Source organism: Jatropha curcas, chromosome 1 (assembly GCF_041381405.1).
Source record: "Jatropha curcas cultivar XTBG-Jc1 chromosome 1, XTBG_Jcur_1.0, whole genome shotgun sequence".
Classification (NCBI taxonomy): Eukaryota; Viridiplantae; Streptophyta; class Magnoliopsida; order Malpighiales; family Euphorbiaceae; genus Jatropha; species Jatropha curcas.
The window spans coordinates 26,456,763-26,528,851 of NC_143151.1; the positions used below are offsets into that span (position 1 = coordinate 26,456,763).

The 72,089-nt window shown below is 30.8% G+C and overlaps 5 protein-coding genes and 1 non-coding gene across 7 annotated transcripts; 4 read left to right on the forward strand and 2 right to left on the reverse strand.

Annotated features, from left to right (window-relative positions):
- The first annotated feature begins 481 nt into the window (after nt 1-481).
- Nucleotides 482-3,450, forward strand: MYB4 (myb domain protein 4). Its single transcript, XM_012226369.4, has 2 exons — nt 482-2,593; nt 2,693-3,450. The coding sequence occupies exons 1-2, from the start codon at nt 2,331-2,333 to the stop codon at nt 3,234-3,236; spliced, it is 807 nt and encodes a 268-aa protein (XP_012081759.1). The 5' UTR covers nt 482-2,330; the 3' UTR covers nt 3,237-3,450.
- A 13,685-nt stretch (nt 3,451-17,135) lies between these two features.
- LOC105641771 (proteasome subunit alpha type-7) lies at nt 17,136-22,968 on the reverse strand. The gene is made up of 3 exons (XM_012226368.4): nt 22,674-22,968; nt 21,348-21,762; nt 17,136-17,416 (listed from the first exon to the last, which is right to left on the reverse strand). The coding sequence occupies exons 1-3, from the start codon at nt 22,844-22,846 to the stop codon at nt 17,255-17,257; spliced, it is 750 nt and encodes a 249-aa protein (XP_012081758.1). The 5' UTR covers nt 22,847-22,968; the 3' UTR covers nt 17,136-17,254.
- A 15,961-nt stretch (nt 22,969-38,929) lies between these two features.
- On the forward strand, nt 38,930-42,801 carry LOC105641770 (amino acid permease 4). Of its 2 annotated transcripts, XM_020682351.3 has the most exons (9): nt 38,930-39,242; nt 39,343-39,508; nt 39,748-39,981; nt 40,656-40,749; nt 41,347-41,432; nt 41,529-41,561; nt 41,665-41,822; nt 41,927-42,154; nt 42,241-42,801. In XM_020682351.3, exons 1-9 carry the CDS (start codon nt 39,195-39,197, stop codon nt 42,664-42,666), a joined length of 1,473 nt encoding a protein of 490 aa, XP_020538010.1. In that variant the 5' UTR covers nt 38,930-39,194; the 3' UTR covers nt 42,667-42,801. The 2 variants fall into 2 exon arrangements, with proteins under 2 accessions (XP_020538010.1, XP_012081757.1); XM_012226367.4 differs by having other exon boundaries at nt 38,932-39,242; nt 41,347-41,561.
- Nucleotides 42,802-42,872: 71 nt separating this feature from the next.
- Nucleotides 42,873-46,331, reverse strand: LOC105641769 (protein EARLY-RESPONSIVE TO DEHYDRATION 7, chloroplastic). The gene is made up of 4 exons (XM_012226366.2): nt 45,297-46,331; nt 44,993-45,159; nt 43,681-43,765; nt 42,873-43,254 (listed from the first exon to the last, which is right to left on the reverse strand). The coding sequence occupies exons 1-4, from the start codon at nt 46,187-46,189 to the stop codon at nt 43,065-43,067; spliced, it is 1,335 nt and encodes a 444-aa protein (XP_012081756.1). The 5' UTR covers nt 46,190-46,331; the 3' UTR covers nt 42,873-43,064.
- Nucleotides 46,332-47,871: 1,540 nt separating this feature from the next.
- LOC105641768 (pentatricopeptide repeat-containing protein At4g13650) lies at nt 47,872-50,238 on the forward strand. Its single transcript, XM_012226365.4, has one exon. The coding sequence runs from the start codon at nt 48,096-48,098 to the stop codon at nt 50,037-50,039; it is 1,944 nt and encodes a 647-aa protein (XP_012081755.1). The 5' UTR covers nt 47,872-48,095; the 3' UTR covers nt 50,040-50,238.
- A 161-nt stretch (nt 50,239-50,399) lies between these two features.
- TRNAC-GCA (transfer RNA cysteine (anticodon GCA)) lies at nt 50,400-50,471 on the forward strand. The gene has a single exon. It is a non-coding gene; the product is annotated as a tRNA-Cys (tRNA).
- Nucleotides 50,472-72,089: the final 21,618 nt, after the last annotated feature.

Sequence of the window (72,089 nt, forward strand, 5' to 3'; positions counted from 1 at the left end):
ATAGCTATGTGCTTGTGTGTACGTATTTGTAGAAGAAACTGGTTGGGATGGTGACCTTTGAAACCAATCAATGTGTTAAAACAACCTAACTGACAGTGATGATGAGTTCCATCTAACTGAAGCAACAAGCATTAATAATTAATGTATCTATCGCTAGTTATCTTTTTTCTTATATGATCTAATTGTTTTGGGGGGCAAATTTTTATCTTGAACATGCTTTTTACATTTCCTGTTCTAGGTTAATTGTAATCATAGTAATTGAATTTACCCCTAAATTTTAATTTCTGCTTATTTTGGTTTTGATTTTATTTTTAACTTATTAAAGTTTTATAAAGATTTAGCCAAATTTTGCGTGTAAAGGCTAGATATGGCAATTTAATTACTTATACTATTATTATTAGCTAAATCTTACTTGGTTAAGCCACTACTGAAATTTAATAATAATTACTTATTCGAACAAAGTGATTTAATGATTGTAATGGAATTGATAATGAATTTAATAATATGTATATAAGATTATCTGTTCAATATTTTGTTGAATTAATTTCTGAAAGTAATATGGATAAGCTTAGGTGGGCTGGGGCTCTGTGGAAAAATGGGAGAGCGAGAGAGGAAAAAAAGAAGGGAAAAAAAAAAGTCTTTTCTGTAGGAATAAAATCATAAAAAAGTTTCAACATCAAAGTGAGGCCAGAGTTGGACTAGGTGCTGGGACAGTCAGAAAGGGTGAAAAAGTAGGTGAAAATACACACACATAATTGCACAACTTGATATCTATCCCTTGACAGCAACTTCTATGCCCATGATCCTTAACCCTTACCATCCACTTGAATTTCATGATGAGAGAGAGAGAGAGAGAGAGAGAGAGAGATAAATGGTGGTGGTGGGTAACAAATAATCTTGGCAAGTTGGAGGGAGAGAAAACAAGAAAAAGGTGAATAAACCTTCCCATCCCTAACCCTACACTCTGTAATGTTGCCTAAACTTGCACCACAAGGTTGGGGTTAAAAAAAAACTAAAAAAGGAAAAGTGGAAGGTGAAGGAAGCCCACATACAACCAGAACCACACTCATATTTCTCTCTCTTTTTATTATTTTATCTTTTTTGGTTTCACTATTTTCCCTCTTTTTCTTTCATCATCTTTTCTTGAACCCAACCTCTTCCCAACTCTTCTAGAAGGAAAAATACCCTTTTGTTTCTTTTCTTTTCCTCTCTCTCTCTCTCTCTCTCTCTCTCTCTCATGCATGATAGTGTAGTGTACCAATAGAATAAAGAACCACAACTACCTCTATACATGGGCACAAGAATAACACTAGAATAGCCAAACCACTTGAGCTTATTTTTTCCCAAATGCCCACCACAACTAACTTACTTAAACAACATCAAATTAATCAACCCAAAACTTTTATCTCTATACCCAATATCAAGTAGTCTAAATTTGTTTCAATACTTATTAACTATCTAGAAACAATGTTAATTTGGGAATGGAAATTTAATTAAGTTGAGAAAATCTCACCGCCATATATTAAACTAAACTTAATTCGTAAAAATTCTAGATGCGACACACACACATGAATGGATGGTAACTTGCTAATCAAGAATTTCATTAGATAAAGCATAATATAGGCAGTCTAGTTGTATGAGGAGCTATAGAAGCAAGAGTGTTAGGTCACATAAAAGATATATAATATAATACATGAAGGTGGACCTTAATTTTTAACAGAGCCCACCCTAATTGTTGTTAGTTCCAACATAGTATATAATATACAAGCTCAATATGAATTCTGGTATATGCTGTCTGGTGATGAGTTGGAGAAGATTTTGAGAGATAACTAAAATGAAAATCAGTAAATAAATAAATAATTTATAATAAAAAATAAATAAAAGAAAGGGGCAAATATGTACAACAAGTCTTGCCTATACTTTAATATACCTTACTTTACACCTACCTGAAGGTTACCTATAGTTAATGTCCTTTTAACTTATTATATGATTGATGCTAATATCATCAAGAGAGAGGCCACCAGCCACTACTCTCAAACCTGTCTCACCAACTCACATCTAGAAGCATAATAGCTAAGAACCTCCCTCTCTCTCTCTCTCTCTTCTCTCTCTCTCTCTAAAAGAGTCAAAAGCCTATATAAAACCCCATTTCAATTCCTCTCAAGGGCCGGTCTTAATGTTGCAGCAAACTCCAAAAACAAAAAATCCTCCACTTTTACCCTAACAATCACTAATTAAACCACATCAAAAGAAAAACCCATTTGCCTTGTCTATAGTTTGATTGATTGGTATAATAATAATAACAATAGTAATAGCCTATTACTCGAAAAATGGGAAGGTCTCCTTGCTGTGAAAAAGCTCATACAAACAAAGGTGCATGGACTAAAGAAGAAGATGATCGCCTTATTGCTTATATTAGAGCTCATGGTGAAGGCTGCTGGCGTTCTCTTCCTAAAGCTGCTGGACTTCTTCGTTGCGGTAAAAGTTGCAGACTTCGTTGGATTAATTACTTAAGACCTGACCTTAAACGTGGTAATTTCACTGATGAAGAAGATGAACTCATTATCAAACTCCATAGCCTCCTTGGCAACAAGTAATTCTTTTTATAACTGCCCTAACCCGTCTTTTACTCACTTTCTTGCTTTCCTTAACTTTTCTTGTTGGACTAATGGTCTTTTTGTTTTTTGTTTAGATGGTCTCTTATTGCTGGACGATTACCGGGACGAACAGATAATGAGATAAAGAATTATTGGAATACACATATAAGACGTAAGCTTTTAAACAGAGGAATAGATCCTGCAACTCACCGGCCATTAAACGAGCCGGCGCAAGAAACAGTAGTTACAACCAACTCTAAATCAGCAACAGCTACAACAATATCTTTTTCTAGCGTTAAACAAGAAAAAGTTGATAGTAATACCAAAACTACTAATGTGAATGCTATTGTTTGTAAAGAAGAAGAAAACCCAATTCAAGAAAAGTGCCCAGACTTGAATCTTGATCTTAAAATCAGTCTACCTTATCAAAACCAAGCACCTGAACAGCCATTGAAGACTGGCGATGGAGGTCTTTGTTTTGCTTGCAGGTTGGGGTTACAAAACAGTAAAGATTGCAGTTGCCATATGGGTTTGGCTTCTAATATTGGTAGCAGTACTAGTGGAAGTAACAACTCTGGTTATGATTTCATGGGCATGAAAAGTGGTGTTTTGGATTATAGAAGCTTGGAAATGAAATAAGAAAAGAAATATTTTCTTGATCTAGTGTTTGTAGCAGGAAAAAGAAAACCAGAAAGGGATTGTTATTAGATTCAAATTAATCTCCCTAATTTTTCCCTTCTTTTTTCTATTTTTTTTTTTCTAGCTTGTATGATTATTAGTTCGTTAATAGATATAAATACAGTATATACTGCTAAAACAAATGATTATAATTTTGATAGATGTTTTCCACTAACTGAAGGATAATTTGTTTTCTCTTATAATTGTTCTTGTTATTTATTGATTTTTTTCTTCTTTTTTTTTTAAAAAAATTTTTCTAATTGGTTGGTTTCTGACCATCTTTTCCGGGAAAGTAGGGGTTTGTCAGGCTCTTTATCAGATCTCGAAAGGGTCATGTTATGGTTGTTGCTGTTGCTATGTTACCAGCAGCTAAAGATATAAAGTAAGTGAGTTGATTAATAATCTACGACTTGATGAGGAGCTAACTCTCTGCTTATAATTAGTAATATAATGATCTTTTCTTAAATTTCCAAGTGGAAATGATGAATTTAGTTTTTCTAGAAAATAAATTACATTTAAAGTCAAAATCTTACTCTTGTCTATTTATATGAGGTGATTAACTACACATTATTTTATTTAAAGAAAATATAATAAGTTATATTTTCTTTTTTACCTTATGTTATTAAGGTTCGTTTTCGACTATTTTTTTGTTTTCTTTTATTATTTTGGTAAATTATAGTTTTTTCGGATGGGTGAATTATGATTTGTTAAATTTCTTTCCTTTTTTTTTTTTTTTTTGTTATACCAATAGAGCTTTAGTCATGAACCCACACTGTTTAATTAAATAATAATTCATGTGATAAAGAGAAGATTTCCTTGGCTACCCCTTTTTTTCCTTCCAATTTTAATATTTATATACACACACGTATGTATTTGTTTTTCTTTATATATAGATTCTTTTTGGGTTGTCTCTTATGGGAGAGATATTAGTACAAAAAAAAAAAAAAAAAAGAAAAAGAAAAAAGAAAATTTTCTTATGTAGGAAATGGATAAGCTGCGAGAGGAGGAGAAACAAGGAGGAGAAGAGTGGTAGGTAACCTATCTCTTCCATTGCAATAAAAGCTGAAAAAAAAAAAAAAGATCTTAATTTATGTTAAAATGAAATAAAATAAAAAGCGTGAAGAAACTAACAACTCTCCGTAGTACCATCTTTCTACCAACCAAGCATTAATTATCTAAGCCATGACTCAACCAACCACACAAAACCCTATTAGATTTGCATCGCAATAAACACAAACTAGGTTTTTTCTAATTTCTTTTGTTCATCTTCTTCTAAATTTCACCACCCTCCTAGTCCTAGGATAGTTCCTACTTCTTCATAAGTGGTCCTCCCATGCAACATCAATTTTGCATACTGGTTCATTGGAGATATCAAAGTCAATCTATACTTGCCGTATTTTCACTCTCACCGTAAACCTAAAATCTAATTTTGTAGTTTCTGCTTTTTAGAGTTTTGATCGATAAAATTAAATATTTTAATAGATGTTAGCTATTTGAATACTTTCCGTAAAATACTAGAGATCTATTCAGCAAAATTAGCTGTTTTGACGGCTGTTAGCTGTTTTAATAGCGTTTAGGTGTTAACTCTTTGAGTAGCTTTTCATACAACGCTAAAAGCTATTCAAACAGCTAACAGCTAAATATTACATGAGTTAATTTTTCACAAATCATTATTATAATCTCTAAAAGTTAGTTGAAATGCTATATTACCGAACAATATTTTAAGTAGCGTTTAGCGGTTTGACCAGTCAAAAAGCTAAAAGTTACTTAAAAAAGCTAAACACAATTTAAAAAGTAAAAGTCAAATGCTACCTTAATATCTAAAAACTAATTTAAACTCTATGTTACCAAATACTATAAAAAATAGTTATAGCTTTTAGCGTTTTGACTAGTGAAAACGCTAAAAGCTACTTAAAGCTATTGACGAACACATCCATAATAGATGTGTTCTATTCTTAATTAAAAAAAAAAAAAGTGTGTTCTATTTTTATTTATACTTTTTACCTATTTGAATTTGATTTGATAAATTATAGTTGTATTAATATATCTTGTATCATAATATCTCCTGACAGGAAAAATTATCTTCTGAACAATTTGATTAAGATTATTGTTATATATAAATTAACAGAAATGTTATAAATGGAATTAAGTTTTGGGGTAACTTGTAAAAAATTACCTTCATTTGATTATTTAATGAATTTAGCTAGTGAAATTGACTTATGGTTGCCTAAGCTTAATTATAATAAAAGCATTTGGAATTGACCGTTTTAAGAATGAAATGTAGAAATAGTCTTAGAGTTCATAATTTGTGAAAGTGCCTTTTCCATATCATAACTCAAATGGACACGTAATTCCACTATGAGTAGGAAACAATTTTAACTAATTAAGAAATTAATTCTTAGAGAAGTACTATGCTGAATATGCTAATTGGAGACTATTTAATTAAAATCATTTTGAAAATAAATTTATTCATAAAATTTCTGAATTACAATACTCTTAAATAAAAGAGATGCAATCCAAATTGAAATTATTTGTCTAGACTCGATTCATATCTTCATCTACGGATTAAATCAATAAAAAATAATTTTTATTGAAGCGATGATATTTTAATTATTCATTGGTTAAAAAGGGACAAGTAAAAATAATTTTATACACACTAAGATATAATTTAGTGATAATTGCATAATAATAAATATAAATTCAAATCCTTCGATATTCAATATTCAAAAAAAAAAAAAGAAATTAAAAATTTTCATATTTTAATCGATTGGGTATACGGTAAAGATATGACTGCATCCAGTAAAATTTTACTTGTCAAGACTAAGGTCTCCTTATCTCATACTCATTTACCAAGATAATTTTAGGAAAAAAAAATGTGAAATCGAAATCACATAATATATACTTTTCATTTTTTTTAAAAAAAAAAAAAGAAAAAGAAAAAGGTCACTTTACCAATTATATATGATTTTTAATTTTTGAAGAGGAGGGTTTATGTAGGTTAAATAAGAGGTAAAAGGCCAATGAAATTGGTGGGGTTCAAAATGTTGACTTGATTAGCAAATATCAATATTAAAAATTGAATTAGTTAAGAATTAGTTCTAGAAACTTTGTTAGGTAACAATGTACAATGTTCATCAAATCAAAGGCAAAAGGATAAGTTATTTAATGTTTCTATCAAAACGCTACCTCACCTACACTTCATTTTGTATATATATATATACAAGAAGAGTGTGCATCAAGTGGAGCCACCAAACAATTTAACAACTCAAATTAAAAATATCAACTATTCTCCACTTGGAGTCTCTAATTAAATTCTTCTTTCATCTCATTTTTATTATTTGGTAAGATAAAAAAAAAAAATGATCCTTTCATTTCAAGTATGTACATTTAGGTTAAAATTAAAATTAAATCCTTCTATTCATATTTAAAAAAAAAAAAAAAGAAAAACCCTACTAAAATTAATTATTTCTATATTATGTGAAAATGACCATAACATTAATTATATTAGCACTTTCCGTCATTTCCTTTTATTATTGGTTAGATAAAAAACATATAACTTTAGAGGGACGATATACTTTTTTAAGAATATAATAACTTTATAAAAATATGTTATAACTTCTCTTCTGTTCAAGCTCAAATTTGAAAAAAAAAAAGTTAACATAGGACGAAACAATATAAAATATTTGAAAAGTATTTACATTTGAAATTATGTTTAAGAAAACAATATAAATATCCAACCATAATTGACTTAATGATTCAAATAGCTTAAATTAAAATTTTGAACGTCAATTTAGAAGTGATGTTAATTATAGATTTCGAGGTTAAAATTTATTAGATTTTAATTATCTTAGAAAGCCTTTTAATTTACTAATTAGGACATACACCTTTAAAATTATTTAAAGAGTAAATTTAATTTTAGTGAAAAAAATAAAAACTTATAGTAAAATATAGGTATTCTATAGCATGTTAGAGTTAAAATTTTATATAAACAAAAATATATAATGAACCCAACCAACTTTAACTATGACAAGTTGAAAGTTGAAACCCTAATTTTTGATGACATGATTTTTTATTCAACGTGTGCATTATTGAGAGATGAAGACCAACCCTCCAAATGGCAAATTGGAAGCATGATTTCAAAGTCATATCACTTAAAAAGGGTTGGGGTCCTTTGTCTCATACATATTTTGGCTTGCTTCATGAACCACCGTATGATGATGTTTTGTTTTTTTCATCACTTAATATTTACAAGGAAGAGTATTACTATCTGAACTAGATAGAAAATACATATACATTAAAGTTCAATAAAGGCAGTCCAACCTCTTTTAGAGGGAGGAAAATTGAATCTATGACCCATTGGTCATGGGTCCTCCACTTTAGCTATTAGGCTAAGGCTTCATCGCCACCATCATACATTGATTGAAAAACAATAATAATAACTATATAATAAAATAATTATTTACCATTTGAATAAGTTATCAACCTAGATATAAAAAAAATTAATTTTATTGAAATGGCAAACCAAATGATAATTGTTGACAAGAAAGACCAAAACAAATATGGGTTTAATAGATTTAGTACCTAAAGAAAATGGGGGGACAAAGATGACTAAGAGCAAAACGACACATATGAGGAGAGTAGTAGCTACTTTGAAACAAAGATCCAAAAAAATAGCCAATGGCTATATGATTTCTCTAGTGGAAAGGGCGGCCACTTTTCAACTATTCACCTCCTTTCTTTCTTTCTTTCTTTTTTATTTAACAATTTTTTATTTCTCTTTTTCTAAGGTGTTAGGTAGAGACATTAGAAGCTTCCATTTCCGTGGGATATTTTTTCTGCTTTTTCCCAAAAGAAAAACTATTAAACAAGGTTTTGAGTTTATAATTATTAATAATTTATTTGCTTCCTTCTCTGTCAATAGTGTAATTATTGTCCTACCTTAATTGTTTGTTTAGAGTGCAACTTCTACCAACATCACATGCATGACCTTTGGAGGGTCCCTCCGAGTTTCCATCTGGATCCCTTCCTTTCCAAAAATGACCCTCAAAATCTTTGAATTATTAAGATAATAATTGACATCATGAAAGTGCAATCTACTTTTTAGGTGGAAAGTGGAAAATTACATTTTCCAAAATCTTTCGATGCCAATATGTATAGATATCATGTCCTACATGTATCTAAACTCATCTAATACATGACAATTATTTCTAATCTTATATCAACGTCGGTTTGACCGATATGATTTAGTTGATCATTTCATCTATACGGCGAGTGGAAGTTTCGAGTTCGAGTCATTTTGATTATAATATTTTTATCAATTTGATGAGTTCAATAGAGGACTAGCCATGTTGTATAACTCGCAGTATTATTTATATCCGTTAATCCTTTTTAATGAATAAAAAAAAAAATTACACCCCCATTTGTGTTTTAGTATCCAAAGCATTTTTAAGAGGAAGAGATGCTAAACATGCAACTGATTTGGTTAAAATTTTCAATTATTTGCAATCTATTATATTTTATCATCACATCAAGACAAAGTAATTGAATTCATAAACTAAAATACCTTGCTAATGCTAATTTTGATACTTTATATATGTGAAAATCCATAAATTGAAATGGAAAATATAGAATAGAAACTCAAATTCAAAGAAAATAAATATTCTTTACTCCTTTACAGAAGTAGGTGTACCCTAAATTAGTTGTTAATTAGAATGAGTAGGGTAAGTAGAAGCACTAAAGTTGATGAAATCAATTTGGTGTCCTTACCTTATAAAGAAAAAAGAAAATTGGTGACATCAATGTTATTGACTATATAAAATATTATTTTGAATAATATTTTTTTTATAAAAGAGTATACATGTTAAATGGAAAGAGGATGGCATAAGTGTAAAAAGACAGGAGTTGAGGAGGCAAATATTTAAAGGCAAAAAATGTCTATATCCTACACGTTACCAAATCCGCTCTTTTAGGGCGGCAGTTGGCAGCCATCTGACGTAAGCTCATGTGCGTGGTTGCGGCGGTGGCTCCCACCTCCTGTCACTTTCACTTCAACCTCTGTTTTACTTTAAAATACAAACCCCGCTCTTTCTTATCCATCTCTCCTCTCCTCAAACACGCATATTCTCTATCTCAAAAATAAAATGTGAGCCTTGATTTCCAGGAAAAAAAAAAATATTTTTAAGAATATCATAAAAATAACATTTTTTTTAACTGTCAACTTTCTTTTTTTTTTTTTTTTTAGTTATAGTATAAACATTAATTAAAAAATATTTACTACCAAAATTATAAAATTAAAAAATTTATTGTTAAAATATCAAGAAAAATGTATAAAAATAATAAGTTTTATATGTGGTGGCTAGCCAATGGAGTTAACTGTTTCCATTACTAATTAGTGGGTTAACGAGGTTCTGATGGTAAAATAACCGTTTTGGTAGCTTTGGTAGCTGTTAGTTGTTTTAATAGTATTTAGCTATTTGAGTAGTTTTTTATAAAATGATAAAAGCTAAATGTTATATGGATTAACTTTTATTAAAAACTACTTTAATTTCTAAAATTAATTCAAGTGTTATATTATCGAACAGTATAAAAAGTAGCATTTAATATTTTAACCGATTAAAATACTAAAAACTATTTAAAAAGCTATTGCTGAATATAGCATAAAACGTGTGTTTATAATATTATATTAAGTTTATTAATATCATATTTTACATTTTTGAAAAGAAAAATTATTTTTTAATGACTTAATTGATTATAAAAACTTTTTCTGCTAATTAATTTTTAAATCGTAAATTATTTAATAAATTATTTTTGGAACATAATGGATGCGTAGTTTTTAATATTCACTTATTTTAATTAGTAAGATTTTTTAAATATTCTTTTCCCATTTTTTATTACTTTGGGGTTATGCAAAATTAGTTGTTAGTAACGTTTAACTATTGACTGTTTAAATAGATTTTCATAGAACGTTAAATGTTAAACGTTAAATGAATGAATTTCTTATAAAACGTTACATTAACTCCTAAAAGCTAGTTCAAACGTTATATTATCGAACACTATAAAAAATAATATTTAGCATTTTAACTAAAAATTACTTAAAAAGCGATTGCATAACACTAACTTTATATAGATGTTAGTTTTTCTATTGAAATTAAAAAGAAAAGTAAAAAGTTTCATTTCATTTTTTCAATTTTTTTCTATTAAAAGTTTCATTCCTTTCGGACCATAATGGGACAATACAATGCAAAACTAATTCATTTTATCATCCTACTTTTAAATTAAAAAAAAATAAATACATAAAGAAATTTTATAATGAGTGTCCTTTAAAAATTAATTATCTTATTTTACTTGGATAATTTAAGTTTTTCTTGAACATTATGATTTGAATAAAACAAAAACAAATAATTATCTTATTAACTCATGTTTCAAGTACACTTACGAAAGTACCCTTCAAAAAAAAAAAAAAAAAAAGCATACTAATGAAAGTGCATGGGGTTTAATGGATTTTATTCATCAAGTGTAAGTAAGCCTGTCTTTTTAGTTATATAAATTAACATATTAGATAATTAAAAAAAATTTTAAAAAATATTAATATTTTTTTTTTCCGTGTATAATCAGAAATACCTCATTCAAAATTTTAGATATGAGCATGTCTAAAATTGTCATAATTTTGTAGAAAAACTGTCTCATATCTTTAATCCATATATGTTAAGAAAAGGTATACTTATTAAATATCAAGTTTTTAAAACAATTTTATTTTATATTATGGCACAAAACGTAGGTTAATTATCCTCTTAATCAATTTATTTAAACAAAATAGAACGAAAACATGTATAAATCTAATATAATATAATTGATCTCAAAGCAACTAATCTAGGAAGAAATTATTTTTATTGACAAATTTGTAATGATGGTCTTTCTTTTACTAATTAAACATAAAAACTATTAAAAATAAATAAATTTTTAGTTTAAAAAATCGTAAATTCAGAGAAGATGTAGATAAAATTATTTTTATCAAATTAGAGACATAGAATTATATATCAATATGAAAAATTCAAACAATTAAGGAAGCATAAATATTCAGTAGTGGAAGTCAATTGGAAAGCAGAGAGGTCCATCTTTACAAATTCAACACCATAATGTCATTATCTCCTAAAACGTGAAGGTTAGCACTCAAAGTGTTGATTAATTTATGAATAGCACCTACCCAAATTATTTAATAATCTTAATTAATAATTAGATTATGATAATATTTTATATATATATATATATATATATATATATATATATATATATAAAATTTTAATTGGCATGCATATGTCATTGATACATGCATGCAACAAAATGAAGAAAGGCAATTATATATACAATGAAGAAAATTTTGACATAAGAAAAGGTAATCAACATGTTGCAAAGATGTGCAAAATAGAGAATAGAGTCTGTTTTAATATCATATGATAAAACACCTAAACGCAATTCGAAAATCTAAGCTATTAAAAACTCACCTATAAGGTTAATAAACAATAATAAAATAATATAATTACTGCTATTTTAAATTTCTAAATATGTCATCTAAAAAAAAAAAAAAAGAGTCAAAAGCTCTAACGAAATAGTACTAATATTTAATTAAATTCATTACAAAAATGCTCATTTTGGTACTATAGAGAATACAGTTTGTTGGTAATTCAAGCATTGTCAAATGAAATCCAGGATGTCTCTTATTTAGGATCTATCGTTCATGATTGTAAGCTCTTTCTTCAGAGATTATTACTTCATTGTCTTTTGTTTTTATTAGGCGATCAACGAACTAAGTAGTTGACGTGCTTGCTCGGGTTTCCGATGTTGCAACTGATCCGATGAAGTGGTCTATAAACTACCCATTTATCATTCATGATGTACTTATGATTGACATTAATAATACTTTAAGTCATCTTTCCAGTAAAAAAAAAAAAAAGTATTTAAGTAAATTTATTGAGCAATTAAATTTTGCATCTAAATGCATTATGAATAATATATCTTTTGACAAAGGGATAGTGATGGAGTCATTCTACCTAAAGAAGAAATTGCATCATGTGCATTAAAGCCAATTAGGTTAATTGTCATGAAACCATATAAAGCCATTTTAATAATGGCACAATTCATAATACTATGCAAAAAAAAAAAAAAAATCTCTTGGGGACATTTTTGGTATTATGCAAATAATGAAAATATAATCAACTTTGGATCATAAAATTTATATGCATAGAATGGCGAATTTCAATGCATTGATTTTGCAATCAGATGAATTAAAAAAACAATCTTATGTTGGTTATAATTTGGTACATTTATTTACTTTTGTTACAATGTTTAATAATGATTTTCCAAATGATACTCCACAATAAGGTATTTTTATTTGTGTACCTTTTTCTTTGAAGCATCCCTATAAGTTCTAATTTTTTATTTTTTAGAAAAAAAAGTAGAAATTTCATTAAAAAAAAGAAATATAATATAAATATGAAATAAATATATAAATAAACAAGTTTCTATATATATTTTTCATTAAAAGTCCAACTTTAAACCACTTGTAATAAAGAAAAAAAATGAATTTAATTTGAAAGATATAATTGAGTTGACAAAGCAATAAATTTGTATTATAATAATAAACACACTTCACTTCACCACGATTTATAATCATTATATAATTTCATGATCTTTTAAGAAATCCGATTTGATAATCTTCAAAATTCTTTCGTCTCATCCGTTGTAGAGAATCAATTTGCATTATTATCCAAATAACGATTAATGTAGGCAAAGCCATCAGAAAAGTAGCTACAGTAACCTAAAAAAAATTAATCAAAACTTAAGATTTATCAAAACAATTAGAATTGAGAATATATACACATAATCTATTAAAACAAATAAATCGATCCCGACGTTTGCTTGAAATCTATATCAAAAGATATAAATTTGAGAATTATTAAAAAAAAAACACAAAAATAAAATTAGAAAGAGAGGAGGTGATCACTAATAAGTATTACTGGTGGCGGTCTCAAAAAAGAAAAAAAATTATAATTGTTTATTTTGAATAATAATAATTAAGTGACATGTAATATATTTTGAAATATATAATCTTAGAAAAAAATTACAATTTAAATTATTTTGAAAATGGTGAGATTTTTATAGACATAGAGAAAAAGAAAAAGAAAGTGAAAAGTAGTGCATTGTTATTTTTTTTTTCTTATAATATAATTTCTATAACCATTGATGGAATGAAGAGGAATATAAGTAATTATATTCTAAAATAAAAGTATATAAAATTTTAAAAAATCATTAATTTACATGGTTTTAGAATTAATAAATTTACATAAATAGGATAATTTAGCACGAATTGCTTTCTTTTAACTTAGTAGGTAAGAGAAATTACTAGAGAAAAAAAAAAAAAATTGGACCAGAAATTATCTAATAACTATTAAAATAAAAAATTGAGTGCAATGAAAAAGTTGATTTACAAAACTTCACAAAGCTTTCACTGTTTACAGGCTATTATGGGTTTGTTAGAGACCACTCTGGTTTCTTGATTGGGCACTCCAATTTCTCTTATATCGGGGGAAAAAACAAACAGAAATGAAAATGGCAGAAAATAATAACGTGATGGTGCACAGAGCGCACCTGGGCGCAAGTTAGCAAAAGAATAGTTGGTAGGAAAAGTTAAGAAAGTTTGGTACGACGTATGTGTGTGAATAATAATTAGGGTGGGGAAGATATAAGTTTTGTAGGAATTTTAAAAAATTTAAACTTAAATTTAAATTTAAATAATAATAAAAAATGTATGGGCTAGGGTAAGAGATATTGTTATTGTGTGGATGAGATGTATGCAAGTTCATGTGGGTTAGGTGGTGGTGGTGGTGGTGGTGGATTATATGTGAATGTGATTGATCACAAAGTCTCTACACACTGCATCAGTCAACTTGTGTGTCTTTTTCACTAGACTTGACATTCTCTAATTTTCCTTAAAAAATAAAAGAAATAATTACATAATAATGAAATGGACCGTATCCTATCTTCTCTTCTCTTCTCTTCTTCTAAATTAGCATTAATCCCCCTACCTGCCCAACATCTCCTAACATTATCATATGCATCCCATTGCACACACACATGCATGCATTATTCAATTTTTATTTTATTATTATAGTTTGATATTTTCTTTGTTTATAATAAGATTATTTTTGTTTACTTTAATTAATTTGTCTATTCTTTAAAGATAAAAAATAAATAAATTAGGTTCATTCAATGTTTTTCCCCTTTTTAATTTTCTTTCAATTGCAATTTCTCCAATACCAAAAACAATTTCAAGTGGATGCTCATCACTATTTTAAAGTTGAGGAAATATATGTCAATTTGGAGTTAGACAAGTCATGTCACGTGCTTGGAAATTATTGCCAGAGGGGGGTCAAAAAACTATGTTTTTTTTTTTTCTTTCCTTATAATTTTGTGAATTTGAGTGTGCATCAAGAAAGTCTTATACTCTATATCATATGTAAATAAGACGTGATTTGATTGGTCGTTTGATTTATATGAGGATATAGAGGTTTCAAGTACGAATCCTCTATATCACAAGAATTTTTATCGATTTGGTAAGTATAAGAGAGGACTAATATATTGTGTACAGGCCGCAGTGTTAATTCAGTCCATTAAACCTCCTAATCAATAAAAAAAAAAAAAAAAAAGTAGAAGAAGAAGAGTCTTACAATGGAAAAGATAAAAGAAGGGAGAACCCATCAATCAATTTAGGTTGGTCAAGTCTTCTCTAAACCTAGAAGAAGTTTCAATCTTCTACTATCCTACGATTAGTCAAGAAAACAAAATCAAGTAATTACTGAGTTAAACCAATCTTACTAAAGCTCTAATACTATAATAGTAGCCAATAAGAGTGGGAAAAGAATTGAAAAATCAAATCAAAATTGAATTTTGAAACTTTACAGAAAAATTGGTTGAATAAATTGATCTTTAGTTCAATATTTTATATTTACAAGATTAATTAAAATACAAAAAATAAAAATAAAAAGTTGATATAATAAATATCTTGTAATAGAAACTTTAGTGATTGAACATTTATATTGATTATGACATAACAATATTAAAGAATTCCTACCCTCGCATACATACCCATTACCCTCCACCATTAATTTAAGAAGAAAATAATTTAAAAAATGGTCCCTTTGGGTGGGAAATAGTCTATTTATGAATGATCTTTTTGAATCTATGAATTGATGCATATTAGAATCCTATTGGCTCATGCTGGTCTATAAGCAGACCTTAATAGAAATTTCATGTCCAAACACAGTAAAGCAATATAGACTTTGTGCTTTCGCTTCTCAAGTTGGGACAGAAACCCATATATACGGGAAAAGGATGTCATTTGGTAAATAATGTTGCTTTGGACTTTTTGGACTCCTTAGTAACTTACGGCGTATATTCTAACGTCTCCATTTACTTAAAAGACTTTATGGTTGCTTGGTAGATTTTTAATGTAGAAGAATGAAAACTTATCACCTGCTCATCCAGAGTTTGTCTTTGACATTTGAACTATCGAAGCAAATATACACAAGTTACGTTTTTCAATGATTGGATTGGACATAATATACTAGTCGTGTCATTGACTCTAGCTATACTTTAATTGTGTATTATTGAATATTTAGAAGAAAGTAATTTCCAATGGCAAGGACAGGAGTTGTGGGAAATTCAAGCTTGTCTCAGGCAAATTCTAAAGCAGAAAAGTACCAAATTCATAGTTTCCACTCTAATGACACAACTAGTAAACCTTGTTGAATTTGCCTTTGAAAATTTGAAGGACATGTTTTTTAACAGTGTTATATGTATCACTTCCATGGCGGAAACTGGATATCGAAGTCAAATACAGGGTAAAAGAGCCTCTAATGATGACTGAGGTTTGATTTACAATCGGAAATCAAATATTATGGAACTATCGGATTTTTAAACTAGAATCAAGGTTCAACCCTTGGTTAGAACTGAAGGTTTGACTCCAATTCCGAGAAAACAAAAAGAGGAAGATTAGTCCTAAAAACTAGTTGGAATCAAAATGACTGAAACATGGTTAAGGGTGTGCGTTGATCAATTCAATCTAAATTTTATGAAAACCAGAACAGAAATTCTTTGGAAATAAAATCGAACTGAAACCAAATTAGAGAATTACCAAACTATTTTTATTTCATGCGGTGCATATTCTTAGGGTTACAGGTCTAAAAAGACGGTTTCAGAGAAGCTCTCTCTCTCTCTCTCTCTCTCTCTCTCTCTCTCTCTCTCTCTATATATATATATATATATATATATATATATAATAACGAACCGAAAATATAAATCACCAAACCAAACCGAGCCTCCAAATTGAAATCAGTTGAACAGAATTTTTCCGCGTTGAAATTTATCCTGATACCAACAACATACCCCACCCATGTTTTCTTTTCATGTGCATTAGGTATTCTCTATACACTGACAAGAAATCTCACCGCTCATATTTCCATACACAAAAAGCATCAAATGAAGTCCACAATCCAACTTTCTCACCTAATAAATTTAGTAGAAACCTAGTTTCAGAAGAAATGTAAAAAATTTCCAAATAGAATATGCCTAGAATCCAATACCTCCATGTTTTAATAATCAACCTAATCTTCAACTTTCAGACTCGTGATAGTAGAGGAACCTTCTATAGGTAAGATGAACCTTCAGTGTTCCTTTGCCTGTGAGTTCTGAAGTTGGTAACTGTCATAAACAGAAATCAAGAATTATCCACTAAAGAAAAGTTGCAAATTAACCGACCATTTCCGTAAGGCAAACACCAATATTAGGGAGGAACGCAAAACAGGGTGGAGTCCTCAAATGAGATGTTGCTTTAGCAAAGAAATTAATATCAAACATAACAAAGTGATGCAGTATAGAGAAACTAATCACTCAGTACAAGATAATAGATGGAAACTACAATAAATCTAGGTTTCCTTTGGAGGAGCCTTCTTTGCTGCCTCTGCTGCTGCTTTCTCTGCTTCAATCTCAGCGACAATAGCATCAATTTCTGCTTCTTCAAGCTGCCGCAGGCCGTGCTCTTTTGTCATCACGGCAATTTCTATGTTCTTTCCTCCACTCTCAACAACCTTATAGTAAACAAACCAAAATCATAAGATGATGTAGCTAGAAAAATGCAGACAATTTTTTTTTTTTTTTTTTTACTCTGGCAATTTTCTTGCAATTATAGACAAGCTTAAAATTGCAAAACTTTTGCATAGTACACACATGACACAACTGGTAGATGGATTCTCATACATGCTCAGTAAGCACAACATCACAAGAACTAAAGCACTATTATGGTAACCGAACTTGTTTAACATAGAAAAGCACATATGCACATAAATCATTCCTATATAGTTCATGAATCTTAACAATTACAAGGGCAAAACGATGCATCAAAGAAGTTAGAACAACTATCCTCATAGTTAAAGAGTCAATAAAACAATGCACATAATAAAGCTTCAATGTGCTCAACAAACTTGTTTATTCAAATGCAGAAAAAGCATAAATGCACATAGAATATTCACACATGGGTCATCAACTGAACCATCATTTAATTCATTTATCCTATGTTTGGAAAGGATGAAAATGGAGGGACAGAAAGCAAATGGGAAAATATTGTCATTTTTCTTGATAGGAAGAGAGGGGAAAGGGGAAAGTGGAAATAGTGGAGGAAATTACTTCATTGCTCACTGAGCTTTACCACCCCAGTGACATGTAAAAGAGCTGATAATAAATAAAATCACCTCATGTTAAACTACCATTTCAAAAGGGGTACATGTTGTGGTTTGAATTAAATAAAAAATTATTATTATTGGTTTCTTTCTCACTTTCTCTGCCCACCCAAACAAAAAAAGACAATCTCGGACATTAGATTCTCCCACCATTTCTTTTCACCTCTTGCTTCTTTGCCAAACAAAAATTTCCCATCAGTCAAAGTTAAATCCCTACCGACCAGACTTCCAGAGATACTACTAGTCTTTAACTGCTAGAATGCATTTTTAAAAATATCCAAACAGATTCTATTCCAATCAGTGATGGATGAGCCAAACATACTTGTCAGCAGTTCAAAAAGGAAACACAGCATGGGTTTTATCCATCAATGAACTAAAAGCTACCAAACTCTTTTAGAATATTTTCTCCTCCTCCCTTCTCTTTTTACTCCTCCCCCCAGCCAAAAAAGAAAAGGAAGTTTTCCCTTTCCATCCTTCATTTCAGGCAATGTCATCCCGTGGGAATGATAAATATGCTCAACTAAACTAGCTCAAATCCGTTGATTGGAAAACACAAGAAACCTCCCCAGTTGTGCGTTGAATTTAGGTTAATTGCATTGCCAGTGCGGTCTGTTGCAATTTCAGCAAGCAAATAAGTACTTTGACTTAGAAGACCTGGACTAAGGTTTGTCTAGAAAATGAGCTCTGCTACATAATAAGAGAATGATAAAACTCAATCCAAATGGGAAAATTATACTCCCTCCGTCCCAAAATGTTTGTCCATGTTTCTATTTCTGGATGTCTCAAAATGTTTGTCCACTTGACTTAAGAGATATTTACTTTTCCTTTATACCCCTCATTATAAATGGTTTTAAGTTCTAGGAATAACCCTTTTTTTTTTTTTTTAAAGAGGACAATTTTGGAAAAATATGGATATTCTGTATGATGTGACACTATAATTAATGTGTTTCTTAAACTTTGTGCAAAAGCCAACAGGATAAATATTTTGAGCGGAGGGAGTATATTCATATGGTTCATCTTAGCCACAGATCAAGTAATTAATGAGAGGCAGCAAAATTTTGTTAGTCATGGAAATGATACATATACTGAACTAAAGTATCTTGAATTCATGGAGAATAAATAGACCTTCCAATTATTTGACATAAAACAATGTTCCAATATATCCTAGTATAGATTAGAGTAATTAGATATTGATTACCATTTGTCTCTGTCACTTTAAATATTAGCACTTAGCCAAAGAAGGTTGACATCAGAAAACCTGGTTTGTAGCTTGAGTACTGCCACACAGATAATATTTTATGCTACAGTAGCTCTATTCTTAAAAAGTTCGTCCAATCTGTTTGTTTGTTTCTTCTTTTTTTTAAACCATAATTCATTTTAGCCAAAGGTTCCCAACAACCTGGCAATGGCAATACACCAGCTGCTTGAAGTTCCACAAGTACATTACTGCCTCAGGAGATCACAGAAGTTCAACAAACGTACACTAGTTTACAGAGAGCAAGTAGACAAAAGATAATGGGATGTTCAACATCCCAATCTTAGATGATCTAAAGTAACAGGGCACACATGGCTAAATATGCTGCACTGGCACATGCTTATATTAGTTTATATAGAATAAAAAAGCATAAGTTTGTTTTTTTAAAAACAAAAAATTTGGTTTGGTAAGCTGTCAAGGCACCAGGAACCCACCTTAATGAATCAGACCCATTAAGTGATTGTATCAATGAAATTAAACAATATGATGATGAATGATATACATCAAATCAAAGATGAATATGCAGAGTATGCACAAAAAGAAAAAAAAAGCCTCTGCCTACCGAACCAACTGGACTGTAAGAAGGAGCCACATCAGGCAGGGAAGGGGAGAAGAAAGAGATGAAGTAAGGACTGAATCATCACAAACAGATGGCAAGCGCATAGGAACACTCGGCAAAGATATCAAAATTTGAACACGTAGGAGAGTAGTAAAAAGCCAGTGTTGTGATATCTAAATGCTACTCCTTACCCAAAAGGGGAGCTAGTGCCATGAACTAAAACTAATAAACAACATTCCACCTTTTTTTTTTTCAATCTTTCTTTAGAAATAGAAGTATGTCCATAGAAATGAACTAACGCGGATAAATCAAAAGATGAGATATAAAAGACAAACAACTGTAGCTACCATATAAGTAAATGAGGTAGTAAAGCCATGGCTAAACCAGTATGACAGTGTCGTTCATAGTGAACTAAGTCAGTGATCAACAAAGGCAAGGAGAAAAGGATCAAAGAAAAAAAAAATACAGACAGAGCACCATATCTTATATAACTTTTCGAAATGTTAGTTACACCTCCATTCATATTTCTGTCCAAGTCAGACCCATTAAGTGATTGTATCAATGAAATTAAACAATATGATGATGAATGATATACATCAAATCAAAGATGAATATGCAGAGTATGCACAAAAAGAAAAAAAAAAAAGCCTCTGCCTACCGAACCAACTGGACTGTAAGAAGGAGCCACATCAGGCAGGGAAGGGAGAAGAAAGAGATGAAGTAAGGACTGAATCATCACAAACAGATGGCAAGCGCATAGGAACACTCGGCAAAGATATCAAAATTTGAACATGTAGGAGAGTAGTAAAAAGCCAGTGTTGTGATATATAAATGCTACTCCTTACCCACAAGGGGAGCTAGTGCCATGAACTAAAACTAATAAACACCATTCCACCTTTTTTTTTTTTTTCCAATCTTTCTTTAGAAATAGAAGTATGTCCATAGAAATGAACTAACGTGGATAAATCAAAAGATGAGATATAAATGATAAACAACTGTAGCTACCATATAAGTAAATGAGGTAGTAAAGCCATGGCTAAACCAGTATGACAGTGTCGTTCATAGTGAACTAAGTCAGTGATCAACAAAGGCAAGGAGAAAAGGATCAAAGAAAAAAAAAAAAAAAACACAAAGAGCACCATAATTTATATAACTTTTGGAAATGTTAGTTACACCTCCATTCATATTTCTGTCCAAGTTGAACACCAGTTTGGAAAGTGTATATGATAGCACCAAGAAACAATTCTTTTAGTCATGAACAATCAAATCAAATATGATTGATTTCATAGATCAACTAAGTATGATCTAAGAATTTTATTAGGCATTATATCATATCTGTTAACAACAGGTGCAGCACACAGAATGCAGCTTCAGTGCAAAGAGGTGCAATTTTAATCAACATATGACAGATCAAGCAATTCGTCATGTACACATTCAGCACAAGTAGATGGTCAAAAGGAGCAACTTACTTCAAGCAAAGCACGAATTGCTAACTTCACAGTTTCTTGCCCAGCAGTTTCTTTATAGTTCTTCTCCAGAAACTCTCGCATTGAATTTGAGTTTCTCCCAGTAGCATTGGCTTTCCATGCTGAAAATGCTCCTGATGGATCTGTCTGATAAAGAGATGGAACACCTGTATAGGGATCAAAACCAACAATCAAGGTTGAAAGACCAAATGGTCTCACACCACCGCTTTGTGTGTACTTCTGTTGCAGACCAGCAATGTAACGTGTTATATATTCAACAGTTACAGGATCCTCAACAGTCAGTCTATGGCTCTGACATTCAATGCGAGCCCTATTCACCAAAACACGTGCATCTGCTTTTAATCCGGCACATACTAGTGCTACGTGATCATCCAAGGAAACAATCTTCCTCACCGTTCTGCAAACAAAAAAGGCCAACAAGATGGTGAACTGAATTGATAAGGATACATATCAAATACACATGGGTTTCCCAAAGTGATCTAAATTTTAACATAGATATCATCATATAAGAAATCGTAAGCCACCTCAAGCAAGATGGAGTCTGCCTAACAAACAATAGCAACAACAATGACAATGGCACATGGTTTAGAATACAAAAATGCAAAAGGATATAACACGACATGAACAAAAGGGCCAAAAATTTGAGAATGTTACCTTAAAAAGAGAAACATGTAAAGGACAAAAAAGCAACTATAATTCAAGGAAGCAGGAAAGGACTTATTCCTGATCTTGTTTCAAACAAATTGCAATAAGGTCACGTTCAACCCTCTCTCTCTCTCTTAAAAATTGGGAATGGAAAGCAATGCTTTGAATAAAATTTCATATTCTTGTTTGATTCATAAGGAATTCAGATTTTTAATGATATGTTTATATTTGATATCTCGACTTTGTCCTCAAATTATCAATTTTTAAGTATAGTCCCTAACATAACCATTAAATTCTACTTGGGTATTTACATAATAAATTTGGAATAGGAATATTTATAATTACAAATCTATTACCTAGACAAACCAAAGATGCTCTTCCGCGAATGGGCATACTTTGAAAATTTGCAACCAATTCAATCTCTTTTTCCATGCAAGAAAATGACTGCAAAACAATAATAGATGCACAATGCACCTAAAATCCTTTCGCTCTCTATCAATTATCAAAATTTTTACATCTTTATCAGATAGTTTACTCATCCAAAATAACAAATAATAATGAAAAAAGAACCATCAATTCAACATTCAATCTAAAAAACCTCAAACTCGCAAGTACCCTAAATATAAAATTATCTTAAACTTGCATGTCTATGTAAAATATTACCTAGCATCTTGAAGTTTGGCGGTCGATTTCTTCTCGACACCGAGAACGACGACGTCAGTACCGCGAACACCAACGGCAGCGTTTCCTTTGCGAACGGCTTCGAGAGCGTACTCCACTTGGAACAAATGTCCATCCGGAGAAAACACTGTTATTGCACGATCATATCGAGCCATATCTGCTTGGGTCTATCTTTTACTGCGTATTTGCTTTGCTGATAGTATTTGTGTGCGATCTGAGTCTTTGTTTTGCTTTTTGATTCTGAGAAATATAGAGGAGAAAGAAACTAGTCGACTTAGGGGACAAGCCACTGGTACTGATGCGAGGAGATTCTTTGCCCCAGGAAAACTACGTCGTTTTATAGAATCATCAAAATTACTATCTTAGGCCTTGTCTATTTTGAATATTTGCTACCACCATCCAATATGTTAAATACCTATGCTATATATAAACTTAGAAATAAAAGAGAATAATGAGATTTTTAATATCAATCTTAATGAAATTTGAAATGCTCTAAAACACATTTTATAATAAATTAAAAAATTATAATTTATTAGTTGATTGGATATAATTTATGAAAAATATTTTTTAAATAAATACATATAAATAATTAAACTTTTTAAAATTTAAATTTTATCTTTTAAAATTTATTTTTTAATAAATAAATGTGATAATAGACATTTAAAAATTTTTATATTTTATTTTTAAATATTTAATTCTATTTTGATTATAATTTAAAATATTTTATTTAAGAGAGCTAAAGAAAGAGTACATTCTTTTTATTAATATTGTTTTTTTTATATTTGTATGCTCTGATTGGATATATTTTTTAAAAAATAAATTCTCAAATAGAATATAGGAGAGAGATAAAAAAGAAAAAAAATATATTATTTTTTTTAATATTTTTTTCTTTATGTTTGTATGGTATGATTTGATTGATATTTTCTTTTTAAAATTAATTTTCAAACAGATGATGAACATATTTGTGTATCGGCTAATGAACAGTTGAAAATTAAATTTTAAAAATATATAATAATTATTATATATATGTATATATTCTTTTTTTGTTAGGTGATATTATAGAATTGTGTATATATAGCTATAATGAATTTTAAATAAATGATGATAAAAATTAAACTGAAGTGTTTGTATATACTAACCATGAATTTTGAATACATATTTGTGTATCGGCTAATGAACAGTTGAAAATTAAATTTTAAAAATATATATAATAATTATTATATATATATTCCTTTTTTGTTAGGTGATATTATAGAATTGTGCATATATAGCTATAATGAATTTTAAATAAACGATGATAAAAATTAAACTGAAGTATATGTGTATACTAACTATTATATTCATATTAATCTCATGTGAAATGTTATTTTATCATTATAAAATCTAAATAATATAAGACAAGAATTGTAATCAATATTTAATAAAAAAAATAAAAACGAGTACAAAGAACAAGTAAAAAAAACTAGCGAATGATTGTAGAAATATTTTTTCTATATTGTTGTAGAGAAAATTGAGGGTGTATTTGAAGAGGATGTAACGTTTTCTTATATAATCTTTTTATTATTAATTAATTAATTTGTTTATTTATTGTAATTTGCAGCTTAGAACAATAGAGAAACACACTACTTGAATAAACTCATTAACTCACTAATATTAGATCCTAGCATGATTTTGTTTGTAATTTTCTTTTATTGATTCCAACATCAAATTTCATTAAATTATGACTTTTCGAGTTGAAGAAAGGTTGATTTTTGAAATTCAAATTAGTAATTATTTTAATATAATTACTGTCTTATTATATGTTGAGTTATGCAAAGAGTTTCATTCTTAATAATATATATATATATATATATTTTGTTATTGAATTAATTTATAACTATTTCCACTTTAATTTATTGATATATCTCCCTTGCAATAAATAGATGGTCTCTTGATGATTAAAAATTTTAAATTTTCTTAATATTTTTTTTCTTATATTCTAAATTTGTTTAACTTGAAAGAAAAATAGTAATTAGGAAATTAGAAAAATACTAGAATTATATATTTCTGTTTTGGGTCACTTTTTTTGTTTCAATAATTTGTATGTATATGAATACATTCCCTTCTTTAATGCACTAAGTAAGTAACACTGTTATTATAGTCAAAGTGATTATTATTATTAATTCAGTCAGATCATCTTCTCATTTTTTTTCTTTTACCAAGTAGTAAAAAATAATGTATTATTATTTTTCATTATAGTTGTATATATATATTGATTTTAGGATTAAGGTCAAAGGTTGGGTATTGAGTGAGGGCTTAATTTTCATTTTTGGCATCTATTAGAGTGTAACATCCCTTTCCGGTCCACCCGTTAACCCGAATGAACCGAGCCGAGACGCTACAATCTGGTTGAACTTATATCCTGTCATGCTGATATCACCCTGTATGTGAGATATGAATATAAAACACTCCCAATTAAAATATCAGACTTCCAATATCTCCAACTAATCATCATAACACAACAACACTTTATATAGATAGTCATAACTGTATAAATCCTCAATAGCATTTAATATCCAGCAATTAATGGCATTCATGATCTATCTCAAGTCTTCATGACCTAATCATACCAACTATAGTAAAATATTTCATATTCAATCATTTCCTCCAAATACTTACACCAAAATAATTACATGCTTCAATTATATTTCCAATTACAGAAGCTCTACCAAATGGAAAAATTATACATGCCATAAATCTTAATACATGCCATAATTCTTAATATTACAACTCTCAATCTACTATGACCAAGTTAGTCACTTCTGCTTTGAACGTACTCCTCAAGTCTTCAAGTACCAACCACGATCTTTAACCTACGCGTGATAAAAATCGACGCGCTGAGTATAAAACTCAGTGGTTCTCATAATTCACATACTAAACAAAGTGCGATGGCAACTAACTTAAAATACAAGTTTCATAAAGCATTGATACTCCTAGAATCAGTAAATTTCAACATGAATGTCTCTTTATAGCAACGAATAAACTTCTAATTCATAAACATCAATAATTGAGTTCTAATTTTCTCATAACTCCTTTACATGAACCTTAAATCACACATTATGATTCTATCATGATCTTACCTACTGTTCATTGTGTTGTATGAATGAAATCAATAAACATGTAAGAATACATAACAGTATATGTTCATTGTCTTACTTGCTATTCATTATGCTGTATGACTTATGCACTTTTAGTCACATCATATAAGTTATGATTAATAACATCTCATGACTGTATGGCTCCTTAAAGATTCAATAAATAAACTTGTAAGCATATATAGCATTATACTTTCATGATCTTACCTGATGTTCTTTATGCTGTATGAATTCTGCAACTTTGATTAAACTCAGTGAATATCACAATGAATAAAGAAACATATAAGCACATACATATATAGAAATAAACATGTACTCACATATGGAATGTAAGCACACAAATCATGATACTTTCATTTTACCTTGATAATCTTTCTTGCTGTTTAGTATACTGTATGATTCATGCAATGTTATGTCAAGATATCTGTATGGCTCCATAAGGTTATAGTGAAACCGAAGTGATAAGAAAAACTGTATGAAACTGGATAAAACTGTATGCTTGGCTGCTATGGCCTGTATAATCATATCCACTCAACGGCCTGTAGCCGGAGTACCAAACTGTATGGGGCGCAGATCTGCTATTCTATGTCGCGACATAGCCTCATCTACATGGTTTCTACCTAACCTCAATGGAGCATATGAATGGAATGCCAATAGATAAACAAAAGCAAAGTAACTGTGTCATAATTTGCATGCTTGTGTCATGTTATTTTCACATATTTGTGTCATGTTATTTTCACACCATTTGCATGCTTGCATTTTGTGTTTATACATGTGTTCATGTTGTCTTTTTGCTTTAAAATGGTTGAAGACATACAAGTTGAGAAAAGGAAATACAATTGCATATAAGTCATAATTTCATACACCATTTCACATCATTTCACAATTGCATAGAATACAATTACAAGTTGTGCTTACCTCATTTTACATCATTTACATGCTTGCATGTTGTTTTGATACATGATTTAATGTTGTATTTTTGTTGGAAAATGATTGGAGGCATACAAAGTGAGCAAAGGAATCCAATTGCATAGAAAAAGAAGTCCAAAAGTGCATGAAAACACAAGTCGCGAGCGCGCCTTGCAAGGTCGCGAGCGCGTAATGCACATCTGAAGGTCAGTGAGTTTCCAGGTGAAAGTCGCGAGCGCGTAAATGCAAGTCGCGAGCGCGTATGTGTTATCGGCACAAGTCGCGAGCGCGTAAATGCAAGTCGCGAGCGCCTACAGTGCAAAATGAGAGACAGTGAGTTCCCAGGCCAAATTCGCGAGCGCGCGATGAAAGTCGCGAGTGCTTACAGGCCAAGGGCCAAGTCGCGAGCGCGCACTTGCAAGTCGTGAGCGCGAGAAGTGCCAAATGAGAGGCAGTGAGGTTGCGAGCACAAGTCGCGAGCGCGTAAATGCAAGTCGCGAGTGCGTACAGTACAAAATGAGAGTCAGTCGCGAGCTCTTCATGCAATTCGCGCGCGCGTCGCGTTTTCCAGCCTGCACTGTCTGTACTCTTTTGGTCATATCTCTCAATATACAACTCCGATTTGAATGATTCAAAAACCCATGTAAAGCTAACACATAGAGGAACAAATAACTCTTCTATGACACTTCCTAATTCCATCATTAAATGGGGTCAAAATCAAGATGAAGTTACTGGTCAAATTTCCAGCAAGCCCTGTTGCAACATAAACTCAATATTTACTTCATTTATTCACTTCCTCCCCTGTTTTCTCACCATTACCAGTCCTCCCACTCAACATGAAGCAATATTATCTCATTAACAACACACCACATAATTTCTCATGCAAAGAAAATGGCAAATATAAAGAGATATCACACCTTCACTTAACAAGCTTGGAATCTTCTTCTTAGCTTCCTTTTTCTTCTACCTTGAGCTCACCTCTCCTATACATGAGAATTCTTATGAATCATCTAAAAATATCACCAAATGATTCAAGTATGAAATTCAAGAAGGTTTACTTACTTGGATAGAATAGAAGTTGAATTAATGTTTAACTCCCATTAAAATCTTCACCACCATTAAACGTGATGGAGAAAGGAAAGTTTAAGAGGAAAGTAGAGGAAGAAGATGAAGATAAGGATGAAGAAATGAAAATGAAATGGAATCCACGGGTAGTCTCTAGAATGTCATTGATTTTTATATGAAAATTACCAAATGGTACCTCAAGTGTCAAAATGGTACAACTTAATACCTCAACTTTATACTTTAGTGAAATCAAGTCCTAATCCTTATACTTTGATCTTTTTGTTTCCTTCAAGTAAGTCCACTTCTTTTCCTTATTTCAATTACATCCCATTCTAGCCCACTCTAGAATCTAATGAATCGAACCGGGTTTTGGATCAGCCCGACTCGACTCTAAGCAATGACTCGATTCAATAGAAAAATGGGACGTTACATAGAGTTTTAAGAATCTGTAATTATAAATTAAAGACCGAAGGATTATGTTTAAAGATTTGGTTGAACTTTATTTTGAGACCAATTCATTATATAAGAATAAAATTGAGTATTACAAGTAGTTTATACCAAAAAATACAATACAAATTAATTAATTATTATTTTAATCTAAATAAAAACTAATATTTTTAAAAATACATAGTCAACGTACAACGCACGTCATAAAAAAACTAATTCTTCTAAAAATTATTACAATTTTAGATATAATGAGCATAAATCCTGGTACTATGTGCCAATTAATTATTAGAGATTATATTTATAAATGTAATTTTGAAATTGTGCCATAATAATGGAATACAAAATTGCAAATGTTATGCTTGATAATTTCAACTCATAAATAGGATTCTGAATATTATATTAACACATACATGTAGACATGATTATATACAGAAGCATAAATCGTATACATACAATTTGATAGCGCTACTTCTAATATAATTTGGTCAAAATTTTTATTACCACACAATTGTGTTTTTCCAAGTAAATAAAATTAGAAATCCATAGATGTGCATTTTTGTCTAGGTGGAATTAGTACAAAATACTATATAATTTACATGTAATTGGTACGTATAACAGATTGTTTGGATGAAGGTTATTTGATAGGTTCAGAAAATAAAATAAAGTAGAGGAGAGTTATTTAGTCGTTTGGAAAGAGATTTTGAGGAAAAGTATGGTTTTCTAAAAGTTATTTGAGAGCTGAAAACTCGTCTAAACACTTCAATTTTCAACATCCAAATTGAGGTGTAAGCATGGTTAAAAAATTTAATTTTTAAAATTTTCCATAACTATATTTATAAATCTTCCATGACAAAGGTATTTTCGTAATATTTATATTTAACATTATCTTTCTATACCATCAAACCAAACAAAATAATATTATTAAATCTTCATTTACTATACCTTCTCCACAAATATATATATATATATAAATTTACCATATTTTCTCATACCATACTATACTTTAATGATCCCTTCCTCCCTTCATCCAAACAAATTGTAAATGTGTTATTTTTAAGTGATAGGAATATAAATAAGGAAAATATAAAAGGATTGTGTGGGAATGGTTCAAGAAGCCTAGAAAATTGACTATTAAATTTTGGTATTAATAGGATATATATTAGAGCCCGTTTGAAACAAATAAATTCCATAAAAATTTTGTGAAATTCATGTGGAAATTCAAAATGTTGTGTTTAGAATGCAAAAAAAAAATATAAATTTAAATCTACGAATTGAATTCTAGGAAATTGGATATGCCTAACTCAAATTCTATTAAAATTGAGAAAATTTGTAAATAAATCCCACAAAATTGACCATTGAAATGTTTGTTGATAAAATTACCATCTACTATAAACTCAACTATTTTTACTTTTTTTTTTCCTTTCTTATTATTTTCTTTGAAAAATTCAAAACTATAACAACCTTATTTTTTTAATCAAATAATGACATTAGTTTATTTTTTTAATTTTTTTCCTTTTTTGTTTTTTTTTTGGAAAATTCCAAACTAGCAATGATTTTTTTTTTAAGTCTAGTAATAACATTAGTTATTATTACTATAAAACTATAAAAACTTCAACAATCGTTTTCAAATGCAATTAAAAATAATAGTAACATTCTTATTTTTCTTTTAGTTTCCAAATTAATTACTTAAATGAACAAAATTTTTTACATCAATTAAAAATAATTATTATGATGAATTTTATTGCTTATATAATTAATTAATTAACATGAAATATCAGTGTACTTATTTATATGAAATTTATTATTTAGATTTTAATAAAAAAATGACAAGATATTATATTTTACATAATAAATATAATTGGTGTTTGTGATTTATTTTTGTTAAATTATTATGTCAAGGGTGTTATGAAAAATAAAGACAAATGAATTTTCGTTTAAGAATTTATTTCAATCATAATTTTATGAAGTTTAATTAAATTCCTTATTTTAAATTGTAACATATCGAACATGACAAATTCATTTACAAATGAAATCTAAAGCTATGATTCGTTTGTTCCAAACGGGATGTTAATGTAAAAATGATCAGTAAATTGATTGAATAAAATTATGATTGAATGTTTGCTAGACAAAAAAATAATAATGACAGTAATAACTGACTAAAAACACGAAGCAGGTACAAGCACATTTGTAAGTTTTGGGCTATTGGCCCATTACATAAAAAAAAATAATTATTAGGGCAATGTTATCAATTTCCTGTTATCACAACAGTAAATTCTCACGCAGCTTAGATATATAAATAATTATAATGTAAAAATATATATTAAATGAGAACTGAACAATTAGTATATTTTCTATCCTAGTTAAAATTTCAACAATATCATACTCCGTAAATATATATACAATCTCTTACAACATCTATATTTGAATAGAAAAATTATTTAACTATGAATAACATATTATAAAAATTAAAAATTACAGTATACAAAATTAAGTTTATGTTATATATTTTTGAATAATCCAATTCTAATATAAAATTTATGGAAAAAATTAGATAACTACTATGATTAGTATTGTAACAGTTTTATCATTATCATTATTTTAATTATCACTAGTAATTTTAATATAAAGAGTTTAAATTAATCCACATCAAAATTATGTCATTTTCATAATGTTTATATGCTATAATGATTTTTTTTTTCAATTATCATTATTGTAATTTATTTTGATATTTAAAAATTTTTATTTCAAGAACATTATTCATGTATTGTAAAAATGTGTAATTTTTGAGGTGAGGACTGAAATCAGAATCGAAACCATGATAAAAGAACGGAAATCCAAAACTAAAGGACCATGTGAGAAATTTAGAATAGATATAGACAATTATAAACGAGTTTAGAATAGATATAGATAGTGAAATTAATATGGGTAGAATATAAATATAGGATTTTGGGTACCCGTTACCTACTATATTGAATGGTTTTGTTCATAGGAATCCATGCGTGCCCTATCAATTATTAGTAAAAAATATATTTCTAATCATAATTTAAAATTTATGGATATCCTATCCATTAAGGGGTAATATAAACATGTTTAAATAGATATAGTTAAAATTTTAAATGCATTCAGAAAATGAATATTTAAAAAAGTATAAGATGAGCATGTATAATAAAATTCTAAATAAGTACAATACAGATAATTTAAAATCCAGAATCACTTGTGTCCCTTTCATCTCTATATATTATAATATATATCTAAGTTGAGTGAGACTTTTACTATTGTGATAACAGTAAATTGACAAATATACCCTTAATACGCAGCTATGTTAGACTACATGTCGTTTTTGTATTAAATGACATGTAGCTCTGATACAGCAAATAAGCTGCGTCACGCAGCTATGCTCTGTGACCTACTTATATAAATAGATCTTTTTTCTCACATTAAGAACAACTTTTGACGACTTTGAGAACGATTCTAAAAACCCTAAAACATACCCTGTGGCCAGATTCTCCTCCAAAAGCTCTTTTGAGTTCGTTTGAAGGAGAATTGCCATTAGAGATCAATATTAGGTGAATTAAACTAAAAAAAAGAGAGAAAATCAAGAGAGAAAAAAAGTAAACACTTAAATCCTTGGTGACGAAGCTTCTGGATCGTCGTAACCTTCGTTCGTTAAGCCGTTCACAATCCTCAATCTGAGGATTAGGTAATTTCCTTACACCTTTTGTGTTTTTTATTAATTGATTATTTATTTTATTGTTGTTTTAGTAGTTTAATCTTAATTGAATTGTATTTTGTTCATTTTTAGTCATTCGAGGTTGTCTTAAAATATATTTAAATAAAAAAACGCTTTAAACAAATAATTTAAAACAGAATTCGGATCAGAACAGTTGCGTCACGCAGCCAGTAGATCCGTAACGGAGCTGGCAGTTGCGTGACGGAACTGTTCATGTCCAAAATTTCGTTTCTTTACCTAGAAGAGCTGCGTCACGCAACTGTTCTTCCAAAGAACAGCTGCGTGACGCGACTGTTCTAGGGTCTAGAAACAATTTTATTCTTTCGAAAAAAAAATAATAATAATTTTGTACAAAATAAAATTTAATTTTCCCAATAAATCCGAAGATGACCAATTATGAACAGATTGCAATTTAATTAAGTTTAGAATATTAAAATGTAATATTGCATGATTTCGGGTTCTAGGGTTTTTGGATTCAAATTCGGGTAGAATGTATTTTTAGGTTCGGTTTGTGGCCCGCCTTTAACCATAAGGCAAGAGCGGGTCTTTTATTTATTTTGATTTAACTGCTTCAGTTTGGATGATTTGGATGATTTGAATGAGTATGGATGCAATGATTGATTTTGATTGGAACGATTAATTAATTTTCCATATAAGAACTCGGTTCGATTAATTAATTAATTTGGCTTTTCTAACTAAAATAAATTAGAAATTGTAGGTTAAAAGAGGTCGGATTTTCCGGGCGTCGGCTTCCAACGGGTCGGAGTACCTAATTTCCTTACCCAGAATCGCCTTGGTGCGCCTGACCAGTCTTTTAAATAATTTGGTCTTAAATAGAAATGGGTTTAAAATGGAGTCATTTTTATAAAATAAAATTGGAAACGGTCCCATGGCCGAAAAAATGGGTGGCGACTCAAAATGTTTTATAAGACCGATTTATCGGCATCGTATCCAAAAAAAGGTTTTGTCACCACTGTCCATAAATAAAGATCACTTTCCATTCAAAAACAAAAAGTGAATGTTCTTCGGATCGCTCGGGGGCGGTGCGAAAACAGGTTCCGGTACGGTGTTAAAACTGATGGTTCCGATCGGTTTTCCGGCAAATCGTATAATTTTAAATTTTAAATTTTGAAGACCGGTTTTCAAAATTTAATAAATTTGTGAAAGCTATTTGTAAAAAAAATACGCCTAAAAAATTAAAAAATGGTTCAATTAAATTTATTTTTTTAAAGACTTGAGATTTCACAACAAAATTAAAAAAAAAAAAACACAAAACTGACAGTTTCTAATGGCTAGAACTGCCGATTCGAACCGACAGTTCCAATCTGATTCTGACCGGTTTTGTGAAACCACCGGTTTGCGGTTCCACAAATCTGGAATCGGAACCGAACCAGAAATCTCCGGTTTCGGTTCCGATTCGGACCGGTTCCGGTTCCGGTTACTGTTCGGATCCGATTCGAACCGATGATTCCGGTTTCCGAAACTGTAATATGGCCACCCTTATGTGTATGTACGTACCAATATAATATTCATAATTCTATCTATAAGTTGAAATTATTACAAATCAAGTCAAAATGTAAATTATCATGCATTGTTTACAAGGTTATATTCCATTATTATGGCATAATTTTAAGATTTATAAATATATAATTTATAATAATTGATCGGCACATCGTGTGGGAATTTATACTCCTACATATGCTAAAAGTGATGGGTACTTGATAAGAACAAAATCCATAAAAGAGATAAAAGTAGGAAAAGGTTTTCCTTAAACATAATAATGCACTAAAAAGAACTATATATAGGAATGATGGAAAGAGAAAATAAAAATAGATGCCACGTTTCCAATAATGGACAACTATAGCCACCATTGCTATAGAAGGAGAAGAGTATGCCATACCTTTCAATGACACAACAGAGCAAACTATAATTTCAACCAAAGGAAGTTGAGAGAGAGAGTGAGTTTAGAATTTGGGAATCTGTTGATCGTGAAGAGAGTGTCACCAACCATTTCTTGGGGACAAAACTCCCGTAATTACTAATACACCTCTAAAGTGGCTCTTCGGTTGGAGATGTTTACACGTAGCTTGACACTAAAATGGGGATTCCACTTCCCACTTGAAGCAAGGATATTACTGAATGTGTATATTCATAGGATGGGAGGTATTTTCAAGCCAATTTATGTACACTTAAATTAAATTTATTCTTCATGTAGTCTGCACTCTTTCTTTTTTTTTTTTTATTTATATAAGCAGGAGGTTTAAGTCTCTTAAACTGTAGAATATAAAGATTTTTGAGATTTAATCCCCTGAAGCTGTAGAGAGTTTTTAGCTCTCTCTCCCAGCAAAGTGCAGTTCACGAGGATCAATTTATATTATCACTAAAACAGGAGGTCGCCAACCACATCAACGAACACCTTGTTGGTCATTTAGTGACACTCTTTTATGTTGGCTTGATGTATAATGACATTAAGTTTTGACTGATGAAGAAAATGAGCTCTTATCTTACTGACCAGATATATATTATCCATTACATCTCTTTTTTGACTAATTGACAATGTTCTTGAAATCAGAAAGGAAAACTATATACATAGTGGAAACTTGAAATGATGCCACTTTAAAATGAAAATGAAATAGAATCATATCCACCGTCCAGCTACATAAAGAAACAAAAGTAAGGAACTATTATTTTGGATTGTTTCATGATTCACAGTTTGCTAAATGCTAAGTTTGAGGCTTTTTCAAATTTGATTGAGTCCCATACTTTAATTAATAATAGATATAAATATGATGACACTTGTAAATATATAAATTGAAATTGATAACATGAATTAGCTAAGTTTCTGACTTTTTCTTTCTTTTGGTATTTTAAATCTGAATTTTGTGCAGACATCAAATATCAATTTTTCAAAAAAATAAAATAGTATTTTTTTTTGTCATTTTATTTGAAAAGGATTTATTTTACCTATAAGATTAATCATTTTCATCCAAATCATCTCCAAACATAAGATTTGGATTTTATTTATATTTCTTATTTCTATAGAAATATTATAATTTACTCGTATTATATTACTTATTGAGTAATTGCCAATTTTCTTTATAAAAAAAATTTCATCCCTAAATTATATGGTCTAATCCTGAATCATGATCCATCCAAATGACCAAATAGATCATGGATTCCTCCCTCCCCAATTCTTGTAATTTCCACGTAATTTAGGCCTCTTCTGATTCAAATCGATCTATTTTTTGGGAAGTTTTCCAGAAAATAGAGTGCGACTGTGTTTGGTTGATATATTGAATTTCGAGGAAGTAAAATTGAGTTAATGAAATGTGAGATTATAAATGACAAAAATACCTCTATCATATATAATAATTGAAATATTTCATTGAAAAAAAAATCTAATTGAAATATTTCATTGAAAAAAATTTAATAACCTAAAATATTTCATTGAAAAAAACTTTAATAAAACAGGTTTATACGATCCACTAGCTTGTAATTAATATAATTTTTTAATTACATATTGTACAAAATATTATTATACTTTTATTTATTTTGTTAATGAACAAAATAAGAATAATAATTCTCTAAAAAGGCTTAATAAGAAAAGAGCATGTGTTGAATTAGAAGTACAATGGAGCAAAGTAAAAATAAGCATATACGCAGTGAAAGTTAAAAGGGTAAAATTGAGAATGTGAAGTTTTTGAGCTAAGGAAGTCCACTTCCTATGGGTGAGCACGAGAAGTTACTTGCCATACGATTAGGGAAGTTGTATTTTTAAGTTCCCGGAAATTACAAGGTTTGTGCCAAATGTTAGCCGCCGTTGTTGAAAACAAAAGAAAAAAAAATATAAAAAAAAATTAGTTTTTGCTTAATCCCACATCGGGGAGATAAGCAAAGTGAAGGTAGTGATTTGGCTATAAAATGGAAGCAATGTTTAGGTTTCCATACACACCAAAATACACCAAAAACACTTGAGTGCGTTTTATATTAGAGATTTAGAGCAAGTCTCTTGGAGTCTTTTGGAGTATAAAATATTTGGGGTGTTTTGAGGGTGTCGAGTAGAAAAATATTTTGTAATTGTGGTTGTAACAATTTGCCGCATAGTGAATATTTTTCTTGATTGTCGTTTGGCAACGGCCGTGGTTTTTCTCTACTTGGGGAGTTTTCCACGTTAAAATATCGTGTTCTCTTTAATTTCTCAGTCATTATTTTATTTTCTCATTTGTTCCTGCTTGAAGCCGATTCGAAGGGCGGGAAAAATAGCGATTTTCCCAACAAGTGGTATCAGAGCCTAGTTGTTAGGCGGAGCTTTTAGTGTTAAAATAATTTCTTGTAATTATAAGTATGCTCTGTGGTTGCGGCTTAGTCTGATCTTCCACATCAGAAATACTGTTGTTAGAAATTATTTTATTTTAAAACCAGGTGGAGTTTTGGAAGTCTTGAAGCGGGTGGAGCTTTGCTTTGGTGTGCTTGAGTACCGGTGGTGAAGGTAATAATTATTGAAGTTATTCTATTCTGATAATATACCGTGCACGTAACTTCTGTCTAGAAGGCCGGATTTTAAGTGGGACCACTTGTGACCCCTCCGTCTAACTGAGATTTTACGTGGAATGGTAATATTGTCTAGGAGATCATTGTGATCTTTCCTGGGTATTGCCGAATCGGTTTACTTCACTAATTATTGGGTTCACTGTTATAAGCACAAGTAAGCATGTCGGCTATGAGATGTGAGATTGAGAAATTTGACGGGAGAATGAATTTTGCACTGTGGCAAGTGCAAGTCAAAGACGTGTTGATTCAGTCTGGACTGCATAAGGTTTTGAAGGGTAAACCAGTCAGCAGAAAGAATTCAGGAAAAGACAGTAGCAGTGGAGACTCAGAAAAATCCAAGATTAGCGATGAAGAATGGGAGGAGCTGGATATCAAAGCGGCAAGTCAAATTCGCATGTGTCTAGCAAAAAATGTTCTTGCTAATGTGCTTGGATTGTCCACGACAAAGGAGTTGTGGGAGAAACTGGAAGAATTGTACCAGGGCAAAAATATATCCAACAGGTTATATTTGAAGGAGCAATTTCATACGTTGAAAATGGCGGAAGGTACAAAGCTGTCAGATCATCTGAGTGTTCTTAATGGCATCGTCTCTGAATTAGAAACTCTTGGAGTGCAAACCGAAGATGAAGATAAAGCTCTCCGACTCATCCTGTCATTTCCTTCGACATATGAGCACATGAAACCTGTTCTGAAATATGGTAGTAAGGAAGTGGTGTATGCGGATGTGGTTAGTAAGCTCCTTACTGAGGAGAGAAGATTGAATGAAATGAAAAATAAATCATATGAGGATTCAGCTTTATTTGTCGGTACCAAGAAAAAGAATAAAAGCTCCGGAAAGAGGAAGGTTGTCTGCTGGATTTGTGGTCAAACTGGACACGTGAGGAAGGATTGCCCGAACGGTGGAGCTGATTCGGCTAGAAGCTCTAACGTTGTTGCTGCCAATGTGATCTTCTGTGGCGAAGGAGATGATGTGTTCTCTCTGTAATTGAGAGATGTGTGTCCTCATGGCATGATTGCTACCCGTTGAGATGCCATGGAAGAGGATGGATTATTGGTAGCTGGTCCACGGAAATGCGCACGGCATTGGTTGACAGTTGATGCAAAGTGTGTGGTGAAAAAAAATATGTCGATGGCTAATGAACTCTCGGAAAAGTCAACAGGAGAGTTGCACCATAAACTATTAGCGGTATCTGACATGGCCGATGGAAAATTCTTGGAGTCGGTAAAGTGGTTCCAAGTGGCGATACTCTTTTATGGTGGAGTATGATAATTCTTGACGATAAGAATTATGATTGTCGGTAGCAGACAATGTTGTGTTTTTTTTTTATTTTATTTTCAAGGTGAAGATTGTTAGCCGCCGTTGTTGAAAACAAAAGAAAAAAAATATAAAAAAAATTAGTTTTTGCTTAATCCCACATCGGGGAGATAAGCAAAGTGGAGGTAGTGATTTGACTATAAAATGGAAGCAATGTTTAGGTTTCCATACACACCAAAATACACCAAAAACACTTGAGTGCGTTTTATATTAGGGATTTAGAGCAAGTCTCTTGGAGTCCCTTGGAGTATAAAATATTTGGGGTGTTTTGAGGGTGTCGAGTAGAAAAATATTTTGTAATTGTGGTTGTAACAATTTGCCGCATAATGAATATTTTTCTTGATTGTCGTTTGGCAACGGCCGTGGTTTTTCTCCACTTGGGGAGTTTTCCACGTTAAAATATCGTGTTATCTTTAATTTCTCAGTCATTATTTTATTTTATCATTTGTTCTTGCTTGAAGCCGATTCGAAGGGCGGGAAAAATAGCGATTTTCCCAACACCAACCAAACATGCTCAAAATCTGTATTTCCTAGGAAACTTCAACTTCCTTCCTTATTTACTCCCAACCAAACGAGGCCTTAATAGTTAATTGACATTTCAATTATATAAATGGATTGGATCATATATATGCACTTTTTTTCAGCTTAATCCTTAACTTTTTTTTAAGGTGCTGAAAGATATTTATTGCATATTATGGCTTATTTTTAATTTGCCTTTTTATGGGCAAAACGTGTTTTTAAGTCTTGTACTTATTTTACCTATTAAGCCTTTAAATTTTTATTCGTAAATATTGAACTCTGTGTTTTATCTTTTAAAATTAAACCTTATTTAATTAATGTGTAGTCATTAATTTTAATAAAAATAAAAGTTAAAAAGCTTAAAGTCTACCAATAAAATAAAAATTCAAATTTAACCATACAACAAATATTCATGGATTAACAGTTATCAATAATCAATTATTAGCAACCGTTATGAGGTATTAACTAACACGTACACAAACAGCTAAACCGAACAGGCTTTTGTAATCCAGTACATGTGTTACACGGTATAAGAGGTATGCACCGACTCGTGTAACATGATTGCTCAGTGCTCTCACTACACTGCTTTATATGTCTCTCTCCACTATCTTACTCGTCCAGAACAAGTCTTCTTCTTTCTTCTATTCTATCAACTTATATATAAAATCCAAACTCCAGTTTTCATCTATCCATCTCAGCCAAACACATTTCTCTTCTATTCCTATATATCTTTAACACTAACCTTTTCTTTTTCTTTATTTTTTCAAACAAAATATCCATAATATTCCTTCTTGTTAAGAAAAAGGAAATTACAGAAAACAAAATCTGCTACTATGTTGCCAAGAAGTAGAACTCTTCCAAGCAGAATCCATCACGGAGCTGTAAGGATCGACTGCCTTTTTCTTTTTTATTATTCGATTGGATGTATTGGATTACCATATGTATATTCTTCAATTTATGTGATTATTAATTTAATTTCAGATAGAAGAAAGGCATGACATAAAGCACTACTTACAACTTGAAGTACAACCAGTAGCTAAAAGTACTCGTAATAATCCTAATCCTAATGAAAATGGAAGTGAAGCAATAAATCCTCAACCCAACTATTCCAAATGCTTTGATGATGATGGCCGCTTGAAGAGGACCGGTAATTACTTACAAATTTTTTGAAATGCTTTGATGATGATGAAATGCTCACCTGTGTCTGGAATATATGAGTCAAAATAGTTTATTTTTATCTTGTTACACTGTTTAAATGAGCAAATAATTCCTCAGTCTGACATGTCGTATTGAATTTGAGGTCGGCTGAAATTGTTAATATAGATTATGTGGTGAGACTATATTGATATGCATGCTAAATGTGGTATAAATAATAAAATGGTGCAGGGACATTTTGGACTGCAGCTTCTCATATAATTACAGCTGTGATAGGGTCCGGAGTGCTATCATTGGCATGGGCCATAGGGCAGCTGGGTTGGGTTGCAGGGCCAGCTGTTATGTTGCTTTTTGCCTTTGTTAACCTCTATACTTCTAACCTACTAGCCCAGTGTTACAGAACTGGTGACCCTGTCAAGGGACACAGAAATTATACTTACATGGATGCTGTCAAGGCTAATTTAGGTAAAACAATACTTCTTTTTCACTTTTTTTTACTTTCAATTAGGTTTTTTTTAAAACTTTTTTTACATCATTTAAGAGGAGGTAAATTTTATATTGGCCAAAATCGCTCTCGTTCACTCTTAAGTATTCTTAGAAGTCATTTCGATTGATGGAATTTAAACATGTCCAAAAATTCATTTGGTTTTTAGAGATCAATAATGTAATTTAAATCATTTAATACTATCGTAAAAACGTCATTTATATCTATGGATTTTATTTTTCAATCAGATGATGGAATTTAAAAATTTATATATAGATTTTGCATTTTATCCAATAAATTATTTTATTAATAAGCTAAGACAAAAACAGTTACTCCCTCTGTCCCATTTCATTTGCTTTTTTTTTTTTTTTTGGTGTCCTAAAATGTTTAGGAAGATTTCTAAATTCATATGTTTAAATAATTAGTTTTCTCACAATAACTTTTAGAGTTTCATTAAATGAAAAATTTTTATTAATATCTTAATCAGTTGGGAGTAAAAAAAGACAAAATGATTTTTGTTGACTGAATTCTTAATATCTTGTTTTGTCAAATCATGCAAACAAAATAAGACAAAAGAAAAATTTTTTTTTTCTCCAATTAGGTAATTTTTTAACGTTGGTAGCTATCATCATTGGTGAGCAATTTTTGGCTGCAGGTGGAAAGAAAGTTTTTTTCTGTGGGTTGATTCAATATCTGAATTTGTTTGGTGTTGCAATTGGCTATACTATTGCCGCATCAGTTAGCATGATGTGAGTTCTCATACTATTCCTATGCAGAGATTCCATTTCTTAACACAAAAAAAGGAAATTACAAGAATACCCATTATTAAAAATATTTTAAACTTTTAAATTTAGTAGGCCTTGAATTAATGATACTGAAGTCATTTTTTTATGCGTGTAAGTGAACTCAAAATGCGACATTTATTTGTATATGAATTATTTATGTTTAGAATAAATCTAAAAATTGAAAATTTATTTATTTTTATCCTTAAAATATCTCCGATATAATAATTTCATAAGGTTAAGAGGATGAATAATTTTGTAATAAAACTTTTAAGTTGTTTAATTTGGTTATATAATTTTCAGTTGGAAATTCCATATTTTCTTATATAATTTGGTTCAGTTATATTCAAATCCATAGAATTGAATTTTTCATTTTTTTTCTCATACCAAACACACAAAATTGGATTTATAAATGAATTGCACAAAAATGGTGTGGAATTCATTTATTCCAAACAAGAGGCTAGAGTCAAATCAATAATAATAACAATAAAATAAATAAAATAAAACTTGATAGATATGATATTGGGTAGAATCATGATTTTATTTTATTTTTATGTATTTTAGGGCAATAAAGAGATCAAATTGTTTCCATGCAAGCGGAGGGAAAGATCCATGCCACATGTCAAGCAATGGATACATGATAGCATTTGGTATTACAGAAGTTATATTTTCTCAGATACCTGACTTTGATCAAATATGGTGGCTTTCTATAGTTGCAGCTATAATGTCTTTCACTTACTCCACAGTTGGTCTTGGTCTTGGCATTGGCAAAGTTGCAGGTACGCAATTATCATATTATTTATACTAATTCTTCTATTTTGTTACTTGATTGCTAATTATTCTATAAAATTCTATTTATTTTCGTTAATATTGTTATAACAGGAAATGGAGCAGTCAAAGGAAGTCTTACTGGTATCAGCATTGGGACAGTAACACATGCAGGATTAGTCACTGCTACCCAGAAGCTCTGGAGAAGTTTCCAAGCTCTTGGAGCTATTGCCTTCGCATACTCTTATTCTGTCATTCTCATTGAAATTCAGGTTCCAAAAATGTTTTCGCCGATAAAAGATACAAAATGATATCCTGATTGAAGACAAGTTTAGTGATCACTGGTGAAGTTAAGTTGATGCTCTTTTGTTTGCAGGACACAGTAAAATCTCCTCCTGCAGAATACAAAACTATGAAGAAAGCAACTACTTTTAGCATTGCTGTGACAACAATTTTCTACTTACTATGTGGATGCATGGGCTATGCAGCTTTTGGTGATAGTGCACCTGGAAATCTTTTGACTGGTTTTGGATTCTATAACCCTTATTGGCTGCTAGACATTGCCAATATTGCGATCATTGTGCACCTTGTCGGCGCATACCAGGTACATATATATTATGCTCCAATTTTATTGAACTGTCACACGTTCCTGAGTTTCACAAACTTACAAGCACGTGTGTGAACTTGTAGGTGTACTGCCAGCCATTGTTCGCATTTGTAGAAAAATGGAGTGCTCATAAATGGCCAAAGAACGATTTTGTGACAGCAGAATATGAAATACCTATCCCCCATTGTGGTGTTTACCGGTTGAACTTCTTCCGGATAGTTTGGAGAAGCATATTTGTGATAGTGACAACTCTAATTGCTATGCTGATGCCTTTCTTCAATGATATTGTTGGATTGCTTGGTGCTCTGGGATTCTGGCCATTGACGGTTTATTTCCCAATTGAGATGTATATTTCTCAGAAGAAGATCGGACAGTGGACTAGCCGGTGGATTGCCCTTCAGATTCTCAGTGTCTGTTGTCTCTTCATCACCATAGCTGCTGCTGTTGGCTCAGTGGCCGGAGTTGTTCTTGATCTCAAAACCTACAAGCCATTTAAAACTAGTTATTGAAAGAAAGTTATAGCAGCTTCTGTTGTGTGAGTAGTAGTTACAAATAATTAAGAAAAATCTAGCTGTCTATGCAAATGTATTCAAGCAACTGTTAATGTTAATTTGATCAGCAGGTGTTATTTCAAGTTGATATAATCCTTGCATTACTTAGTGATTTTATTCCCAGAAAACCCAGGATAATATTTTAAATGAAAGAGAACAGAGACTTCAGTTAAACCATTCGGTAAAAATAAATGATAATAATTCAACAAATACAATGACCAGTTCACATTCTTAGCATACTACAAAGATACAAGTCTATACAAAATTAAATAAATAAGATTTATATGTTGTAGAATTTGCTATCCTTTTCCATAGCCACCAAATGTTACAAAAATCAACCCGAAAACTAGCTGCCGTTATTTCTTGTATTTAGCCTTCATTTCAGCAGAAGTTGCTTCCGCAGCAGCCTTAGCAAGTTTTGTAGGTTTGAAGACACTCTTTGGGTTAAGAGCCTTTCTTATCTTGAAAACTGCCCAAGCAGTGCCAATGGCATGTCCCGCAGCATCAAGCCCCTCATTTGTCGCCTTTGCTGCTTGTTCTCCATACCTACAATCACACATCCAACCATAAAATAAAGCACAAGTTCAATTACTCAAAAAATAAAAGCAGACTTTTGAGAACTGAATTCAAAACATGCACCCCCAAACTACAAATTTGCTTGAGCGGTAAACCTTCTGCATAATGCAATTTATGCAAATTTGGAAACAGGTTACCAAACAGTGTAATGTTTAAGATAAGGGTCCCTGCATATAATCCTGCTGGCTATAATATATTCCAAATTAGTTGAACAAAACATAGGAAAATCAACTAACAAGCAATATAAAAGTTCCATTACAGACAATAGCATCACCACAAAGTTCAAATCCAACTAGCCAAACAAAAAGACACGCCTTCTTGACTGAAAGGCACCAAGATTGGTGAAAGTGTCACCAGATAATGGTGATCGATTCCTTTAGTAGGGTTGAGATATACCTCTGTGAGACAAGCTCTGTTGTAACAACTGATGATGTTGACATGACATTCCTTCCTGCAACCTCAACAGCATCACACACCTTGTCTGCACAAGCACAAAATTGTAAGGAAAACCTTGCTACAGTTCTATAACTAGACCAGAAAAAATGCAGGAATATTTCCATAAGAACTTTTACGTTCTCCAGCGATCATTTGTACCAAGGACTTCCATTTCTAAAGTCCATTTCCTTCACGTTTAGCTTAGAATTTCAATATTTCAAAATGGAATACACCACGAGCTAATATTTTTTGGAAAAGTACGCATCCACAATTTCATTTTTTGTTACCGCCACATGCATTCAAAACATTCCCAGTTCCTATAAACTTATGATGCGCGTCCACTTTTTCTGACGATGAAGGCAAAGGCGAATATAGAACAATTAGAAGAAAAACATTATGGCTCCTAAAACTCACAGCTATCTAAAATTGAGCTCAATTCCATGTGAATTAGGGCTCAAACTCCTACACAAAAATCAAAGGTACATATTATGAAGTTTTAAAACACCCTTTTTTGGTCACTCAAAATTCTGTTATGATATTCTCAGAACCACACAGTCCTGGAAGCAGAAAATCACACAAAGGCTACTTACTGGTTTGCATAAGACATCTTTTACCAAATTCACCCTCAATGCAATCACAAGATGATAAGAGAAAAACTACCACACAAGAATATGTTCTGCCATCACACAGAGCATTTCAACAAAGTTCTCTCTCTTTCCCCTCCCTCTTCTTCTCTCTTGTCCCTTTTTTTTATTTTATTTTATTTTTATTTTTATTATTATTATGTAAATTATTACTACCCGAACAAGTACCACAACCATTTGACTCACAAATGCCTGTCAAAAATATATGGCATCTGACATTGTAACTCTAGTTTGACTTTTCCTTAATGCTAGATTTCCACACAGCACAAATATACCAAGACTTGCTTGGTAACTTTATTTTGCTTTCTCTTTTTCCTTTTTTTTTTTCCATTAAGTTTACCAAATGAAACCTAAGTAACATAGCAAACAGAAACAGGTACCTAAAATTAAAAAATTGAATAAACCACGAATGACAACCATGAGTTGACGCACTTCTCTCTGCTGTAATTTTCAAGTTAAAAACTTACAATAATGTTCATTAGATGGCTAAAATAACCTGAAATAAGGTCCTCCACGGCATCACAAAAACTGATGATGACAATATTAGGAAGGAGGCCAAGTTGCAAAAACATACAAAGAGAAGTACAGAATAAAATTGGAAGATATCTCTTAGAAAATAAAGAACTTACTAAATCCATCCAATGAAGCAAGCACAATTTCTCCAGGCAACAAGCTAAAAAATTTCTTGCCCGCTTTAGAATTCACAATTGTACCGGTGAAAATTCCTGAAACTTTCACAACCCCAGAAAGAATTCCGACTGCCACCTTCTCAGATATTTTTGTCAACCTCTTGACCCTGCAAAAACTCCAACAAAAATCTTAATAATATATCAATAAAATAAATAAATAAATAAATAAATAAATAAAATATATAACTAAAAAGAAACATAAAATAAAAAAGTCACTAGAACACAAAAATTAGGATTTAAAAACCTTTTTATTCTCCTCAAAGTTGCTGGGCTAATCTCCATATCTGATTTCTTCTCCACTGTTTTCTTGAAAAATTCATTTCCCCATTTTAACCTATCAACAGTAACATCTCCACACCATAATATCCCTTTAATCAGTTGCCCTGACCCAGCTGCAATCATTCTAGCAACAGACCCGCTATAATCCTCCACATTTGGAGCCAATACAGTCCAATACGCTGCAGAACTCTCCTCCATCAACTCCTTTTTCTCCTCAGACTTTAACTCCTCAGGCGAAATGCCTTTCGCCGTATTCCCATCCAACACCTCCCAATTGATCCCTCTCCCCTTCAATTCTTGCACCGTAAAAGAACTATAAATCTCTAATATCTTATCGAATTCCTTCAATAAAGCCTCTTGCCCTTTCGACGCAATTGTCACTCCATAATTCAACAACTCCACATCTCCATTTATCCCTTCTTCTTCTTCATTTCCAGGTACCCGAAGAGTAAAGAAGTAATGGGACTCGTCAAGCTTAACAGCCGCTTCATCTTTTGCTAAAGGCCATTGAATATCATCTTCACCTACACGAACAAGAACTGCAATGACTGTATCATCTTGTTTTAGACTGATAATGGAGAGATCGCCACAAGCGAGTTGTACACTCCGGTCTCTTTCAATTAGATGAACTATGGCGCCGGGGATTGTAATTAGAGTTTGTTCATAAGGTTGTGAGCTTGTTGGATGTGAATAGATGACGGCTTCGTCTTCTTCAGGAAAGAGATTCTCTGCTAAGTCTTTCGTGTCAATAGAAGGGTATAGAGAAGAAGACGATGAAGCTGAAGCGGAAGTTGCAGAAATGGCTTCTGGGTTTGAGAGATCGACTTTTGGGTAGAGAGATTTTGGAGATGATGACATTTTTTTTTTTCAATTTACTGGTTTAAGAGTTTCGGGGTTTTGCATTTTTGAGGGAACAGAGGCTTTAAAAGAGGTGAAGCTTAGGATTGAAGGAAAGAAGGAAAGCGTGTCGGTTAGGATTTAAATAACGAGAAAACGTGGCAGATGCAGCGTAATTTTTGAGAGGGCAGACGGAGACTCTCACAATAAAATTATATTGAAATTTGGACGCTAATTCCGTGATCAAATCGAGCAAAAACAGAAAGAGAAAGTAAGGAAGACAGCAAACTACAAAAGAAAAACAAAAAAAAAAAACTACTTTCCACGTTATAATTATACAGAGAAAATTTATTTTTTTACATTTTATTTATATAGAGAAATTTTTTGAAAATAATAATTTTAGGATTAATGACAAAGTAAAAATTTTAATATGCTCTTATTTTGTTTTATAAATTAAATACTAACTGAGATCTTATTATAGACATTTAATATTTCAAAACTGACTGAATCATGCATAAAAAAAATGTGAACTTAAGCATATTATGCGCACAGATTAAATTTGACTAAAAAACTCATAATTAATATTTAAATATGCACATATAGTGAGATTTACTCACAACTCTAATAAATACGTGCACACAAGATAAATAATGCCAATGTTTAAATAACAACAATCAATTTATTGTTAGTCTCCTAAGAGAAATTGACTTTATCCTTATTGGAGATATCTTTACTCGTTTCTAACCTTTATTCTATGGATCATTCATTCCAATTTTAGCTCTATCATCATCTTTTGCATTATGCCATTCTTATAAATTGTTTTAGTGAATATGGATATACTGTCCGAAACTTTATAAATACTGCAAGCATTTAATTCATCTTTCTCAATTTTAGAATATAACAGACATACAATCTTTATGTGAACTTTAGTGATGTTTTTCCTTTTATCCTTTTTGAGCTTCTTCTGAAATGTTAAATGGAGGGGATGTGGTCTTAGATTTTATAGAAGGCGGTTATTCATTGGATAGCAAGGAAATCAAGTTTAAGGTTTGATGGTTGAATATGACCACATCTTTTGAAGTTGCATGCAAGTCTTGAGAAACTATATTTAAATCAAAAAGAATGACATGAGATTTGTAGATTAAATTTTAGAGTCATGAACTCGTCTCTACTTAAATGAATTCAGTTTGAAAATTTTTGCTCCAAACTTCATTTTTTATGTGCAAATTTGGGCAAGCAAAATAAAGAATTTGAGGTTGAAAATTTTGGCTCCAAAATTTCTTTCAAATTTCATGTCAATTTTTTCAAATTTCACGTCAATTTTTTCAATTCAAATTTGAAATTGGAATTTTATCAGGCAATTGCAAATAAAATAGCCCACGGTTTTTTTGTTATTGGAAGTCTTAGTAAATAAAATTCTTTATTTAAATAACACATCCTCTTTCTTATCATTTATCACTTTTTATTGAAATTTGATAACCCTTTAGGGAAAAATTAGGAAGGAATCCATAAAAAGACCACCTCTTTAATCTTTGAAAATTTTTTGACTTTGTATGTATAAATATAACGGAGAGAGTATTGATATTATCTCCGCTCAATCAAGCATAGAAGTATAATACGACCTACTAGAAATAGAAGTAATTGTTTGTAGTATATTCCTACAGTCTTCAAAACCTGAATTTTTGTATTTAAATTAATTTTAGTCTTGAAATTATAAACAAAGTTCCATCACAGGGCTAATTCAAAGTTGGACCAGTAAACCGATCGTTTCTTTATATTCTACTTCTTGTTGGGTTGCCTCTTACACTTGAGCCCAATTTATAGAAGGCCTCCATTTTATGGCGGGTATTCTTCTCTTTCCTCGTTTTCCTAATGATACAGTTTGAACTTTTAACCAAAGCAAATTTTTTTTTTTTGAGGAACTTCTATGTTTTTAAAGAAAATACGTAGAAACCCATTTGCTATCTTTTCGAATATCTGTAATTTATCCACGTCATGCCAGCATCCTTGTTCCAGCATTGACTCGTATAAATTCTCAAAACTCCTGAGCAATTATTTCAAATCCGGCAGAATTGCGGATGCAGAGGACCTGTTTGATAAATTGCCTCAAAAGAACATAGTTTCATGGTCTATTGCTATCCATGGATATGCCATTAATGGCTTTCATAAAAAATCCATCAAACTATTTTCTCAAATGAGAATGTCGGGTTTGGTTCCCAATTCTTTCACTTTGGTGGGAGCTCTTGTCAACACTGGAGGACCGTTGAATTTTATGCTTGCAAAGTCTGTTCATGGGCTCATTGTTAAAATTGGTTTGGAGTCTGGTTTAATTGTAAGTACGGCACTTTTGGATGCTTATGCAAAATGTGGAAATGTGTCGGATTCTTATAAAGTATTTGAGGAATTGAAGAACCCAGGTTTGGTTACATGTAATGCAATTGTTTCTGGGTTATTAAACAATGGGTTTTTTAAAGACGGTTTTAGGCTTTTTGAAGAATTCAGGAAGTTTGGCTTGGTGCCTAATGTGGCTACATTTGTGACTCTTATCAAGGGTTGTCTTACTTTAGAGTTAAAAATGCTTTTTGAAACTATATATGGTTTAATTATTAAGTTTGGTCTTTCTCTGGATGTATCTGTTAATAACTCTGTTCTTAATATGTATTGTAGTTTGATGGATTTGAAAGCTGCTACTAAGATTTTTTATGAAATGCAATGTAAAGATGTTATTAGTTGGACAACAATGATAGGTCTGTTGGTCGATCTTGAATATGCCACAGATGCTTTAAAGCTATTTTCCAAATTGAAGGATAGTAAACTCAATCTTGACTCGGTAGTTATAATGAATCTCATTTCAGTTTGTGCAATTTTAGGAGATTTGAGTAAGGGAAGACAAGTCCATGCTCAAGCTGTTGTCTGTGGATTCGGTTCAGAGCTTTCTCTTGTGAACTCCATTATTGCAATGTATTCGAAGTGTGGTGATTTGAACTCTTCAAAAATTGTGTTTGATCAAACTACTGAAAGGAGTTTAACTTCATGGACTGCAGTAGTTTCTGGGTATTTGCAGAATGGCAACCCAAGGGAGGCATTGGATCTTGTGATTAAGGCAAGACTAAAAGAACAGTATTCATTTGATTCAGTTATGTTGGTCAGTGCTATAAAAGCTTCCAGCGAGCTTGTTGCTTTAGAGTTCTTGCGCCAGCTCCATTGTTATACTTTTCAAACTGGGTTTTCTCAGTATAGATCAGTTCAGAATAGTCTTATATCAGCATACTCCAAATGTGGGAATGCTGATTTGGCTTGCATTGTGTTCACAGAGATGGGTTCTCTTAAGGATGTAGTCTCTTGGAATGCAATTATAAATGGCCATGGAGAAATTGCTCTTGCTTTCTACCATGAAATGAGGAAGGGCGGTGGCGAGGATCCTGATAGTGCAACCTACTTGTGCATTTTAAGTGCATGTAGCCATGCAGGATTGGTAAATGATGGTTTGATGATCTTTAACAAGATGGTAGAGGATAACAAAGTAAGACCAAGCCAAGAACATTATGGATGTGTTGTTGACTTGGTTATGCGAGCAGGCTGTTTATCTGATACAAGTGAATTTGCTAGCAAATTTTTGGAAGAAATGGGTTCGAATGTTTGGAAGTCTTTGCTCAGTGGATGTGCAGTCCATGGCAATTTGGAGCTAGCAGAACTTGCTGCAAAACATATATTCGAGAAAGGCGCGGGAAACAAATCAGAGTATATTGTGGTCCTATCGAATGTATATGCATTAGTTGGGAGGTTTCAAGATGCTGAATTTTTGAGATCTCGTATGCAAAACAAGGGCTTCACAAAGAAGCCAGGTATCAGCTTTCTAAATGGAATTTAATATGAATGAAGTTGATTTTCTTTACAAATGCAATCATGGAAGCAGCTGCTTGTAGTACTTGGGAAAACATGTACATGAGCTAGGGTCAAGGAGTGGCTAGTGAAGTCACTTGTAACATACAAATAAGAGCTATTTTCTGGGTTGTAAGGTTCAAGGGATTACAATACAAGAAAGAAAATTATCCCTTCTTAATTTCTAATTTTCCTCCCCTTTCTCTCACTTTCTTGACTGCCAAACACCATAAGGTAAGTTTTATGTTCCAGATCCTTAAAAACTTTATGTTATCGAGACCGAAGACAATAATCAATTACGTTCCTTTGGCTTTGCAAATTAAGAAAATTTTTATTAAATCTACAGCTTGGGTCCATAGCTCAGTGGTAGAGCATTTGACTGCAGATCAAGAGGTCACCGGTTCGAACCCGGTTGGGCCCTGTTCATAATTTAGTTTTTCCTTTATAAAAAGTAACGTTTTTTTTTTTTTTTTAATATAACTAGTGTTAGAACGTGTTCGAAGTAAACTGAACCCAGTTGTGCCTTGTGCATAATTTATTTTTCCTTATAAAAAGTAACGTTTTTTAATATAACTAGTATTAGAACGTGGACGGAGTAATATTAAAAAATAAAACAATCTTTTATAATATTATTAAAAAATGATAAAATTGTATAATAAAATGATCGTGAGTGCATTACAAAATTGTATCTCATTGAAATATGCTAAAAAAAAGTTGCAATGCTAAGATGTGTTTTCTTATGTATCTTGCGAAGCTTTTTATCAAGGTATGAAATAGCAAAAGCCATACATGATATGACCTAGGGGGTATCAAAAAGATTGAAGTGTCAGATTCGACATGGATTCACCTAACACGTGACACAATTAGGATTAATACGAATACGACCAATTTAATAATTATGTTAAATTTATCGATATGAACACGACACGAAAATTAAGCAAGTGACACGAACATGACACGTTTAACTCACTTTATATTATAAATAAGTTAAGTAGGTCGTGTTGACCCATATACAACAAGTGTAATTTGCTTAATACCATAAACAGGTTTAATGAGTCGTGTTGACCTGTATACGACCCACTTAACCTGCTTATAATATTTTTAAATTTTAACATATTTAACTCTGTCAATATTTTAAAAAAAATTTCATACATAAAATGTATAAATTCTTTAAGATTCGTACCTAAAATAAAAATTAATACAACAATAAAATTTTAATAGGTTTTAGTTGAGTATTCATATTTAATACTAAAATTACCTCTTTACGCTTAAATAAACAGGTCATTTGCTTAACCCGCATGTCAACACACGACAATGCACATTTATATTCATGTCATAAATGGGTGACTCATTTATGACATGAACCTGTTTAATCTTAACCCTAACCCATATATTTCCAGTGTTAGGCGAATTGTGTTTGCTTGTCATAACCCATTACACTCTTAGTATGACCTACATAAAAAAAAAAAAATACACACATACTATTAATGTATTTTTCAATAGTGATAATAATTGTGAAATTTAACTAATTAGATTGAAATAAAAAATTAAGTGTTTTTTATTTTATGTTTATGATTTATTATAAATGATTGTTTATTTATTTGAAATGTTAATTTATTATACTTATTTAGTGTAGTGTGTCCTACTTTTTTAAAACTTATCGTATCGCGTACGTTACTGTATCTCGTATCCCATATCCATGCAACCTATTTCTTGGTATATGAGACTACTTCGTACATCAAGCTAATCAACCAAGCTTTTTTATATTTATTTTCGTGTCTTTTTTTTTATTAATGAATGATCAGAAAAAAGAAGAAGGAACTAATTTTTTTTTTCGAAAAAAACTTATGTTACTTATTATTTTTAGATATAAAAGAAAAATTAAATTAAATTAATAGAAAAAAAAATCATAGAGAGTAAAGAGTTGCGATTAGAAGCCAATTCTTCAAATGATCAATTTTCATCAAAGCCTAACTTTAAACGGAAGAGAGAGTTTATTGTATTAAAAAACTCATCAGCAGGGAAAAAAATTATGCTTAGTCAATTTATTGAACTCTGACATTTTTTTTGAATTAAATTTTAAAAAAAAGAAGGAACTAAACTTTTTCTCCAAAAAAACTTATGTTATTTTTTATATAAAAGAAAAGTAAAATTAATTAGAGGAAGGAAAACGCAAAGAATAAAGAGTTGGGATTCGAACCAATTTTTTCGATAATTAATTTTCATCAAAGCGTAACTCTAAATAAGAGGGAGAGTTTATTGGATTGAAAAACTCATGAACAAGGAACAAAAAAAAATTATACATGACCAATTCGATGAATATTGACATTTTTTGAAACTAAATTTAAGAAAAAATAAGAACTAAATTTTTTTCGAAAAAAACTTATGTTACTTATTTTTTTTTTTTTGATATAAAAGAAAAATAAAATTAATTTTCTCTACAAATTTATTTTTATAGTTTTTTTTCCTTCTAATTTGAAGAAAAAATTATCGGATTATTTTTCCTTATATTCCTTTTTTATTTTCAAATAAAATAAGTTTTTGCTTATAAATATTAGTTTAGTTTTCTTTTCTTTTTTCCTCCTATATGACATTATCTGAAAATATAAAATAACTTATCTTCCTACATTTGCTGTCATTACAATTTATCTTTTTACAATTATACTAAATAACTGCTCTTTTTTACACTTAGCAATTTGAGAGAGACTTACACTTAGCTGTCATTTAAGATAGATTTATCTGCTTTTATATATTACATAAGTGAGTGACATATTATATGATGTTTAATTTTAAATGAATAGTCCTGATTATATATATATATATATATATATATATATATATATATATATATATATATATATATATATATATATTGTAATGACAGTAATTATAGGAAGATAAGTTATTTTATATTTTCAGATAATGTCATATAGGAGGAAAAAGGAAAAGAAAACTAAACTACAAAAGGTTAATATATTTACAGCAATAGTAGGTTGAAGAGAAATTCTGCTTCAATTTTTGAAAGAGAATTTTAATTTTTTTTTCAATATATTAACTAAAAGATTTAAGAAAAATTCTTCTTCAATTTTTAAAAGAAACGTTTGTTGTTTTAATACATTAACTAAAGGTTTAAAAGAAATTCTTCTTCAATTTTTGGAAGAAACGTTTATTTATTTTTTTATTATTATTATTTTAAAGGTTTTAATAACCAAAAAGCAATAAAAGGCAAATGATTCTCTCTCCATTTTAATTAGAAAACATAAATTTTTTAATTTCTCCATAATAATCAAATGATTCTCTCTCTGATTAAATACTTGGAATTTAAAGTCTTTCTCAATATTAAAAGATAAATAAAATTTAACCCTAATTAATCCTTGCCAAGCTAAAAGCAAATACTCAAATATTGTACACTCTCTTTCATTGAGGAAAATAACCATGATTCTTTCACCCTAACATTGGCGTCCATAGCTCAGTGATAGAGCATTTGGATTGGTAGCCGGATCGAACTAGGTTGGGCCTTAATTATTATTTATTTTTTCATTTACAAAAGTAATATTTTTTAAATATTAGTTTTGGGTAAAACTAGATTACAAAATTGAAATTTTTTTACCAATATAGAATTATTTTCCACCATTAGATTTAAACTAGTTAAATGTAAACCGTTAGATATGAAATTGATCAAATGACTTATTAGCTGTAGAATAGGTTATCAAAAAGTAGGATATTTTTATTATTATTAAATATACAACTTACTATTTAATTATGTAAACTGAAAAAAAATTCAAAGGTAAATAATTATCTAATAAAAAAACTATTTAAAATTTTAAAACAATAATAAATCTAAATTATCTTATTGTTAAAACATTTATTATGTATTTACGTAATTGAAATTATATTATATACACATGACATCTCGTGGTCCTTTAAATTATTTTTCAAATTAAGGAAATTAAAATTATATACATCAAAAATAACTTTTTATATTGTTTACTCCAAATTTTTTTAAATAAAATTTATTTAGTTTTAAAATTAATATAATGTAAAAGGTTAAAATAACATGAATTTTACAACATCTAATTTGTAAATTTGAATTTATATTTTGTATTTAATATATTTTTACAAGTTTTCTAGAAAAAATCTTATATTATTTATGCCCCTAATAGTTATTTTTTTTGTTTAATTTATAAAATTTGATATTCTAATTAAGTTACTTAAAATGAAAATTTTATTTGAAAATAATATATATTCTATATATTTCATGCCCTTCATATAATTCAATATCACAAAATAATTTAATATTTTTAAATTATGTGTACATATGTAACTTGCCATAACAAATGTATGTTTGTATTAAAAATATTCTATATTTTTTATAATATGTTAGAGGATATATAGAAGATAAATAAGGGAAATAAAAAAGATAAAGTTTAGAGGATAGAAGATAAAAAAGGGAAATGAAATAGATGAAGTTTAAAAAATATATAGATAAAAAAATAGAGTAATTTATAACAATAAATTATTCTAGACATGTGTCAGTTATAAAGTATTCTGTACCAATACGGAATTATTGCAATCTGTATAATAGTAAAAGTCATTATTTTTAATCGTTAGAATCTTTAATGTGAAAGAAAATAATAATTTGAAATATAAAAGAATAAATTTTAGAATAAAAAATAATAATTTGAAATATAAAAGAACAAATTTTAGAATAAATTACAAAATTACAGTAACATATCACTACAAATTTGCATCGGGTCCATAGCTTAATGGTAGAGCATTTATTTTTTCATTTGCAAAAGTAAAATTGTTTTATATAAGAATGACTTCAATAGCCATTAAATTATGTGATGTTTAATTTTAAATGAAAAATTCCTAATTATAATTTTTTTCCTACAGAAGTATATTTTTTTTATATAAATATAAATGACTTTCGTTGCGATTAGATTATGTGATGTTTAATTTTAAATTCAACTGTTTATAAAGTACTTATATAAAAATATTCTTATTTAATTTAATTTTCAATCATTAGAGAAAATCTCCAATGTAAAAGAAAATAATAATTTGAAATAGCTAAGAATAAATTTTAGAATACAATTGCAAAATTGCAATAGCAAACTGCTGTAATCTGCATTGATCCATAGCTCAATGGTAGAGCATTTTGACTGCGTATCAAGAAGTTAACAATCTGAGTTTGATCGAGCCCTATTTATGATTTATTTTGTTCTTACAAAAAATATAATTTTTTTTCCGTATAAAAATGACGTTTGTAGCCATTAAATTATGTTTAATTTTAAATTCAACTATTCATAAAATACTATTATATAAGAATATTCATATTTAATTTTATTTTTAATTGTTTGAATTTTCAATGCGAAAGAAAATAATAATTAGAAATATAAACGAATAAATTTTATCAATGTATGATATTCCGAATCCTCATTATTAATGAAATCAAAATGATCTCTAAATTGAGTATAAGTACAAAATTACAATAAGGTCACTGGTTTGAACACGGTTGGCCCCTCATTATAATTTATTTTGTCATTTACAAAAGTAAGACTGTTTTATATAAGAATGACTATTGTAGATTATGTGATTAATTTTAAATGAACAATCCCTATTTATAATTTTATTTCCTTTACAGAAGTAATATTATATATATATATATATATATATATATATAAAAGAATGATTTTTGTAGCCATTAGGTTATGCGATGTTTAATTTCAAATAAAACTGTTTATAAAGTACTTATATAAAAATATTCTTATTTAATTTTTTTAATCATTAGAGAAAATCTTTAATGTAAAAGAAAATAATAATTTGAAATACAAAAGAATAAATTTTGGAATACAATTGCAAAATTACAATAGCAAACTGCTGTAAACTTGCACCGACCATAGCTCAATGGCAGAGCATTTTATCTGCATATCAAGAAGTTGCAAATTTGAATCCGAGCCCTGTTTATAATTTATTTTATTCTTAAAAATAACATTTTTTTCCAAAAAATGACTTTTGTAGCCATTAGATTATGTTTAATTTTAAATTCAACGATTCTTAAAATACTTTTTATACAAAAATATTTTTATTTAATTTTATTTTTGAGCATTGAAATCGTCAATGTGAAAGAAAATAATAATTCAAAATATAAAAGAATAAATTTTAGAATACAATTACAAAATTACAATAACATATCAAAGCAAATTCGCATGAGGTCCATAGTTTAGTGGTAGAGCATTGGGTCCTATTTATGGTTTATTTTCTTTTTACATTTATATGATAATGATTTATGTAGCTATTAGATTATGTTTAATTTTAAACTCAATGGTTCATAAAGTATTTCTTATATAAAAATATTCTTATTTAATTTCATTTTCAATCATTAGAAAAATTTTCAATGTGAAAGAAAATTGGAGTAAATGGAATACAAAAGAATAAATTTTGAGATAAAAATGCAATAGTAAACCGCTGCAAATCCGCATCTTGTCCACAAGGAAACCATGAAATTCAACAAAATCAGTACCAGTCCCATCAAAATAATACGTCCCTTAATTATTGAAGGCCATATCTCCGATCAAGGTGCAAAAATCCTACCCCTTCCTTGGAAATAGGACAAGTACCGATAAGCCCAATTATTAATAATCTAGGAAAAACTTTTAAAAAAATTTTTTCAAACTAATCTAGTCTATCTAGATAAGCATGTCTACGCCATACACCCAAATTTAGGATCTCAATACTAATTTAAAAAAAAGCCTAAAATGGAAACATTAGTATATAAAATATAAAAAAGAAAAGATTCAAATTTACCCAGCCAAGCATGTCTACGCCATACACCAAAATTTAGGATCTCAGTACTAAGTGAAGAAAACCTAGCAAGGAAGCATTAGAACATAAAATATAAAAAAGAAAAGGGAGGAACTTCCTTCCATCGTAAGAAGTACCTCCCCCATTTCTACTTTGATATAAGCATTTTACATTATTTTACTTTAAGTGTTTATTTACAATTTTGAGAATATATTAATTACTCTCTCCGATTCATTTATATAAACACAACTAATTGTGCATAGGGATTAAAGAATTTGTTAAATTATAATTTTTGAACAAATCTTTCTTATTTTGCCCCTAACATTGCTTTAATTGAATACTTGTTTTGAAAGTCAAATATGTCATAAGAGCTTCTTATCATAAACACAATTGATTACTTATACCCATAATGAAAGGATAAATCACAATAAAAACACACCCATTTCTCCTAATTACTGCCAAGTTTAACCTCTTCATCAAAATTTTAAATTTGGCCTCTCATTTTTGGTGTAAAAATTTTGGTGGGAAATGAAAGTTTAATTTTTATTTAAAAAATGTGGACACTTAGTAAAGGAAGTATGTGCAAATAACCTTTTTGGAGCCAAAATTTTTGATAGCATCAATTTTCTCTTCAAATTCTTTCAAAATACCCAGTTATAAATAATGTTAATTCAATAGCTAAGAAATTGCACATGAACTATAACAAAAAAAGTCCACTTCCTACAACCATGTCACATCCATTTGATCTGAATCTGCAACCCCCTGATTCACCCATAATTTTCAAAAATGTGCTCACTCCAACTGTTGGTCCCTTGAACTTGATTGATTTAAAAGCAAAAAAAAAAAAAAAAAAAAAAATCACCGAATCATGATGAAGAGCTTGAATTCACACAATGTTCTTCTGGCATGGTTGCTAGTATGAAGAAAGGAGCAAAGAAAAAGAACATGATAGAAGAAACAAAAAATTTAGTAAAAAATATGCTTCTTTCTGAAACGCAAGGAACGTTAAATTCGTGCTCTATCGAGAAAGTTGTACACAAACTGTCTATTTCAAAAAGGTCAATTTATAGAACTTGGAATATTTCAAAGAATGGTGCATTAGTTACAGATGTGATAAAGTGTTTTTAGAACAGAGATAAGAAGCATATTGTCTTTCAGCGCATAGAATTAAAGAAATACCGCTCAAACGTCAAATGAACCAATGGTCACTAGCACGTGAACTGGACGTATCTTTAATAACCGTACACAGAATGTTAAAAAGATGGGACATTAGACCACATTCAAATGTAATTAAACCAATACTGAAGGAAGAGAACAAAAAAACAAGAATTGATTTTTGCTTGTCGATGATTTATATAGGTACAATCACTAGCAAATCCCTAATTTTTCGAAATGAAAAAATTTATAAGCACCATTTTTTTTTTTTTTTGCAACAAACCGCTGTCATTTTGAGGCAAAGCATTCAAGTCAGAATTGGTAAACAATCTCTTGTGCCCATTTATAACCATGCTTATTTTTTTACATGATTAATTTTTCATAAAATGTGTCTACAACATCAAAACTGTGTGCAATTATGCTTGAAATGGAGAGAGAAAGATAATACAGTTATAAATTGATTAGTGAATCATATTTAATGAAATATTTGAACTTTGTTTGCCATTGTCTTATTTTTCTAAAAAGTTGGTACTATAAACAAAACAAATCAAGGGTAATTTAGACTTTGCACTTTGACCATCGTCCAAATTAAATAACTTTGTCTATATAAATGGAACATCGAAAATCGAAACTTTGTCTATATAAATGAATCGGAGGGAGTATTTATTTTCCAAATTTACACATATTTATTAGGTGTTTTATAGTAAAATTAAATGGGAAGCTTCTAATTTTAAGAAGCACAATTTAGACATTCTACCATATATTTTTTAGAAAATCAATATATTCTAATAATTTTCTTAATCCTTGTAAAAAGATCAGTGTTTCTATTAAAGTGAAACGGAGGGAGTAGTAGCTAGTAGCCTTAACTAAAGAATGAGCCACAATATTAGCTTGTGGACAAACCCACTGAGCACAAAAAGCATTGCCTTCACTTAAGAGAATGTGACAATCCCTTATAAAAGTCCCATATTCATTATTTGAAATATTAGGAGAGATCAAGTTTTGCCAAACCTCTCGACAATCCAGCTCTATATCAACATTTTGAAGCGCTTATTGTCTAAGCCAACTTAATGCTTCTCGCAAAGCTACGGCCTCACTAACTTTTGGAGAGAAATACTCTATAAGCCAATCTGTTTTGGCAATAATAAAATTACCTAAATCATCCTGCACCATAGCCTCAAAAGCCTCTTTATCGGCGTGCTGAAAAACAGCCCCATCCACGTTACACTTGAGCCTCCCAATAACAGGTGTAGTCCATTAAGTAAATTATCACCATGCAACGTTGGACCTATAGCTTTTTCATGCATTTGTTGGACCTCTCTCCAAGCATGCAATTCCCTTAAAACATGACTAACAATAGCTGAAGGGACCTCTTTATGATGCCATAATAACTGATTCTTGAAATGCTAAATGAAATAATCTAAACCACAATGTTAGTCATAAAATTAGTATCCCACTACAAAAAAAACGCAATCAGTCGCAAAATGGCAAAAATCGGTCGCTATTTGTACTGTGCGACCGATTTGCGACCGACTTTTTTCGGTCGCAAAATCACTGGTCGCAAATATAAATTGCGACCGATGAGAAAATCGGTCGCAAATTAGAGACCGATAAGTCGGTCGCAAAATTGAATAATCGGTTGCAACTTTTGGTCGTGATTTAATTGGAAATTCAGTCGCAAATTTGGTCGCAGAATATCGGTCGCAAATTTTTAAAATCGGTCGCAATTTATAAATTCAAAAATTTTTTTTTGGTATCAAATCGGTCGCAAAAATGAAAAGGGAATAAAAAAAATTAAATATTATTTTGAAACCAAAATTTTTCTACACCTGTGAAAGTTGACATAAATGCATATATACACACACGCAATTCAAGAACAGTATAAAAATGTAATTTTTATTGTTCTGAACAAATTAAAAAATGAAAATACAAATGAAAAAATAAAAGGTCGGAAATCAAATCTATATATGCTGCTGCTCATCTGCAGGATCCGATGTCGGATCGCCGGGAGGAGTACCTGCTAGATGTGATGTAGCGCCAGGAGGGGTGAGCAAGGTATCGACTGCAGCATCGGGATCAGGAGCCGATAGTGGCTGCTGCTGAGACGTCGAAACATGTCGGTCTGTAGCAGGCGCAGGATCAGAGGAAGAAGTACCAGCACGGTGCTCACCGGACAGCCGCAGCACATGCGCTCTAAGCTCTGCAATCTGTCTCTGCTGATCAGCAAGCTGAGCCCGTATATCATCATCATAGTGCGAGTCAGTGTGCTCCGGCTGCGGTGCTGCGCTGGCTGTAGAAGCGTGAGCTGCTGAGCCAGTGTAAAACTGTGATGCCTGAGACCCGATGCCGTATACCTTCCTCTTCTTCTCGCCCCCTACAGCCTCGAGATAAAGTGCTACCTCGTCAATTCTTGACTCAGCTTCGGATTCATCGGTGTGAGAAGTAACAATACGCTCCCGAGCTGTAGTATAGTTCTCCTGAAAATAAAAAATTAATTAATCAATGCAATTGCAAGCTTTATTATATTGAACTTTGTACATCTTCGCAATGATTAGAGGGTAAATGTAAATATTATTCATTGTTACTTACATTGACGCTCAGCGCACGTCTGTCGACAAAGGTATTACGATCGTGGTCCTTCGTGTGAGTGTATGTAAACACCTCCATCGGTGTGGGCTCACGACCGAATTCTTTAGCCTGTAATAAATTTTTATTCATGATATATTAATATATATAATGTCCTTTCATTAAACATCAGTTTATTGTAAATGGACTAGGTCACTTACTAATAATCGAGCTGTCTCTATAGCAGATATAGATCCGCCTGTGTGTCGCGAAGGTCCTGCTCCATCACCGCCAGTCTCACTACGCCTGTTTTGTGCAAATATCTCCCGCTTTCTCTTGAATGCAGGATCCTCCCAAGCCTTTTGCCAGCTCTCCCATATCTCCTGAGACACGCACTGCTGCTTCTTACCGCTTTTTCTCATCCTATACGTGAAGTCAGCGTATCGATCGGCGCATATCTTCTCCCAGGCTACTTTCAGCATAGCTGTAATGGCCTCGTCCCATATGAAATGTTTCTGCAAAAAAATGAAATATAGCGTTTAAACACTAAGGATTTATCTTGAATTGTAAACATTGAATGATGATATAACTTAAACCAAAGAGTACCTGGAACTCCTCCCAATAAAAGTCTCTCGCCTCTTGTGGTACGGCATCCCATGTGTATCCTTCTTTATGCAGCTGTAGCTTGATTATCTTCAAAATTTGCCTCGCTGCTCGAGAAGATAGATATATGCTGAAAAAAAAAACAGAAGTGAAATATAATTACACGAAAGCATCACAGATATGAATAAGTACAAAATATAATTACAAAATATGCCTACAAAAAATTTGAATAAGTACTTACTGTCCCGCTACCACACTGAGGGTGATACGTGGATCTGATGAAGCTGCAAAATAAATGACAAATGTTATACATTTCTAGATAATTAATATATAATTAAAATGACAGTTATGACATTTATGATTACCTTGCACAGTGGGTGACTGTGCAGCTGCTGGAGTCTGTAATGGTCCAGAAACGGGGGTAGAAGAGGAAGGAGCAGAAGGCTGTGATGGCGGCAGTACTGGACGCTGAGCAGAGGATGAAGCCCCAGACGTACCTGAAGAAGGATGTGATGGCGGCAGTACTGGTCGCTGAGCAGATGACGAGGCCCCAGACGTATCTGACGAAGGATGTGATGGCGGCAGTACTGGTCGCTGAGCAGATGACGAAGCCCCAGACGTACCTGACGAAGGACGAGGGATCGACCCTACTCGTCCACGGGCACTGCGTCCAGGTCCACGACCTCCACGCGAACCACTGCCGGACGCGTCAGAATCAAACGCTCTGCCTCTAGCCATCTGTACTGCAGATATCAGAACCTAGATAAAATGAATTTATACAATTATATGAATTGTAGAACATGTGGTAAATACGAGCAAACAAAGTGAATACCATTGAAATTCTTCATTAATAATATTAATTGCATATACATTTATCAATTTGTAACAATAAAATTGCTCTAAGTTTTAAGTGTCTTCAATATCATCTGCTTCCTCCTCTTCATCAGCTTCCTCTTCTTCATATTCGTCTTCTGAGGTACCCATGATGATTTGATCTTCTTCCTCTTCATCATCTGATGCTCCTATTTCAACATAAGATCGGCTTTCATCATCCAACCTATCTGTTAAATCTTCAACAACTTGCATCGGTTGCGTTTCAACCCTAACTTCTTGAAATGCCTCCGATACTGCGAGTGAAGAAGATTGTTTCATTTCAAGTGCATGAACAACTGATCTAGCCTTGATTTTACACACTGCCATCCAATCGCATCTATCTCGTTTAAACGATGGATATGGGACATAGTACACTTGTGCAGCTTGCATTGCCAAAACAAAAGGTTCATACTTTGTATATCTTCTTCTTTGATTAATATCAACCAGATTATACTTAGGATGAACCTTCGTGCCAATGTTTGGCGTAGGATCAAACCATTCACATTTGAATAAGATTGTGCACTTCATTGGTAGGCCTGGATATTCTAACTCCAAAACCTCAACCAATTTCCCATAAAAATCGTTTGACACGTCACTGTAGTTTGATCCCTTTATGCACACACCGCTGTTCATTGTCTTTCTGCTTCTCCCATAACCCTCAGTGTGAAACTTGTAACCGTTTACAAAGTAGCCAGAGTAGGCATTAGCAACCGGTAATGGCCCCTTTGCCAGATCCGTAATAAATCTGTTACGAATATCGCTTCCCGAGCTTCGAGCCTATGGGAAATAGTAATGACATGAGTCAGATTTAATAAATGTACATTCCGTGTTGTGTACATTGAAAGTAACTTACATAATATTTGAACCACTCTGCAAATTCCGTGTCCAGCTTTGCATCAACTGCAGTATCAGTCAAATTGAGATTTTGAAGCCGCAGAAGATTGATATATTCCCTATTTATGAACGAACCATATTAGCATAACTATGCTTTAACAACGGCCCACGTCAAGTCTAGAATGTTTACATTATTTATACTTACTGTACATATGGTGTGATCTCTTCGCAATTCAATAAAATATAGGTTTGAGCCGCTTGTATCTCTGCATCAGTCAATCATCTTTTTTTTTATTTACCAATCGTACGCCCAGGGTAGGTGAAAATTTTTAGATTTCCTTTAAACTCAGATTGAACGCGATCTCCTCCATCATCGTTACGTGGCACTCTCCGATGCTTGGTGAAAACATGTTGGTCAAAGTAGTGCGAACAGAATGTGGAAGCTTCTTCAACCAAATATGCATTGCAAATGGATCCCTCGACCTTTGCCTTATTGCGCACATTCTTTTTAATTTTCTGCAGGTGTCTGTGATTGTACAATGCCAATATGTAAGTATAAGTTCAAATAAATGATGTAATCATTACAATGAGATGTTAGTGAATCACCTCTCAAATGGATACATCCATCGATATTGTACCGGTCCTGCTAAACGACATTCATAGGGCAAATGAACCGGCAGATGTTCCATAGAATCAAAGAAGCCGGGTGGAAAAATTCGCTCCAACTTGCACATCACAATTGGGATTTCTCGCGCTAATTGGTCCATATCATCGCATCGAATAACAGTCATCGTCAATTCCTTGAAAAAGAGACTCAATTATGTCATTGCTTCCCAAATTTTTCCTGGTAATAATTCCCGGAATGCCACAGGAATCAATCTTTGCATGAAAACATGGCAGTCATGGCTTTTCATGCCAAACAATCTGTACTTCCTCATGTCCACACATCTACCCATATTTGAACAGTAGCCATCTGGAAATCTTAATGATCGTAACCATTCGCACAATAATTGCCTTTGGGGTTTATCTAAACAATAACATGCTTTCGTAAACTTACCAGTAAGTACAGTTTGCTCGAGTTCTGGTCGACGACAAATTTCCTTCATGTCTGCTCTCGCTTTTGCATTATCCTTGGTTTTCCCTTCAATGTTCATGACAGTGTTGAACAGATTTTCAAACACATTTTTTTCTATGTGCATGACATCAAGGTTATGACGAATAAGAAGTGAACTCCAGTATGGCAAATCCCAGAAGATGCTTCACTTTTTCCACCCGCTATTCCTGCCAATTATTTTATTTACCTCATCTGCACCCAACTCAGTAACTTTCATAAGCCCCAAATCTTCAATTTCTTGTAATATTTCTGCTCCAGACTTCACAGGTGGAGGGGGTTCAACAATAGTCGTGTTCTTTCTAAAGCATTGTCGATTTCTCCTCCAAGGGTGAGATTCTGGTAAGAATTTGCGATGACAATCAAACCAACATTGTTTACCTCCATTCTTTAGTGTAAATGCATTAGTGTTTTCCATGCAATGAGGACAAGCCAATTTGCCAGCGGTACTCCACCCAGATAACATTCCAAATGCTGGAAAATCACTGATGGTCCAAAGCAAAGCAGCTCGCATTATGAAATTCTGATTGGTCGAAATATCAAATGTTTCAACCCCATATTCCCATAAATAATTAAGTTCGGCAATCAAAGGCTGCAGAAACACATCAATTTTATGTTTTGGATTAGTAGGACCAGGAACAATAACACACAAAAACATATATTCATCTTTCATACACATTGACGGTGGTAGATTATATGGTGTCACAATGACAGGCCATGATGAATATTGTTGTCCTGATTGGCCAAACGGCTGAAACCCATCAGTACAAAGTCCCAATCTGATATTTCTCATTTCAGCAGCAAACACAGGATGAATGTTATCAAAATGTTTCCACGCTTCAGAGTCTGACGGATGAGTCATTATACCATCATCATATTCATGCAAAGCATGCCATGTCATGTGTTGAGCTGTCGCCTTAGATGCATATAACCTTTGAAGGCGAGGAATAAGAGGGAAATAATACATCTTATTGAAAGCCTTCTCTTTTTGCTCTCTACCAGTCCCTTGACCCCGCCGTTGATATCTTGGAAGATTACAAAACTTGCATTCTCTGAATTCCGAGTCATCACCCTAGAATATCATACAATTATTACGACAGCAATCAATCTTTTCTACCGGTAGTCCTAACCCCCGAACTAATTTTTTTGTGCGATAAAAATTATCAACCATGGAATGGCCTTCAGGCAACATTTCTTTTGCTAACTGCACAAAATCATCGTAACACCTTTCTGAAAAATGGTGCTCCGCTTTCATGTGTAGTAATCGTGCAACAACAGACAGAACTGAATGATTCTCGCATCCAGGCCACAATTCACTGTTAGCTGCACTTAGCATGTCAAACAATTGTTGTGCTGCTACATTTGGCGATTCCTCCATATTATCCCAATCACATTGTACTCTACTCGCATCGATTACCATATCATTGCATTGATTACCATACAGAAATTGATAAGGCTGAACTTCTAAACTTACCGGAATGGAGTGGCCTGACCCACTGGCAACTCGAGCTTCACCATGATGTATCCATTCATAATAATTTTCCACGAACCCATGTTTGCACAAATGAAGTTTCACTGTATCGATGTCTAAGAAGGCTCGATTTCGACACTTCTTGTGATTACATGGACACCTCAACTTATTACCATCCATAAAACTGGGATTACCAACTGCAAACTGTATAAACGCCTCCAATCCTTGCAGGAACTCTTGTCTTAATATCCCATTGACCTCGAACCTCCAGTACATCCAATCTCGATTATTTTGCATTTTTTTTTACCTAATTAACAATGTGTTTATAAAGGGGGTCATGTCATGTAATTGCATTAGTCTAAATCATCCTTAAAACATGCACCTAATGTAAAGTTCAATTTGCAACACTTATAACTAACTAAGGTTATTTCTATAATAAGGGTAACTATATATAAATGTAAAATCACTAAGTTCATTTATTGAATACAAAGACTACTATAATAAAGGTCAGTGTACTATTCCAATTATTGAATTTTCCGGAAAAAAATTCGGCAGCATTTCGACACAACACAATCAAATCTCAACTCAAATACAAAAACAAATCAATAAACACTTCTATATCATACCAACATTCTCCAAAGGCAATATGGCCACTACTAGGCCTCCAATCCAAACTCATCATTCATTTAAGTCAAAAACATATTTAAGAGTAATAATGACAATAATATAAATTAAAGAAAAACACAGCCAAAACTTATCAAGAAAGAGTTGCCAATAATTAAGAACATGTAATAACCTAAACACACAAAAAATAGTTTATATAAATTCCAATTATTCTTCAAAAATCTATATTATATTCTATCAAAGCAGACTTTGAAACTTGAACGAAGTGTATAAATATATTCTCATTATATTCTATATTATATTCTCATTTTGCTCATATAGTTATATGTCATTTTCTCATAATGTGCCTCCTATGACAATTTTTTTATTCCTTTTAAATATCAATAGAACTATATCCAATAGATTTTTCATTAGAATTAATGAGTGAAAATTTAAAAAAAATGAAAAATTCAAAGTATGTTTTTAATATAATTTCTGTTTTTGAGTGAATAAGATAAGTGATTACATCTCTCATTATTGTATTTTTATTCTTTTTATTGCTTAGGAAGAATAATCATTCGCACGAGACTCGTGGAGATAAAATCTCAATATCTAATAAGGTAATATCATTATGATCCCTCTACTCATTACATATATATAGGTCTTTAGAATATATAATATTCTATTGTTCCATAGCAGTCTTACATCGTTAATAGTAGTAGTAGTAGTACGAGTACAACGCTTTCTAGTTAGATTCCTCATTTGCTTGACGGTGCGTGTTAATGGATTTTTTGACTAAAAAGTTAACCTTATCCATGTAATTATTCTTTTCCGTAAATACTTTTGGCACAATTTGTGCCAGAGACACTGGCCACGTTGTAATTGTTGTAAAAAGATAGTAATACCTTTGAAAAAAAATGTTAAGGAGGTTGTTTTTAAGACAGGTAAAAATTGTAGGAAGGGACGTATCTAGAAGATTGATTCAAGAGCGCCCAATTATAAATTAAAAATATTATTAAAGTAAATAAAAGAAATCTAAAAATATATTTTAAAAAAAATATAATCTTCTATTCATTTGAAAATTTTTATTATTAATATCATAAAAATTAAATATCCTTAATTATAAAAAAAAAATCTCAACTAACATATAACTTATCATTTTATACACAAAAGGCTTAAATCAGTCTAAAATAAACTTTATCCTCTTGGCACTCTCATTTTAAAACTTAGATTTATTAGCATCCTAAAAGTAAGATTACGGTGAGAATTTGCAACAACTCAGTAACTTTGTAAGTCGCAACTAATTATTTGGGGTTAACTTTTAATCCAAGGATTTTAAAATCCCTAAATACAGAGTTTTGAATATAAAACTGCACTCAATGTTTTTCTCTCAATTGTCTTTGATCATCTTCTTTCACTACATGGTAAAAAACAAAAAAAAAGGGTTGCTTTTTATGACAGTTTACAAACTGAAGAGTGCAGGATACATTATTTTCATATGATTAGATTGGTATACTCACCGTTAATTTCTTGGACGATTAAGCTAGCTAGCATGTACATGTCTTTTATAGATAATTATTATTTTTTAATAAAATGCATATCCAATCTTAGTTTTGGAGGTCCAAAAATGACATGGGCAAAAGGAGAAAGAACGCCACATGAAATTTATACAATCAAATTGTTGTTGTGCATTCTACTTTACACAATTATTTAAAATTATTTAAATCGATAAATTGATAATTAGGCATTTAAATATAAATAATTATGGTTTATAGATAATTAAATAGAGACAAGAACATTAATTTCAATACCATAAAAATTCTTCTCTTTCTCCTTCAACTTTGAATACAATATAAATTTTCTCTCAATTATTATTATTCCTAACATTTTACAAAAAGTACTTTCAATTAGGTTTTAATATCAAGCTGCAAATTAAAAACTTTTCGAAATAGTAATATAATGAAATAATAAAATAATTATCTACGGGTTATGGAGATTTTATGAAGCTAAAATAATAAAATTATAATAATAATAAAGCTACAATACTAATAATAAAATTTTATGAAGCTACAATTTTATATTCAGTAATAAAATTATTATTATTCCTAACATTATTATTATTATTATATGAAGCTACAATAATACTAATAATAATAATAATAATAATAATTACAATCACAATAATAATAATAATAACATTAATAATAATATTAATAACAACAATAATACTAATAATACTAATACTAATACTAATAATAATAATAATAATAATAATAATAATAATAATAATAATAATAATAATAATAAGAACAGTAACAGTAGTAATAATTTTAATAATAACAATAATAATAATAATAAGAAGAACAGCAATATATAATAATTATAATAATAACAATAATAATAATAATAATAATAAGAACAGCAGTAATAATTATAATAATAACAATAATAATAATAATAATAACAATCACAATAATAATAATAATAATAATAATAATAATAATAATAATAATAATAATAATAATAATAATAATAACAGCAATAATACTAGCTAATAATTATAATAATAATAAAATAAATTAACCATATACAAAATAAATTAATCGCAACCATATACAAAATTCTAACAACAATATACAAAATCAACTATATATAACTTAATATAATAAAAATAAATAAATTCGAAAAACAAATAAATTCGAAAAAAAAAATTTGGACAAATTAATCGCAAAATAAAACTAACCTGTGTGGCTGGCGGAGAGCAAAGGGGGCGGGGCTGGCGGCGTCAGGCGAGCTGGAACGGCGTGAGGAAGGGGCTGTGTGGCGCTGCGGACGGAGGAGAGGAGAGGAGAAGGAGAAGAGAGAAAGAAGAAGAAAGAAAAAAGAGAGGGCGCGGCTTGTTTAAAGCCCTAATTTTTGCGACCGACTTATCGGTCGCAATTTCCATAAACTCGGTCGCAATTTTTAATGAGCCGACGTCGTTTGACTAGGCACAAGTTTTGCGACCGATTTGCGACAAAACATATCGGTCGCAAATAATCAGTCGCAATTCAGTCTCAAATCGGTCTCAGAACTTTGCCGCATTTTTTACGCGCGAAATTTTGCGACCGATAAAACGTAGTCGCAAATCGGTCGCAAAATCGGTCGCAAATCCGTAGTAAGGCGGTCGCAAATCACTAACCATTCTCGCGGGAATTTTTCAGCGCCAATATTAGTGACTGATGTACTAGAAGTCGCAAATCGGTCGCAAAATTGCGACCCTTATATGTCGGTCGCAAAAATCGGTCGCAATTGAGCGTTTTTTTTGTAGTGTCCAATTTTTCCATATTAAAAAAGAACCGGTGGCTAGAAGTAAAAAGAGAAACATTAAGGCTCCGTTTGTTTCCGTAAAATAATTTGTAAAAAAATATTTTTCACAATTTTTCATTGTTTGGAACATTTAGAAAAATAAGTTAACGGAAAATGTTTTTCTGGTCAATGAAAAATTAAGTCAGTTTTTAATGAAAACAATTTCTCATTTTCGAGAGAGTAAAATATTTTTCAAATATTGGTAAATCTTATAAATCCATATTTTTTCAATTTATTAATCATCATAGTTACTACCACCAGTCACCATTTATCACCGACCACCACCACGACTATCACCACTGACCACCACCACCGGCCACCGGCAACTTTCATAATTTATATTTTTTTCTGCATTCTTTTCATATTTAACAATAAAATTTTTAAATTATAAAATTTCTATTATTAATAATATTTTTTATAGTCTTATAGGATAAAGACTTTAATATTTTTAACTAATTTTAAACATTACAACCAAACAACAACGGAAAATAAGTCATTTGGAAAATATTTTTAAAGAAAAAATTTTTACCATGAAAATATTTTTTAACAAATTATTTTCCTACAAATTATTTTACGGAAACAAACGGAGTATAAAAGTCATAAGTTGTTGATGCCCGCAATCAAAGGACTCAGGGCATCAAAAAAAATAATGCATTAAATCCTCGTCCTCTCCACCAAGAAGGACACTAAAAGTCATATTATTTCCTTTTTGCCACTTTCCTTCCCACAAATATTCTTGCCATGTATATACGCTACTTGCTAGAGGATAGGCATTTTAGATTCACTTCCACTTCATTCTCATCGTTTGCCAATTTTGTCATGTTCTGAGGTTGTGTCTTTTTCCCTATCCCAATTCCCTAAAGTTTGAGCTACCACTTTTGAGTCGATGAGCAGTATTTGTGTGTATCGCTAAGAGATAATTGTAGTAGTTATGGTGGGAGAAAATGCTTTTCTAGTCACTATTAGAGATGAGTATTTGGCGCACACCAAGACATAGCTTAGTGATAAGTATATATACAGTTTGACAATAAATTTAGGTTCAAATACCCCTTCCCCGTCGATTGAATTCTTAATTATTTATAGAGTTAAATCAACTAAATTTTTAAGAGTTAAATCAAATTGATCAGTTGACTTTTTGATTCATCTTAGTTCAGGGTTTTCGATAGTTGACTTTTTAATTGATCTTATTTCAAGGTTTTCAATTTTATATATAATAAAAATCAAACGGAACAATAGCTAAAAGATTTTGATTTTTTTATTAAATTAAACCAAATTGAACTAATTAGTTCGATTTTAGTTCTACTTGTCTTTTCATATTCTACTCAGACTATGTTTAGCAATAACTTTTTAAATAATTTGATCAAAATGCTAAACGCTATTTTTTTATAGTATTCAGTAACATAACATTTGAAATAATTTTTAGAGATTAATGAAGCATTTTATAAAAAATTAATCCCTATAACGTTTAGCTTTTAACATTTCATTAAAAGTCATACAAAAAACTACTAGTTACTCAAACAGATAACAACATATAAAACAACTAATTTTACCGCCCTTAGACCTGGTCACTATCTCGAATAAGGTAATCCATCATCTTAAATAGCACAAAGAGTGCATGACTTTTGTTATGCACATATACAACTAAAAACTCATGCGAATAACACTGAATTATTATTCAAGATAATGGTTCTAATATTATAATTAAATAGATGTGAAACAAAGTAATCCTATTCATTAGGACACATGAGTCATATGATAACCAATAGACACAAACTTATATTGCGTGATGAGGCAGCTAACATTGCCCTTTAATGCTTTTTAAAAGATTTATATATATAAGTCACACAGATTGAATGGTTTTAAAATAGATTTTGTTAACATATTGCTTTCCCACTTAAGCCAAGAATCAAGCCTGCTTTAGTAGGTAAAATCTTGTTGAAAGCAAGACTCCACCTTGTGTTGTGGATTCAAGCTCATCAAGGTCTACCTTGTGTTTTTACAATTGATACTATAAATTATGATATCCATAGGCAATAAGTAGCGGTGGAGATATACAAATGCAATAAATTCTAAAAAGACTACTTTTATTCTTGTATAAGTGATCTAATACCTAGTGAAGGCTCCACATTTATTGTTATCAACCACTCAAATCAAAAAAGAAGCCAAAAATAAATAAGCAATATCCAACAAGAATTTATTTGATAAAAATATAAAAGGTTGAGATGGAAATTTACTATTGTCACAATATTAAATTTCTATACCTTTTTCTGCTTTGTTATTATATTTTTTTTTTCAATTTTAATGTTAGGATTTATAATTGAAGAATAATAAAGGAGCTAAGTGGGAAAATACTATTGTAGCAACCGTAAATTCCTCATCTGGCTTACAGAATATTTAAATTAAATTGATAATCCTATTGATAAAAATTTTATCAATAGTTCAAATTTATACTTATTTATTTAGGCACATTTAAATTTATTTGATTTAAGATGTTTAAATTAAATTAAAAGCTGTTGGCTAATGGTTGATAGTGATTAGCTTATTATTATTTGTGTTTGATAAAATTTTGTAGTGGTTGTTGTTAAAATATAAAATGACAATTAAAAGCATATATATATATATATATATATATATATATATATCAATTTAAAGCAAATATATTGTTTTTTTAT

Bases quoted from the DNA above. Each gene is read 5' to 3' on its own strand.
- LOC105641768 (XM_012226365.4), top strand. From the start codon at position 48,096: ATGTTTTTAAAGAAAATACGTAGAAACCCATTTGCTATCTTTTCGAAT.
- LOC105641770 (XM_012226367.4), top strand. From the start codon at position 39,195: ATGTTGCCAAGAAGTAGAACTCTTCCAAGCAGAATCCATCACGGAGCT. The intron at 40,750-41,346 runs GTGAGTTCTCAT...TATGTATTTTAG, and splicing joins GCCGCATCAGTTAGCATGAT to GGCAATAAAGAGATCAAATT. The intron at 42,155-42,240 runs GTACATATATAT...GTGAACTTGTAG, and splicing joins ACCTTGTCGGCGCATACCAG to GTGTACTGCCAGCCATTGTT.
- MYB4 (XM_012226369.4), top strand. From the start codon at position 2,331: ATGGGAAGGTCTCCTTGCTGTGAAAAAGCTCATACAAACAAAGGTGCA. The intron at 2,594-2,692 runs GTAATTCTTTTT...TTTTTTGTTTAG, and splicing joins CATAGCCTCCTTGGCAACAA to ATGGTCTCTTATTGCTGGAC.
- LOC105641771 (XM_012226368.4), bottom strand. From the start codon at position 22,846: ATGGCTCGATATGATCGTGCAATAACAGTGTTTTCTCCGGATGGACAT. The intron at 21,763-22,673 runs GTAATATTTTAC...TTTTGTTTGCAG, and splicing joins GCCAAACTTCAAGATGCTAG to AACGGTGAGGAAGATTGTTT. The intron at 17,417-21,347 runs GTAAGTTGCTCC...GTTTACTATAAG, and splicing joins CAATTCGTGCTTTGCTTGAA to GTTGTTGAGAGTGGAGGAAA.
- LOC105641769 (XM_012226366.2), bottom strand. From the start codon at position 46,189: ATGTCATCATCTCCAAAATCTCTCTACCCAAAAGTCGATCTCTCAAAC. The intron at 45,160-45,296 runs GTTTTTAAATCC...GAGTTTTTGCAG, and splicing joins ACTTTGAGGAGAATAAAAAG to GGTCAAGAGGTTGACAAAAA. The intron at 43,766-44,992 runs GTAAGTTCTTTA...GTGCTTGTGCAG, and splicing joins TGCTTCATTGGATGGATTTA to ACAAGGTGTGTGATGCTGTT.